Source organism: Oncorhynchus nerka, linkage group LG21 (genome assembly GCF_034236695.1).
Source record: "Oncorhynchus nerka isolate Pitt River linkage group LG21, Oner_Uvic_2.0, whole genome shotgun sequence".
NCBI classification, from domain to species: Eukaryota; Metazoa; Chordata; class Actinopteri; order Salmoniformes; family Salmonidae; genus Oncorhynchus; species Oncorhynchus nerka.
In genome coordinates this window covers 14,126,883-14,198,971 of record NC_088416.1, presented here as the reverse complement: position 1 = coordinate 14,198,971, position 72,089 = coordinate 14,126,883, and the positions used below count along the sequence as shown (strand labels likewise).

General features: G+C 42.0%; 1 protein-coding gene, 1 long non-coding RNA gene and 1 pseudogene across 3 annotated transcripts; 1 reads left to right on the top strand and 2 right to left on the bottom strand.

The window, feature by feature from the left end:
• Nucleotides 1–23,719: 23,719 nt before the first annotated feature.
• Nucleotides 23,720–39,329, bottom strand: LOC135563549 (zinc finger protein 664-like). The gene is made up of 2 exons (XM_065006338.1): nucleotides 38,732–39,329; nucleotides 23,720–25,401 (listed from the first exon to the last, which is right to left on the bottom strand). The coding sequence occupies exons 1-2, from the start codon at nucleotides 39,090–39,092 to the stop codon at nucleotides 24,443–24,445; spliced, it is 1,320 nt and encodes a 439-aa protein (XP_064862410.1). The 5' UTR covers nucleotides 39,093–39,329; the 3' UTR covers nucleotides 23,720–24,442.
• Nucleotides 39,330–40,875: 1,546 nt separating this feature from the next.
• LOC135563673 (uncharacterized) lies at nucleotides 40,876–45,158 on the bottom strand. 2 transcript variants are annotated; one of them, XR_010460431.1, is made up of 4 exons: nucleotides 43,629–45,158; nucleotides 42,702–43,428; nucleotides 42,424–42,584; nucleotides 40,876–41,166 (listed from the first exon to the last, which is right to left on the bottom strand). It is a non-coding gene; the product is annotated as an uncharacterized LOC135563673 (long non-coding RNA). The 2 variants fall into 2 exon arrangements; XR_010460430.1 differs by having other exon boundaries at nucleotides 42,424–43,428.
• Nucleotides 45,159–50,863: 5,705 nt separating this feature from the next.
• On the top strand, nucleotides 50,864–66,747 carry LOC115122178 (zinc finger protein ZFP2-like; annotated as a pseudogene).
• Nucleotides 66,748–72,089: the final 5,342 nt, after the last annotated feature.

Genomic DNA, 72,089 nt, shown 5'->3' with positions numbered 1-72,089 from the left:
CCCATTCTATACATTGTTGGTCATGTAGGTTGAAAGGGGTGTATCTTGGCTGTAAAAGACCTTTGTACTTTTGTATCGTGGCTCTCAACGAATCATCTGGGGGTGATTTGTCGACCAGCCATCATTATCGTAGAGCACTCAATTGATTCACTTTATATTTGTGCTTTGTATTGACCTGCTCCCTTATTAATAAGTGAATAAATATTTAAATTGAACTCTGACTTGTGTGATAAGTTTGTCTCATTTGATATGAAAGAAATTAACCACATTTGGCGATGGGCATGTAAATCTTCACTTGACCACTCCCTGACGACCCAGGTAAATCATGCAGGAGGGATCCCTCAAACATGGGATCTCGGGGAGACCACACTTTGGGAACGGAGCAGATGGTCCCACCTTTGATCTGAGAGGCAGCGAGCAGAGTGGATACCACATCTCAAACGCAGTTAAAAAAAAAGAATGACTAGCGAAACACGTAAAGTGGAGTTTTTTGAAAATCCTTGTAGGCTCTGAGTGTGTATTCCTGAGTGAGGGGGGCGCCTTGGAGGTGTAAAGAGGGCCGAGTCAGCTATCTGTGTGAACTGGATGAAAACTGGAATCTGTGTTTACTAGCTAAGACCATTTATGATATAGTATAAGATATTATGGTGCACCTGTAATTGTATAAACCTGGACCCCATTTTAGAAGTATTGAAAGATGTAAACGTATGAGTTGCATTATCCTCGGAACTAACCATGAGATAGAAATGTGAAAATATTCCTGCAGGTTAAAATATTGTTGAAAAACTAATTGATTAGGTATGTTTGGGAATAGCATTGTGTGACTGATATGAGAGTTGTGGAAATTAGTCTTAATCTGACGTTTGGATAGTAACATATATAAATATGCTTGATCAGATTGAAATGTGGATGATAGTTTAGAAAGGTTCCTGGGAGGCTTGATTTTCCCGTGGTCTCTGGGGGGTTAGAGAACCGTTGACGATCCCATGGTCATTGTTTACATTTAACATTTACATTTAAGTCATTTAGCAGACGCTCTTATCCAGAGCGACTTACAAATTGGTGCATTCACCTTATGACATCCAGTGGAACAGTAGTGCATCTAAATCTTTTAAGGGGGGATGAGAGGGATTACTTTATCCTATCCTAGGTATTCCTTAAAGAGGTGGGGTTTCAGGTGTCTCCGGAAGGTGGTGATTGACTCCGCTGTCCTGGCGTCGTGAGGGAGTTTGTTCCACCATTGGGGGGCCAGAGCAGCGAACAGTTTTGACTGGGCTGAGCGGGAACTGTACTTCCTCAGTGGTAGGGAGGCGAGCAGGCCAGAGGTGGATGAACGCAGTGCCCTTGTTTGGGTGTAGGGCCTGATCAGAGCCTGGAGGTACTGAGGTGCCGTTCCCCTCACAGCTCCGTAGGCAAGCACCATGGTCTTGTAGCGGATGCGAGCTTCAACTGGAAGCCAGTGGAGAGAGCGGAGGAGCGGGGTGACGTGAGAGAACTTGGGAAGGTTGAACACCAGACGGGCTGCGGCGTTCTGGATGAGTTGTAGGGGTTTAATGGCACAGGCAGGGAGCCCAGCCAACAGCGAGTTGCAGTAATCCAGACGGGAGATGACGAGTGCCTGGATTAGGACCTGCGCCGCTTCCTGTGTGAGGCAGGGTCGTACTCTGCGGATGTTGTAGAGCATGAACCTACAGGAACGGGCCACCGCCTTGATGTTAGTTGAGAACGACAGGGTGTTGTCCAGGATCACGCCAAGGTTCTTAGCGCTCTGGGAGGAGGACACAATGGAGTTGTCAACCGTGATGGCGAGATCATGGAACGGGCAGTCCTTCCCCGGGAGGAAGAGCAGCTCCGTCTTGCCGAGGTTCAGCTTTGTCTGGGAAAGAAAGTTATTTTTTTTATTCTGCTGGGAGTATGTTTGGAGAGCTGCTTCTTAGCTGTGGAGAGTCCTTGAAAAAGCTAATTGATTAGTTTTTGTGAGTACCTAAGAATTTCTTACATTTTATATGGATTCTGTGAATATATGAAAATATGATGAATTGTATGTGTGTTTAATGATTACTGGAGTTTTGATAAAGTAAAACTGGGGATATAATTAGATACAATTTAAGCAACCCATATGTAGACAAATGTAGGTTTTAAGTTTGTATCTTTAATGAATAATTTGATAAAGATGAGGTTTAAGCATTATTCAACAGTCTACAAAGTCTGGGCAGTTGTCTCAGAAACTGATGGGAGTGTGTCCACTTTAGGGTAAGTTACCCTAAGGATGAAACTATAAAATGCTTATTGGACTTTCTCCGTCTGGGTACTACATTTGAAATAAAACTGCCCTTAACGCCTGTGGGGGTCTTCCCAGTATGAGAGGAGTTGCTAGATTTATTGAATAAACCTTTTTTCCATCAAGTTCGAGTGAACCAAAGTGTCTGACTAACTGTTGATGTTGAAGGAGCGTCCCGTCGACTAGATTATACGTCACAGTGTCAGAATCACCTGAAAGATACACATCGCCATCTGCTGACTGGAGTTAGTATCGCAGTTGAGAAAATACTTTCAGACAAAAAGCTAAAAAAGTTAGTTGAAGAACCTTTTGTGGGAACCCCTATAAGTTATTTGAAGAACCCCTTACCATGGTTCCTCAAAGAACCTTTTGGGGTTCATTTTTTAAAACTCCCTGTCCACCCTCCCTGCATTATAAAAACCAATTTAAAAAACAATAACAACAATATTGATTTAAATAATTGTGTATTTAGTGGCACCACAAATATGAATTAATATTTACAAAACAATTTACCAAACAAAACACATTACAAAATTGCAACATTTCTGCAGACATGTCAGACCATAATAAATAATACAATTACTTTGTAAAGTGCTTTTCATTACATCTAAAAAAAATCTAAAATAATGATGAACAAAAAACAACATACATTAAAAATGAATCATAGGTAAACTAACAACATCGTAGACTTGATGCTAAATACAGATTTTTCAGCTTTAGTGTGTATATCATATTCACTTAGTTATGTTAGGAAGTTTGCCATCTTTGTGACCGGCCCTGGTAACTTCACCCAACGTCTCTTATCCCCAGAACACAGTAACTTAACAACATAAGTGTTTTTCTGACATTTTTGGGAAATTTAAGGGAAAATAAAGAAATACAGCCGTAGCAGAGCCCCAAGTCCCATGGAGACGTCCTCAAGGGCGTGTATGTTCTCCCCATCAAAGGCCAGCGGGATTTCACTCTTGTGGTGAAATGGATTTCCACCGATGTGCAGTAAAGGAGTGAAGAGCGGTGAAATCTGTGTCAACAAAAGTAAGAAAAGATTAATACACATACAACTAACAAAGAACATAACAAATGTTCAGCTGTAGTTTTATATAAGCATGCACACTTATGTTTATGAAGAAACCGATGATTGGTGCATAGGCATACCTTGTCACGGACATAAAGGCCACTTGGGTCCTCATTGAAGAGGTTGGGCAAGAGCAGAATCGCTGCTGTGGTCTCCAGTCCTAGTAAAGCATTGATCTTACTAGACTTGCTAATTTCATTACAAAATACATTAGAGAAAGGGGAGGAATAAGAGCAAATACCTCTTCTGTATTGTCCTTCAGGGACTGTCAAAATAGCAGGATGATGCCCTCACCCCTGCCTCACTACCTCTGCTAGTCCTTGAAATCTTGTTTTGTCTATATCCATTTCATGGACTTGATTAGTTAGTTAACGTTTGCTAGTTCATTATCACAAAACTGAGAACTTACGTTAATGAGTGTAAAGCCATGTTGGCTTTATGGAAACGATATACAATATATGGGAACGAATATAGTCGAGGGAAATAATCCAAACCTAGTTGTGCCTAGTTAGGACATAACGTTATCTAGCAAGATAATCATAAAACGCTGACGGTCAAACTCGGCTTTGAAGAACCTTTTGATCTGACGTTCTGTTAATAATAATAATGCTGTTTTTCATTGACCAAGAACCCTACGGTTCTTAGGGGATCTGAGAACAACTCCAGTTGAACCCTTCATTTTTAGAGTTGTAGTCGGCTCTATTTACTCTCAGATTCAAACATGATGATTAGCATCAACGATCAAGTCAGCTGCTGCTGCTCCAATAGAGTATGAGATGAGACGGTGAACTGATGTTGAACCAGGCAGTCAGCTGCTGCTGCTCCAATACAGTATGAGGTGAGACCGTGAACTGATGTTGAACTGGGCAGTCAGTCATTCTGTACTATGAGTTTGGTCTGACATTGTTACTGCACATTGTGGTGGAAATTCTAACCAATCAGGAGAGACTTTGTCATTTCTTCAAACAATCAACCTTTATTTGATAAGAATTGCAATAATGTAGCTGGTCAGCCCTACACTCTGAGGTGGAAGGCCGAGAGCTCGATGACACAAGGAGTTCAGAAGCCTTATATAGTGAAACTATCGTGTGCATATAGAAAACACGTGATCTTGGTATGTGTCCGTGTGTGGAGAACGAGACACAGACTAACTGTGAATTGGCCGTCTCGTTCTGTAGCAACAGCTAGTTATTCTAGTCTTATAGTGAGGTGTCAAAACAACAGGAAATAAATCTAGACACAGTTCCTCTGAAGTAGATCAAGCGCCTTTGGCCTGTCTGCCGAGAGGGTGTGTGGTTGCACACATGCACAAACATACACATAAACGTCTCAACCTTAAAAACATCCTTGAACACATTAGAAGTCATAAACTTAAAGTTATTATCAAAGATTTTTCCTTCACAACATTAATAAATCAGATGCAGCCTGAACTGTGTGATGTAGTAGGGAGTTGTAGTTTATCTAGAGAGAAATCGGACCCAGACTGAAATGTGTGATGTAGTAGGGAGTTGTAGTTTCTCTGGAGATAAATCAGACCCAGCCTGAACTGTGTGATTTAGAAGGGAGTTGTAGTTTCTCTCGAGATAAATCAGAACTAGACTGAACTGTGTGTTGTAGTAGGTGATGTAGTTTCCAACAGGCCAATATTCTACATAGTTTAGCGCATAAAACGTAATTGACTATAATGACCATAATACATTGCCTTGTCTGTGTTTCTTTTACACATGCTATGTAAGAGAGAATGCACGATGGTCAATGCTATCTGGGATCCTTGGGACATCCCTATCCTAAACCCTAACCTTAACCCCTACCTTAACCATTTTAAATGTCAACTTCAATGGGCCTAGGGACTTCCCAATGATGCATCTCTACCTGAAAATACATTATCTAAGTGATTGATAGTTGGTATTCAGCAGTCATAAAGCCTTATTTACTTTAATGAACGACTAAAATAGTGATTTTGTCAGACAGCATAGACAGCAGCTCTACACTTTGACTGACTGATCCATTCATCCTTCCATCCCACCTCAGCCTTCCTCTCCTCTGAAGACCCAGTGAGGGTGGAGCTCAGTCAGAGAGCTGTTGAGGGACTAGTTAGGAAGAACACTTCTACAGCCAGAGAGGTGAGAGGTCACAAGTTTTTTAGATGGTAAATATGTATGTCCCCTTAGTGGTTCATCACGTCAGCAAAAGGGAATATGTTCCATCATCTATGTTTATATAACATTTTCCGTCAATATAGAACTGCCAAAGGGGGAGGAGTTGCAGTCTACTGCAGAGATACTGCAAAAAATGACTCTCCAGAAATAAGACTCTCACTGTTGCCGCCTGCTACCGACCCCCCTCAGACCCAGCTGTGCCCTGGACACCATTTGTGAATTGATCGCCCCCCATCTAGCTTCAGAGTTTGTTCTGTTAGGTGACCTAAACTGGGATATGCTTAACACCCCGGCAATCCTACAATCTAAGCTAGATGCCTTCAATCTCACACAAATCATCAAGGAACCCACCAGGTACAACCCTAAATCTGTAAACAAGGTCACCCCCATAGACGTCATCCTGACCAACTGGCCCTCCAAATACACCTCCGCTGTCTTCAACCAGGATCTCAGCGATCACTGCCTCATTGCCTGTATCTGCTACGGATCCGCAGTCAAACTGCCACCCCTCATCACTGTCAAACGCTTCCTAAAACACTTCTGCGAGCAGGCCTTTCTAATCGACCTGGGCCGGGTATCCTGGAAGGATATTGACCTCATCCCGTCAGTTGAGGATGCCTGGTCATTCTTTAACCTGTTACTCCTACCCCCTACTTTTTCGAACATTCTGTTAAAAATCGCGCAACATTTCAGCGCCCTGCTACTCAGGCCAGGAATATAGTATATGCATATGATTAGTATGTGTGGATAGAAAACACTCAGACGTTTATAAAACTGGTTAAAGCACGTCTGTGACTATAACAGAACGTGCGTTTCATCGAAAAGTGCAGGAAAATCTGATCACTGAAAATGGAAAAATATATCCATCCGCCACCCATTGTTATAGGCGATCAACATTAAATGGGGCTGAGGTTGCAGTACCTACAGCTTCCACACGATGTCAACAGTCTTGTCATTTGCCTAGTCTTTGTTTCTTGGTCAAATGAACAAGAGACAGGCTTTTTCTTCAGGTTTCCGACCGGATATTTTGGTTGAGATTTACCCGGACAGTATTTCCAGACGGACAGCTATAGAATATACTTCGTCTTGTGATTAATTTGATCGCTTATTAACGTTTACTAATACCTAAAGTTGCATTACAAAAGTATTTCGAAGTGTTTTGTGAAAGTTTATCGTCAACTTTTTTAATTTAAAAAAATGACGTTACGTTATAAGACGCTATTTTTTTTCATTTATCACACAGTCTTCATAGATCGATATCTAGGCTATATATGGACCGATTTAATCGAAAAAAAGACCCAATAGTGATTATGGGACATCTAGGAGTGCCAACAAAGAAGATGGTCAAAGGTAATGAATGTTTTATATTTTATTGTGCGGTTTGTGTAGCGCCGACTATGCTAATTATTTTGTTTACGTCCCCTGCGGGTCTTTTGGAGTGTTACATGCTATCAGATAATAGCTTCTCATGCTTTCGCCGAAAAGCATTTTAAAAATCTGACTTGTTGCCTGGATTCACAACGAGTGTAGCTTTAATTCAATACCCTGCATGTGTATTTTAATGAACATTTGAGTTTTAACTAGTACTATTAGCATTTAGCGTAGCGCATTTGCATTTCCAGATCTCTAGATGGGACGCCTAGGAGCAAGAGGTTAGATAAGCATGCTCCGTTCAAAAAATGCAGAACTAAGAACAGATATAGCCCTTGGTTCACTCCAGACCTGACTGCCCTCGACCAGCACAAAAACATCCTGTGGCGGACTGCAATAGCATCCAATAGTCCCCGCGATATGCAACTGTTCAGGGAAGTCAGGAACCAATACACGTAGTCAGTCAGGAAAGCCAAGGCCAGCTTCTTCACTGCACTGAGGCTAGGTAACACGGTCACCACCGATATATCCATGATTATCGTAAACTTCAACAAGCATTTCTCAATGGCTGGCCATGCCTTCCTCCTGGCTACTCCAACCTCGGCCAACAGCTCTGCCCCCCCACCCCGCAGCTACTTGCCCAAGCCTCTCCAGGTTCTCCTTTACCCAAATCCAGATAGCAGATGGTCTGAAAGAGCTGCAAAACCTGGACCCGTACAAATCAGCTGGGCTTGACAATCTGGACCCTCTATTTCTGAAACTATCTGCCGCCATTGTCGCAACCCCTATTACCAGCCTGTTCAACCTCTCTTTCATATCGTCTGAGATCCCCAAGGATTGGAAAGCTGTTGCAGTCATCCCCCTCTTCAAAGGGGGAGACACCCTGGACCCAAACTGTTACAGACCTATATCCATTCGGCCCTGCCTATCTAAGGTCTTCGAAAGCCAAGTCAACAAACAGGTCACTGACCATCTCGAATCCCACCGTACCTTCGCTGTGCAATCTGGTTTCTGAGCCGGTCACGGGTGCAACTCAGCCACGCTCAAGGTACTAAACGATATCATAACCTCCATCGATAAAAGACATTACTGTGCAGCTGTATTCATCGACCTGGCCAAGGCTTTCGACTCTGTCAATCACCACATTCTTATTGGCAGACTCAACAGCCTTGGTTTATCAAATTATTGCCTCGCCTGGTTCACCAACTACTTCTCTGATAGAGTTCAGTGTGTCAAATCGGAGGGCCTGTTGTCCGGACCTCTGGCAGTCTCTATGGGGGTGCCACAGGGTTCAGTTCTCGGGCTGACTCTCTTCTCTGTATACATCAATGATGTCGCTCTTGCTGCTGGTGATTATCTGATCCACCTCTACGCAGACGACACCGTTCTGTATACTTCTGGCCCTTCTTTGGACACTGTGCTAACTAACCTCCAGACGAGCTTCAATTCCATACAACTCTCCTTCCGTGGCCTCCAACTGCTCTTAAACGCAAATAAAAAACTAAATGCATGCTATTCAACTGATCATTGCCCGCACCTGCCCGCCCATCCAGCATCACTACTCTGGACGGCTCTGACTTAGAATACGTGGATAACTACAAATACCTAGGTGTCTGGCTAGACTGTAAACTCTCCTTCCAGACTCACATTAAGCATCTCCAATCAAAAATTAAATCTAGAATCGGCTTCCTATTTCGCAACAAAACTTCCTTCACTCATGCTGCCAAACATACCCTCGTAAAACTGACCATCCTTGACTTCGGCGATGTCATCTATAAAATAGCCTCCAACACTCTACTCAGCAAGCCGGATGTAGTCTATCACAGTGCCATCCGTTTTCTGCGATCTGTACGCTCTCGTTGGCTGGCCCTCGCTTCATACTCGTCGCCAAACCCACTGGCTACAGGTTATCTACAAGTCTCTGCTAGGTAAAGCCCCGCCCTATCTCAGCTCGCTGGTCACCATAGCAGCACCCACTCGTAGCACACGCTCCAGCAGGTATATCTCACTGGTCACCCCCAAAGCCAATTCCTCCTTTGGTCGCCTTTCCTTCCAGTTCTCTGCTGCCACTGACTGGAACGAACTGCAAAAATCACTGAAGCTGGAGATTCCCATCTCCCTCAATAGCTTTAAGAACCAGCTGTCAGAGCAGCTCACAGATCACTGCACCTGTTCATAGCCCATCTGTATACAGCCCATCGATCTACCTCATCCCCATACTGTATTTATTTTGCTCCTTTTGCACCACAATATCTCCAATATATCCATCGTTGCACATCTACCATTCCAGTGTTTAATTGCCATTTTGTAATTACTTCGCCACCATGGCCCATTTATTGCATTAACTCCCTTATTTGACCTAATTTTCACTAACTGTATATAGACTTTGTTTTCTTTTTTCTACTGTATTATTGACTGTATGTTTTGTTCATTCCATGTGTAACTCTGTGTTGTTGTATGGGTCGAACTGCAATGTTTTATCTTGGCCAGGTCGCAGTTGCAAATGAGAACTTGTTCTCAACTAGCTTACCTTGATTAAATAAAGGTGAAATAAAAAATCAATACATTTAATTAAAGGGAAAAATGTAATGCTATGATCCAGTGGAAATGTCATAAAACACCTGATTACTTCTTATCCTTTGCACAAATAACCGACAGCTGTGTCTGTCCAGAACTCATTGGCGCGGGAAACTGAGGGCCCAGAATATTTTATACAATGTTGCAAGTTTCGGGGGACCCAGTTGATAGTTGATAGAATGTTTCAAGTTTGTTGTAGACAGGCCAAGTGCACCCAATGTGATTTATAGGATATTTATTTTTATCAGGATATTTTCTACCTGCAAGCTGCAAATGTTTTTATTTGTTGACTATTTTTACATTGTTGGCAATGGCAATAAAAGTTACTTTTAGATTTGTATAATTTCATTTAGATTTAGATAGAATGTCGATTAATCACAGACAATGATTTTGAGATACTATTATAAATTAAATTAAACTGTTCCGCAAAAATGTGCAAATGAAAATCATAACCGGCATGCAAATAGGTAGAAATGGGTAAGATAAATCTGGGTTGCTGACTGATTGTGTAGCCTATTACCAGCAACGTCAGAATTTATGAAGGCCAGCAGGAGGAGGTGGCCCAGGAAGAGTTTATTCTCTTCTGGTTTGGCTTATTCTCTAATAATTTGGCTGAATATTATACAATGACTTAACAGCTCTAACAATTTGAACCCCACAGGAAATCTACACTGGCAATTATAGAATACACTATATAGCCTAGAAACCTGGTTAAACTATCATTATGACCTCATAGATGAATTATATTATATACTATATAGCCTAGAAACCTGGATAAACTATTATTATGACCTCATTGATGGCCAGTCGTTGTATTCATAGTATAGTGAATTCAGGGGGAGCCCTGAGCTGAACTCAAACTTGGGTCCAGCGACTGTCAAGCCAACACCTTAAAACTGTTACGCCAAGATTACTGAACTTCTTGACAAGGTCCCTATGAATTTGAGAGTGGTTACTTTCCTCCAGCCCCCATCCCTCAGCTGTTTACCAAACCAAGTCTCTGGGCAAACATTTTGTTGCTGTTTAAATACTAGGTTGTCCCTTTAAAAAGCCACACAACAATCAACCAATCTGCAGTTCAAACAATAAAGCTGTAATTCCACCACTGTTTTGGTAATACGATGATGGATGGGGCTGGAGAAATGTAACTACTCTCAAATTCATAGACAGACCTATGGATGCAAGGACTGACCATCCATGATATCAACATTATAGTTTTAACCATAAAACATTATAGTTTTAACCATGTTGAGGCTATACAGTGTAGATTTACATTGTTTCTAAACATTGGAGTAAAAAAAAGCTTATTTGGGGGTTCTGATGGGGTACAACAGTTGAACTAAGCTCATGAAGCATGTGTTATATTCTTCAAGAATCCATGGCTATATATAAATCATTTAAAAGTCACAATATGGATGTAGCAATTGCAGATTTCCCCTTTAGCACCACACATCAGTTCAATAACTGCAGAGTTTGTGCCTCTGTTTTTAAGACAGTTCTTACTAGTGTTAATCAGGGAACAGTTTCCCAAAACCATCTTAGTTCACCGTTAGAACCATTGGATGCCTTAACATGCGTTTGGGAAACCGGGCCCAGGTATTCCGCTTCCTCTTCTTCCTCCTCCTTTTTGGATGTGACAGTCATCTCCCCCTCCTCCTTCACTCCAAAAACAGCATCCTCCTCTTTCTCTTCCTCCTCTTCTTTTACTGTAACATCCTCCTCTTTCTCTTCCTTCTCTTCTTTTACTGTAACATCATCCTCCTCTTTCGCTCTGAATGCATTTTCCTCTTCTTTCACTGAAATGTCTTTATCTTCTTCTTTCACTGTAACAGCCTCACCCTATACTTGTTTTTGTATTGTAACATCCTCCTCTTCCTCCTCCTCTTTCACGAGAGTTTCTTTCTCCGTCCAGCACCTTCTTTTCTTTAACAGGATAGTTGCTTAGTGAACTCATGGTCGGGGATGTTAGCTAGGCTAATGCTAACTTAACCAGCCTGCTAGCTGACTAATAACTTGTTGGATCCTGTGTTTCACATTATAGCCATTACCACATTGCCATTACCATATATATGATTGAATATTATCTGCTGTTGGCTTGTGTGGATGTATGTATGTGTTATGCAACATAGCTGACTTGAAACATTGTTAAAAGTATCAGGGCCATGGGACTTTCTCATGATGGAAAAATACAGAGAAGCATGAAGACAGGAACTGTTCAAATTAGTTGGGAGGGGGGCACATTCAGAGCGGGGTGTTGCGAGAAGCAGTCTTTTGTTAGATAACAGGAGCCAGGTGCGAGATAACGGTATGGAGCATGAGAGCCTGGATGTTCTTCACAAGCAGCAGTTACATCTATCAACAGAAGCGCCAAGAGGCGGGGACCCGCCTGAGCGCCTGCAATAGGCTGGGCAAGTTTAAACCACGCCCAGTCTCTACTGTGATAGGCCAACAGACGGGTTGGAACTGTCTATCACAGTATAAAGAATACTGTTTACATACATCCTGTCAGTTCTCTGTTCTGCCCTGCGTGGTATTACAGTGAGCCCGTATATACGAAAGTTGCATTTGCCATTTATTACTTAGCTAATAAAAAATACATAGTATACAATCGGTGACTCATACCAGATTTGAATTTACGCAACTCTAACAAACTACAACACCGTAAATATTAAATGAAATCTGATAACTAACTAGACGACAGAAGTGGGTTTAAACACAGTGACTAATATTCAGTAAAGCGTCTAAAGAGCTTTATTGGTTCGTCTATTTTGTCTAGCAAGCTACCGAGGTGGCTGACTAACTGTTCCTGCTTTTGAAAGAAGCGTTCCGTCCACTAGAATATACGTCACACTAGCAGCATTGCCTTAACGTCTCATATCGCCATCTGCTGACTGGAGTGGGTAACGCAGTTGAGTAAAATGTATATTTAATTTTCAGACAAAAAGTTAAACGGTAGGAACTTCCTGAATTGGAATTATCCCTCTACACCCTCTACACATGTACTGCACTGGAATTATCACATTGGCTTGCAGAAACGTGCAGTTTCGTTTTTATTGGGCCATCAAAGCTGTAATTTTTGTAATCGGATACATTTCAGTCACATGTGCATAAGGGAGAGGTGGTGTCTGATGTCTGCAGGTCAATGCAACTGAGAAATATGATCCTTGCAATTATTCTATGTGAATATCAGCAGTGGTAATGATTGTGAAATATTTTGTTCATTTCATGAGAGAAACATGATAATTAATGATTTCTGAACAACCATTTTTTATTTTCACATCTAAATCTATTAATATCTTATCAACTTTATTTCACTTGATGATGTTTCAGTATAGAGAGCATAACATGACAATAAATAACATCTACTGTGGCAAGAAAAAGTATGTGAACCCTTTGGAATGACCTGGATTTCTGCATAAATTGGTCATCACATTTGATCTGATCTTCATCTAAGTCACAACAATAGACAAACATAGTGTGCTTAAACTAATAACACACAAATTATTGTATTTTTCTTGTCTTTATTGAATACATAATTTAAACATTCACAGTGTAGGTTGGAAAAAGTATGTGAACCCCTAGGCTAATGACTTCTTCAAAAGTTAATTGAAGTCAGGAGTGAGCTAACATGGAATCCAATCAAGATGAGATTGGCGATGTTGGTTAGAGCTGCCTTGCTCTATAAAAAATGCTCACAAAATGTGAGTTTGCTATTCACAAGAAGTATTGCCTGATGTGAACCATGCCTTGAACAAAAGAGATCTCAGAAGACCTAAGTTTAAGAATGGTTGACTTGCATAAAGCTGGAAAGGGTTACAACAGTATCTCTAAAAGCCTTGATATTCATCAGTCCACGGTAAGAGAAATTGTCTATAAATGGAGAAAGTTCAGCACTGTTGCTACTCTCCCTAGGAGTGGCCGTCCTACAAAGATGACTGCAAGAGCACAGTGCAGAATGCTCAACGAGGTTAAGAAGAATCCTAGAGTGTCAGCTAAAGACTTATAGAAATCTCTGGAACATGCTAACATCTCTGTTGATGAGTCTGCGATACGTAAAACACTAAACAAGAATAGTGCTCATGGGAGGACAACACGGAAGAAGTCACTGCTGTCCAAAAAAAACATTGCTGCACGTCTGAAGTTTGCAAAAGTGCACCTGGATGTTTCACAGCGCTACTGGCAAAATATTCTGTGGATACATTAAACTAAAGTTGAGTTGTTTGGAAGGAAAACACAACACTATGTGTGGAGAAAACAGGCACAGCACACCAACATCAAAACCTCATCAAAAACTATAAAGTATGGTGGAGGGAGCATCATGGTTTGTGGCTACTTTGCTGCCTCAGGGCCTGCTTGCTATCACCAACGGAAAAAATAATTCCCAAGTATACCAAGACATTTTGCAGGAGAATGTTAGGCTGTCTGTCCGCCAGTTGAAGCTCAACAGAAGTTGGGTGATGCAACAGGACAACGACTCAAAACACAGAAGTAAATCAACAACAGAATTGATCTAGTCTATCATTGTTGCTATTGAAAAAGCCTATGGCACATTGTGGTGGAAATTCTAACCAATAAGGAGAGACTTTATCATTCTTCAAACAATCAACCTTTATTTGATAACAATTGCAATGTGGCTGGTCAGTCGTACACTCTGAGGTGGAAGGCCGAGAGCTCGATGACACAAGGAGTTCAGAAGCCTTATATAGTCAAACTATCTTGTGCATATAGAAAACACGTGATCTTGGTATGTGTACGTGTGTGGAGAACAAGACACAGGCTAACTGTGAATTGGTCGTCTCGTTCTGTAGCAACAGCTAGTTATTCTAGTCTTCCAGTGAGGTGTCAAAACAACAGGAAATCACTGTAGACACTGAATTGGGCCAAGCGCCTTTGGCCTGTCTGCTCAGAGGGTGTGTGGTTGCACACCCACACAAACATACACATAAACTTCTCAACCTTAAAGATTCTTCAACACATTAAAAGTCATAAACTTAGAGGTTAACATACATTTTCCATCACAACACAGAGATAAATCAGACCCAGACTGAACTGAGTGATGTACATTTACATTTAAGTCATTTAGCAGACGCTCTTATCCAGAGCGACTTACAAGTTGGTGCGTTCACCTTAAGACATCCAGTGGAACAGCCACTTTACAATAGTGCATCTAAATATTTTAAGGGGGGTGAGAAGGATTACTTTATCCTATCCTAGGTATTCCTGAAAGAGGTGGGGTTTCAGGTGTCTCCGGAAGGTGGTGATTGACTCCGCTGTCCTGGCGTCGTGAGGGAGTTTGTTCCACCATTGGGGGGCCAGAGCAGCGAACAGTTTTGACTGGGCTGCGCGGGAACTGTACTTCCTCAGTGGTAGGGAGGCGAGCAGGCCAGAGGTGGATGAACGCAGTGCCCTTGTTTGGGTGTAGGGCCTGATCAGAGCCTGGAGGTACTGAGGTGCCGTTCCCCTCACAGCTCCGCAGGCAAGCACCATGGTCTTGTAGCGGATGCGAGCTTCAACTGGAAGCCAGTGGAGAGAGCGGAGGAGCGGGGTGACGTGAGAGAACTTGGGAAGGTTGAACACCAGACGGGCTGCGGCGTTCTGGATGAGTTGTAGGGGTTTAATGGCACAGGCAGGGAGCCTAGCCAACAGCGAGTTGCAGTAATCCAGACGGGAGATGACAAGTGCCTGGATTAGGACCTGCGCTGCTTCCTGTGTGAGGCAGGGTCGTACTCTGCGGATGTTGTAGAGCATGAACCTACAAGAACGGGCCACCGCCTTGATGTTAGTTGAGAACGACAGGGTGTTGTCCAGGATCACGCCAAGGTTCTTAGCGCTCTGGGAGGAGGACACAATGGAGTTGTCAACCGTGATGGCGAGATCATGGAACGGGCAGTCCTTCCCCGGGAGGAAGAGCAGCTCCGTCTTGCCGAGGTTCAGCTTGAGGTGGTGATCCGTCATCCACACTGATATGTCTGCCAGACATGCAGAGATGCGATTCGCCACCTGGTCATCAGAAGGGGGAAAGGAGAAGATTAATTGTGTGTCGTCTGCATAGCAATGATAGGAGAGACCATGTGAGGTTATGACAGAGCCAAGTGACTTGGTGTATAGCGAGAATAGGAGAGGGCCTAGAACAGAGCCCTGGGGGACGCCAGTGGTGAGAGCGCGTGGTGAGGAGACAGATTCTCGCCACGCCACCTGATAGGAGCGACCTGTCAGTTAGGACGCAATCCAAGCGTAGGCCGCGCCGGAGATGCCCAACTCGGAGAGGGTGGAGAGGAGGATCTGATGGTTCACAGTATCGAAGGCAGCCGATAGGTCTAGAAGGATGAGAGCAGAGGAGAGAGAGTTAGCTTTAGCAGTGCGGAGGGCCTCCGTGATACAGAGAAGAGCAGTCTCAGTTGAATGACTATGTAGTAGGGAGTTGTAGTTTCTCTAGAGATAAATCAGACCCAGGCTGAACTGTGTGATGTAGTAGGGAGTTGTAGTTTCTCTAGAGATAAATCAGACCCAGACTGAACTGTATCGTAGAGAGTTGCAGTTTCCAACAGGCCAATATTCAACATAGTGTAGCGCATAAAACGTAATTAACTACAATGACCATAATCCATTGCGTGCCGTCTTGTCTGTGTTTCTTTTACACCTGCTATGAAAAAGAGACAGAAGAATGGACAATGGTCAATGCTATCTGGGATCCTTGGGACATCCCTACCCTAAACCCCTAACCTTAACCATTTTAAATGTCAACTTCAATGGGCTAGGGACGTCCCAAGGATGTATATCCACCTGAAAAAACATTATCTAAGTGATTGATAGTTGGTATTCAGCAGTCCTAAAGCCTTATTTCCTTTTATGAACTACTAAAATAGTGATTTTGTTAGCCAGCAGCTCTACACTTTATTGAGTGACTGATCCATTCATCCTTCATCAGCCTTACTCTCCTCTGAAGACCCAGTGAGAGTGGAGCTCAGTCAGAGAGCTGTTGAGGGACTGGTTATGAAGAACACTTCTACAGCCAGAGTGGTAAATATTTCATCACGTTAGCAAAAGGGATCATGTTCCATCATCTATGTTAATTTACAGTTGTGCCACTAATATTGGTGTACTTTCTCACCCCTTTCGGCTGTATGAAAGTTAATTTCCACTCAGGCACACACACATTTGGTCTTTGATATTATGAAAGTAAATGTGTAAAATGTATTTTTCCCCACTCATTCACCCCATCTCTTTACATTGCTTATGCATATTTGGTAGTCTGACTGCATCCAGACTATGTCAAAGGCCCATCCTGGTAGATCTGAACCTAATGCAAATTGGAGTGATCAGATGACAGAAGTCACATTTAGGTGCCAGGTGTAACTAAGGCAATATATGCTCCATATCCATTACTTTGAGTGTTTAATATAATATGACTAAATGTGTTTCTTTGTGTTGCAGGGGCAGTCAAGAAATGTAACGGCAAGACCACAGAACATGACCTAAGCAGTGGGAAACCACCTCAAGCCCCTGGTAGAGCCGGGGGTGGTGTTTACCACACCTTCAGCAAAAATGGGATTGATACTTTTTTCATACCAAGAGGGACCAAGAGTCTGTGGATTGGTTGGTCATTGGGTTAATTTGTTTTGCAATATGTTCAAAACAAATCAAGCTTTATTTATACAGCACATTTCAGACATGGACTCAACACAATGGCTACACAGGAAAAAAGTCACAAAAAAAACCAGAAATATTTAGTACACAAACATAAGATAAAAAAAAACAATAACTTAAAGACTAATGAGCATCCTAAGGAAATGCCATTGATAAAAATGTTAAAATATCCAACCCAAAATAAGCTCGTTTTTAAGGAGGGGCTCTGAAAGAGGGTGTCCATTGAAAATTGACTAGTAACAACAACTGGGACATAAAAGACACTCACCATGAGACCCACTAAATCTCCCCAGGAAGGAAAATAAAACCCACACCAAACTTCAAGACAGGAAGCAAACCAAAAAGGTGGTTAAAATAATTTATTTACAATCAATATCATTCACACTTTACAAAATCATATCTATCATTCATTCTTAATTACTTACTTTTATTTACAAAACCAAATCACCAAACACCAAACAAAAACAAACCTCAGGGGAGCATCGTCCCTCCCCGTCATACCTAACCAATACCTAACCCTTTCCCTATCTCCCCTTCCCTAATCTATCCCCTTACCAAACTCACTCTAACACTCCCAGCCCTAAACCCCCTTTCCACCTCTCCCGTGCCGCATGCTTCCCCCACTTCCTCTCCTCCCTCTTCATCCTCCCCTCAAATCACCTTCCACCCTTCTCACTATCCCTTCCACCCCCAATCTCTCCCTGTCTTGACAAAATTCTTCCTGGCTTCCCACAGTCCCTTTTAAAGAGACTCATGAGAAGCCAGAGCAGAAACCTGTCCCTATCCGTTCCCTTTGCTCTCCCTACGCCTCTCTAGCCTAGCCCATGTCAAAACAAAATCACTCCTAACCACACCTAGCATCACCCGTGCCCTAGCCCAGACTAGTCCGGCAAAGGCACAGTCCCAAAAGACATGGCGCACAGTCTCCTCCCTGCCACAAGAGGATCTTGGACAGGTGGGGGATTGCACCAAACTATACCGGTACAAGATGGAACGTACCGGCAAGCGCTATGAAGGCTCAACCAATTCAGGTCCTTGAGCCCGTTGTCCAGGCCCCGCGCCTGCACTCCCTCCCAGACCACTGACGAGATGCCCGCTACAGGCGCAGGACTCCCTGCCTGCCTGACCTCCTCGTACAGGTGCCTGTGGTCTAAACCTACTCGGGCAACTTCAACCTCGGGTGCGCACGCAGCCACTTGGCCGCATGGCCAAAGTGCCACGGCAGCTGTTCCGCCCGAGGACCCGCGTTAGACCACACCATTACGCTTCTCGCCTGGTACGAGAAGAACACCCGCAGGAGGTAACCGGACGGGTGTATCACTGGCTGAGCAAGCTCCGCTAACAAGAAAGAAACAAAATTGAGTCCAGCTTGAGGGGGAAATGTGGTACCCCCCTACCTCCCTCCCCGATGGGACAGATCATGCGTGCCCTGGCGACCCACTCGCACCTGCCACTCCACATAAACTGAAACACAAGCCTCACTAGAGGCCTCCTCAGACAAGCCGGCAATGGGTAGATGTATGCCAAATACAAAAGAGACGGCAACACATCCACCTTTAGGACCAGGACTTTGCCCATAAAAGACAAATACCTAGCCTTCCACATTGCTAGCTTCCTCTGTACCACTGCGATACGCATGTTCCAGTTTAGCGTCGCTGAGCCGGAGGTCTCAAAATGAACCCCGAGAATCCTCTGGGCCCCTACACAGAGAGATAACCCCCCAGGCACATCCGTTCTACCGCGCCATCTTCCGAAAAACTTGACGGAAGACTTTGCATGGTTCAGAACTGCTCCCGACGCTCGGGTAAAATCCCCAAAGATGGCAAGGGACCTTGTCAGGCACGAGTCCTTGCACAACAGCAAGGAAGTGTCGTCGGCGTACTGCGTCATCTTAACACGCAGCCCACCACTTCCAGGGATCAACAAGCCTTCCACCCCTGTGTCTGCCCTAATGGCAGCCCCCAGAGGCTCCATGTACAGTATGAAGAGGAGAGCCGAGAGTGGGCATCCCTGCCTGACCCCAGACGAGAGGTCAAAAACGTCACCTAAGTGACTATTTACACTAACTCGACACCCCGCTCCGACATATAAAGTACGGATCCATCCTATAAACTTCTCCCCAAATCCTAATCTACCTAACACCCTGAATAGAAAAGATCTATTCACGCGATCAAAAGCTTTCGCCTGATCTAGCGCTGCTACCATTAAAGGCAGCCCTCTATCTTCGACCCAAGCGATGGAATCCCTGATCAACTGTAGGTTCCATCTTATAGAGCGGCCCTCTACCCCGCACGTCTGATCCTCGTGGACGACGTAGGGAAGGGCTGTGCGCAACCGGTCTGCTAAAACCTTTGCAAGAATCTTGTAATCTACGCACAGCATGGTCAATGGCCGCCAGTTGCCAAGGTCAGTTGCTTCCCCTTCTTATAAAGAAGTGACAGCACACCAACAGCCATTGATCCCCCGGGACCCCCGTCTCAAGGATGGCCTTCAAGACTTCGAGAACCACTGGTCCAAGTATACCCCAAAACTTGAGGTAAAACTCAGCCGGCAGCCCATCCATCCCAGGCACCTTCCCTTTTCCCATCCTCCTAAGAGCGCTCTCAACCTCTTCTAGTGAGATCTGGGCCTCCATCACGTCTCTAATGTCCTCTGGCAACCGCCGGGACAAGTGTTCTAAAAACACATTTCCTGCTCTACATCTATTTCCCTTTCCTTAAATAAACCTTGGAAATGATCAGTTGTCACCCTGACCATTTCCTCTGGTTTACTTACTATACTACCATTTTCTTCCCTAACTCCATGCATTACCTTCCTACTCTGCCTGGCCCTAACCGACTTAAAGAACATCGCGGAACAAGTCTCATTATGTTCTAGAAAGCCACTATGCGCACGCTCCAGGAAAGCTCGAGCCTTCTGCTCCTGCAGCTCCCTGAGCTGCGCCTTTAGGGCTGCGAATCTCTCCCAGTCAATCGACCCGCCGAGGTTGCCTGCCTCGTACTCGAGTTCAATTAACCTTTGGATACGATCCACCTCCCTCCTTTCCTCCCTTTTTTCCTTCTACAATATCCTATTATAAAAGCCCTTATCCTCCCCTTAACTAAATCCCACCACTCTAACACCCCCTCGCACATAGACCGGAGGCCGTCAAGCCTCCGAAAGAAACAAAAAATGCGTCAACGAAAGCCTGCTCCTCCAGTATATCCCGATCTAACTTCCAGTACCCCCTACCGAAGAGGCAGACTGGCGACCCCACCTGCAGGAACACCCCGTCGTGATCCGTGAAGAAAACAGGCAACAGCCGCCCAGACAACTGACCCAAAGACCTGGATACAAAAATGTAGTCGAGCCTCCGCGCAACCCCCTGGAGTTGCGCCATGTAGGACCGACCATTGCCGGAGTAGTGTGCAGGCCACCATCAACCAGACCATGGCAAGCCATTAGCCCAGAGATGGCACCTGCACTGCTATCACCGCCTACCCCTAAATCTATATTAAAGTCTCCTCCTATCACCAAGTGCCTGTTTGTAACACACAGGGGCGCCAGACAGTCCACCATCTCCCTCCTGTCTGCCGCCACCTGTGGCCCATACACCCCAATTAACCTATATCTAGCTTCTCTAAACTTAACATCTATCCCCAAAACTCTACCCTGCATTATTACAAAAGTGTTCTCTATTTTAACCTCTCTATGCCCACACAAAATCCCTACTCCTGTTGAGTGCACCCCTCCTATGCCCCAAAAAGATTCCCCCTTATCCCACTCCCTCTTAAATCTACACACATCCCCACCATCCCTCAGGTGAACCTCCTGTAAAAAACAGAAATCAAACCCCACACCCTCTAAATAACAAAAAACCGCCCTCCTTTTAACATTATTCCTTATCCCCTAACATTTAGACTAAAAAAGAAACAGAACTATTCATTTAATTATTAACAACAAATAAAACCCCAAAAACCAAAGAAAAACAGGAGACTCACCCAATGCTCCCCTGGTCCATCTCCACCGGGGGACGCCCTCTCCACTCCTGACGCCCCCGTCCTCCATCCCAACCCATGACCCAGGCAGTGTGTTGGGTCCTCCCTCCCCACCCACCATCCCCCCCTCCCTGTTTGCCTCGGGCTGCATGTAGGGGACCCCATCTCCTCAAAGAGGAGTTGGGATCCTTCTAGCAAACAGCCCACCGACCCCTCACTGGAGTCATCCACTAAAATGCAAGGGGCTGAGGCAAACAGGGAGGACAAATTACCCTCCCCTCCCCCGCCACTCTCTTAGCCCCCCTCCCCCTCCACACCCCCTCCCTCTCACTACCTGCCAAACTTCCCTCTTCTTCCCCTTCTTCTTTGGTGTAGGAGGTAGCGGGGAGACACAACGTCCCATCCCCGCTAACCCCCCACCAATTCCCTTGTCTCGTCCTCGAGGAAGCTTGGCAGGCTGTCCCCCACTCCTTCCCCCATCCCCCCTCCCTCCCCTCCCACCTCCACACCTCCCTCCGTCCCCGTCCCCGTCACCTCTTCCACTCCTTCTCGCACCACTGTCCCCTTCTCCCTCTTCTCTGCTCCTTCCCGTTCTTCCGCCTTCTTTTTCTTCTCTCCTTCTTTTTCCTTCGGTCCATCTTCTCTCCTCTTTCTTTTCGCCTCTTCATTCTTCCCTTCTTCGTCCTTCTCCGTCCTTTCCCCTGTGCCATCCGTACAATCCGCATGCGTCCTCTCTTTCCTCCCCCCATCCCCCGCTCCCCCAGCTGCAGACGCGTATGACCTGTGACGAGCCGGGCAATCACGCCACAGGTGTGCTCTTGAGCCACACCCGTGGCAAGCCTTGGGCTCGTCACATTCCTTGGCCTCGTGCTCTTCCGACCCACAAAATCGACACCTCTTGGCGCTGCACGAGGCCAGGATATGGCCGTAGGCCATACAACGCCTGCAGAACGGGGCTGACGTGCGTAGTAGAGTGTTCCCTGTCAGCCCCCAGGAGAACATCGCCGGAGGATGGAAGTAGCCATCCACACTCTTCGGGACTCCCTGAGTAACGCCTGGAAACCTCTCTTTCCGTTCCAGAAACCCAGGGAGTCCCTGAGGTACCTCGCTGAGGAGACATTGTCCATATATCTCCCCAGAAAGGCCCTCACCTCTTCATCCTTCACATGCGGATTGTACATGGTTACGGTGACCACCCTGAAGTTGTTCTTCGCCAGGCTGGTCACCGCATAATGGCACAGGGGTCCCGTTTTCTCCGCTTCCTTTGCCATCTTCATTACTTCGTCATGTTTTTCTTCTTTGTGAAACGTCACATCGAAAGCCTTCTCATTCGGGTTCCCTTGAAGGCAGAGCACTTCCTTCACCTCTATCCTGAGGCATCCCATCAAAATGGTCCTTCCAAATGTCTCTCTACTCCACGGTTCCATCTCCTTTTCAGTCCAGGCAAATCGTAAGGTATTTGCCATACCAATCCCCGGAACCGATCTTGTTTGCTTGTATTGATTCATTTAAAAAAATAAGCTCTCTTCAGAAAGAAGCTTCAACCTGAAATGAAAACATCTTTGACCAAAAAGGTGGAGCAAACAAAAGGTGTTGATTTGTCACATCTATCAAGACAATTGGAGCACTGGGCCACACTCTTAAATAGAACCTGGACCAGCTCAGGTGAAACACCTTCCCACGAACGAGATGGACAAGCCAGCACAAGTGTAACACATAGTGACTAACAAGGTGACACCAATCAGTGCGTCCTACGTGCTAACGAGCAAGACATGCTAAAATCAAACCTCAAATCATAAAATGGAAAAACCAAAGACTAACACCTTAAGACAATGCTTACCAACAGAAAACAACTTCCATTTCACATTATAATCAACTAAAATGCTACACCTTCACTAATATAAACATGGTGTCTACCGGCTGTCAACAATTAAAACAAGAAAAAAATGTTTTTTCCCCACTAGCTTCTAGAACTCCCGTCTTCCTAAAACTCACTAGCTTCTAGAACTCTCGTCCCTCTGAAACGAGCCCAAACAAAACCTTTCTACAAAACGGAAAAACGCGCAGTAAAAATAAATTGTGATCCATGGCAACTCACTGGCTAAACGCAAAACACAAATATTTTTAACTGCCCACCCTTGAGACAATCAGCAACAAGTTGTCCTTACCAAGGACATGTCTGATTTCAAGGGGAAACTCCTGCAATATCCGTAGTAACTTTCCACCTCATTGCGGAGCTTCTCTCTTTTCAGGGTTCACTAGATAGGCATGTTGTTGGATCGGGACCCAGTCCCCAATGTCATGCTCTAGTACATTTGGTTTGGCACATCTGAGAATGAACCCTGATATTATAAAAGAAGGGAAACAATGTCAATATAATTGTACCAAATTGTCAGTTGGTTGCATTAATAATAATCATTACTAAATGTTACATGAATTGGAAATATTAAATATTTGGTTACATAGTCATATTTTCAACGTCTTTTCAATGACATTTTGCAAGATGGGCGAGGCCACTGTCAAAACACAGTTTTAACGTGTCCAAATCAATAACCAATATGCAGAAACAGTTTGGGATAAATTAAAAACCTAAACATAACATGTGCAATATACACAAACATCTGCCACAATAATCATATATCTTGTATTTATTTAAACAAGCTCCTTAAAAACTGCACAAGCACCAGCAATGCTGTTGTTTTGACAAGTAGCAATAATTCACTGATATCGATTTTGGGGGAAATCAGGTTGTAAGGGTTGTTGAAACTAACACGACTAAAAAAAACAGATATTTTATTTTCAGATATCTTTTACCTAACTGGTTAAAGGACAACCTGCAGAAGACAGTCATCTACAGATTGGAGTGATGCATTTAAATTTAGGGGTCGCTAAACTAAGGAACGCAACACTTATTTGTCATCACTCATCGATATCATGTTGAAATCCATTGTGCCGAGAGGAGAGAGATGAGGTTGCACGTCCTGTTACTTTTAAAAGCTCAAAAACCACACGGAATCTGGGAATAATGTGTACATCACTGGTTAGAGGACAATTTGTAGAAAACAGCTAGCTACATTCTGAAGTGTTGCATTTTGATTCAAGTGGGTCACCAACATGGTAAGTGTTACACAGCTCTTTTTGTGTTAGTCACTTTTTGTTAAATCACATAAATAGTACTCTTTCAATTCAGAGCCTGGATTTTTCCAAAGGCTAATATCCATATCATGCTGAAATCAATTGAATGGGGCAAACGTTTAGGATTCTACATTGTGAAATTCCTTAAAATACTCCTACTACAATGTTAAAAACATTCTACATTGTGACATTTTTTCATTGATATCACGAAATAACTCCTTCATGTATGCATTTTCTGATGTTTGATCAGAGATCTTTTATCAAAGTATCTCTTGTCACACTGATCACAGCAAAAAGATTTCTCGCCTGTGTGTGTTCTCTTGTGCAGAGTCAGAGAGCCAGATCTACCAAAACTCTTCCCACATTGATCACAGCTATAAGGTCTCTCTCCTGTGTGTATTCTCTGGTGCAATGTCAGCACTCCAGATTGACCAAAACTCTTCCCACACTGACCACAGCTATAAGGTTTCTCTCCTGTGTGTGTTCTCTTGTGTAGATTCAGAGAGCCAGATCTACCAAAACACTTCCCACATTGACCACAGCTAAGAGATTTCTCTCCTGTGTGTGTTCTCTGGTGTGATACCAGATGGCCAGATTGACCAAAACTCTTCCCACATTGATCACAGCTATAAGGTTTCTCTCCTGTGTGTGTTCTCTGGTGTGATACCAGATGGTCAGATCTACCAAAACACTTCCCACATTGATCACAGCGATAAGGTTTATCTCCTGTGTGTGTTCTCTGGTGTAAAACTAGATGGCCAGATTGACTAAAACTCTTCCCACATTGATCACAGCTATAAGGTTTCTCTCCTGTGTGTATTCTCTGGTGTAAAGTCAGAGTGCTAGATGTAGTAAAACTCTTCCCACATTGATCACAGCTATAAGGTTTCTCTCCTGTGTGTGTTCTCTGGTGCACTGTCAGCTCTCCAGATTGACCAAAACTCTTCCCACATTGATCACAGCTAAAAAGTTTCTTTCCTGTGTGTGTTCTCTGATGAATTTTAATGCCTGATGAGGTGAATCTCTTCCCACAGTCAGAGCAGCAGTGAGTTCTCTTCCCTGTGGATCTCTGCGGGTGTTTATTGAGGTGTTCTGATCTGGAGAGACTCTTCTCTGCCTCTTCAGCATCACAAGGTTGTCGAGGCTCCCCAGAGGATCCACGATTGTCACGTCTCTCTCCTGCGTGAACAACAAAGTCAGACAGATGATTAAAGGCCCACAACAACGGTAATCCACTGTAAAAGGTGATGCCAACAGCATAGCCATGATATTGTACAACAATTGACGTCTGTAATGAATGTTAAAATTACTTGACAATTGTCTTAAAATGAGCAAGAATAGTCATATTTTGTCTTGTTTCACATTAGTAGTGACATTGATGATTGTAGGCTAGAAATAAGTAATTCATGCTGTTGAAACTCTAAGCAGTGTGCCAGACGACTTTTGGTCTCCAATATAGGCCCCTTTTGTGTTTGCTAAAATTGAGACACGAGGACAATTTGATTGCAGAAACTCCTGCCTGCCAATGAGGAAACTGATAGTTATGGATGTACTATATCTGCCTGGAGCAAAAATGGTGAGCAAAATTGTAGTTTTTCACAATGTATTCTGACTGTGAATGGGGGAAAACTCAGGGGAGTAACTTCCATTTCCAGGTTGCTTATGAGTACATTTCACACTACTTTGGAGTATAATTGTATGGCTCGTTTGAATGTCCTGTTTAATATATTGTTTGCTACAGTATTAAGAACTATGTGTAAATATTGAAAAACCGCATTAATGACAGTATCCATTTGGGTGTTGTCAAGAAAGTTATGATTTTATTTTTTATTTCACCTTTATTTAACCAGGTAGGCCAGTAGAGAACAAGTTCTCATTTACAACTGCGACCTAGCCAAGATAAAGCAAAACAGCAGAGTTACATACACTTGGGATAAACAAACGTACAGTCAATAACACAATAGAAAAATCTATATACAGTGTGTTCAAATGGAGTATGGAGGAAAGGCAATAAATAGGCCATAGTAGCGAAGTAATTACAATTTAGTAAATTAACACTGGAGTGATAGATGTGCAGATGATGATGTGCAAGTAGAAATACTGGGGTGCAAAAGAGCAAAGAAAGTAAATAAAACATGGGGATGAGGTAGGTAGTTGGATGGGCTATTTATTTACAGATGTGTACAGCTGTAGCAATCGGTAAACTGCTCAGATAGCTGATGCTTAAAGCTAGTGAGGGAGATAAAAGTCTCCAACTTCAGCGATTTTTGCAATTCGTTCCAGTCATTGGCAGCAGCCGAGAACTGGAAGGAAAGGCGGCCAAAGTAGGTGTTGGCTTTGGGGATGACCAGTGAGATTTACCTCCTGGAGCGAGTGCTATGGGTGGGTGTTTCTATGGTGACCAGTGAGCAGAGTTAAGGCGGCCTAGCAAAGACTTATAGATGACATAGAGCCAGTGGGTTTGGCGATATGGGGCTTTGGTGACAAAACGGATGGCGCTGTGATAGACTGCATCCAGTTTGCTGAGTAGAGTGTTGGAGGCTATTTTGAAAATGACATCGCCGAAGTCAAGAATCGGTAGGATAGTCAGTTTTATGAGGGTGTTTGGCAGCGTTAGTGAAGTAGGCATTGTTGCGAAATAGGAAGCTGATCTAGATTTAATTTTGGGTTGGAAGGAGAGTTTACAGTGTAACCAGACACTTAGAATATGTGGAAAACAAATACCTAAGTCAGAATCGTCCAGAGTAGTGATGCTAGTCAGGCTGCGGCTGCAGGCAAGATCGGTTGAAGAGCATGTATTTAATTTTACTAGCGTTTAAGACCAGTTGGTGGCCACAGAAGGAGTTTGGTATTGCATTGAAGGTTTGGAGGTTTGTTAACACAGTGCCCAAAGAAGGGCCAGATGTATACAGAATGGTGTCGCCTGCATAGATGTGGATCAAGGAATCAACTGCAGTAAGAGCAACATCGTTGGTATATACAAAGAAAAGAGTTGGTCTGAGACATGAACCCCGTGGCACCCCCAGACTGCCGGAGGTCCGGAACACAGGCCCTCCGATTTGACACACTGAACTCTATCTGAGAAGTAGTTGGTGAACCAGGCAAGTCAGTCATTTGAGAAACCAAGGCTGTTGAGTCTGCCGATTAGAATACGGTGATTGACAGAGTAGAAAGCCTTGGCCAGGTCGATGAGGACGGCTGCACAGTACTGTCTTTTAACGTTGGCGGTTATGATATCGTTTCGTACCTTGAGTGTGGCTGAGGTGCACCAGCTCAGAAACCGGATTGCACAGTGGAGAAGGTACAGTGAGATTCAAAATGGTCAGTGATCTGTTTGTTAACTTGGCTTTCGAAGACTTTCGAAAGGTTAGGCATGATGGATTTAGGTCTGTAACAGTTTGGGTCTAGAGTGTCACCCCCTTTGAAGAGGGGGATGACCGCGTAAGCGTACCAATCTTTAGGAATCTCGGACGATGCGAAAGAGAGGTTGAACAGACTAGTAATAGGGGTGGCCACAATGATGGCAGATAATTTTAAAAAGAGAGGGTCCAGATCGTCTAGCCCAGCTGATTTGTACGGGTCCAGGTTTTGCAACTCTTTCAGAAAAACTGGATTTGGGTGAAGGAGACGCTGGGGGGGCTTGGGCAAGTAGCTGCCGGGGTTGGGGTAGCCAGGAGGAAAGCATGGCCAGCCGTAGAGAAATGCTAATTGAAATTCTCAATTATCGTATAGTTATCGGTGGTGACAGTGTTTCCTAGCCTCAGTGCAGTGGGCAGCTGGGAGGAGGTGCTCTTATTCTCCATGGACTTTACAGTGTCCCAAAACGTTTTGGAGTTAGAGCTACAGGATGTAAATTTCGGTTTGAAAAAGCTACCCTTTGCTTTCCTAACTGACTGTGTGTATTGGTTCCTGACTTCTCTGAAAAGTTGCATATCGCGGGGACTATTCGATGCTAGTGCAGTAGGCCACAGGATGTTTTTGTGCTGGTCGAGGGCAGTCAGGTCTGGAGTGAACCAAGGGCTATATCTGTTCTTAGTATATCTGTTCTTAGTTCTACATTTTTTGAAAGGGGCATGCTTATTTAGCCAAACCCACTGGCTCCATGTCATCTACAAGACCCTGCTAGGTAAAGTCCCCCCTTATCTCAGCTCGCTGGTCACCATAGCATGACCTACCTGTAGCACGCGCTCCAGTAGGTGTATATCATTTACATTTAAGTCATTTAGCAGACGCTCTTATCCAGAGCGACTATATCTCTCTGGACACCCCCAAAACCAATTATTTATTTGGCCGCCTCTCCTTCCAGTTCTCTGCTGCCAATGACTGGAACGAACTACAAAAATCTCTGAAACTGGAAACACTTATCTCCCTCACTAGCTTTAAGCACCAGCCGTCAGAGCAGCTCACAGATTACTGCACCTGTACATAGCCCATCTATAATTTAGCCCAAACAACTCTCTTTCCCTGCTGTATTTATTTATTTTGCTACTTTGCACCCCATTATTTTTATTTCTACTTTGCACATTCTTCCACTGCAAATCTACCATTGCAGTGTTTTACTTGGTATATTGTATTTACTTTGCCACATGGCCTTTTTTTTTGCCTTTACCTCCCTTATCAACTCATTTGCTCACATCGTATATATGACTTGTTTCTACTGCATTATTGACTGTATGTTTGTTTTACTCCATGTGTAACTCTGTGTTGTTGTATGTGTCGAACTGCTTTGCTTTATCTTGGCCAGGTCGCAATTGTAAATAAGAAAATGTTCTCAACTTGCCTACCTGGTTAAATAAAGGTGAAATAAAAATAAATAAAAACATTTAAGGTGGTGAGGAAATTACTTTTAAAAGAACAACCAGGCATCCTCTACTATCCTTCCAGGATACCCGGGCCAGGTCGATTAGAAAGGCCTGCTTGCAGAAGTGTTTTAGGGAGCATTTGACAGTGATGAGGGGTGGTTGTTTGACCGCGGACCCATAACGGATGCAGGCAATGAGGCAGTGATCGCTGAGATCCTCATTGAAAACAGCAGAGGTGTATTTGGAGGGCAAGTTGGTCAGGATAATATCTATGAGGGTGCCCATGTTTACGGATTTAGGGTTGTACCTGGTGGGTTCCTTGATAATGTGTGTGAGATTGAGGGCATCTAGCTTGGATTGTAGGATGGCCGGGGTGTTGAGCATATCCCAGTTTAGGTCACCTAATAGAACAAACTCTGAAGATAGATGGGGGGCAATCAATTCACATATGGTGTCCAGGGCACAGCTGAGAGCTGAGGGGGGTCTGTATAACAGGCAGCAACAGTGAGAGACTTATTTCTGGAGAGAATCATTTTTAAAATTAGAAGCTCAAACTGTTTGGGCATGGACCTGGAAAGTATGACAGAACTTTGCAGGCCATCTCTGCAGTAGATTGCAACTCCTCTCTTTTTGACAGTTCTATCTTGACGGAAAATGTTGTGGTTGGGGATGGAAATTTCAGAATTTTTAGTTGCCTTCCTAAGCCAGGATTCAGACATGGCAAGGACATTAAGGTTGGCGGAGTGTGCTAAAGCAGTGAGTAAAACAAACTTAGGGAGGAGGCTTCTGATGTTAACATGCATGAAACCTCCGGAGACACCTGAAACCCCACCTCTTTAAGGAATACCTAGGATAGGATAAAGTAATCCTTCTCACCCCCCCTTAAAAGATTTAGATGCACTATTGTAAAGTGGCTGTTCCACTGGATGTCATAAGGTGAATGCACCAATTTGTAAGTCGCTCTGGATAAGAGCGTCTGCTAAATGACTTAAATGTAATGTTAAATGTAAACCAAGGCATTTACGGTTACAGAGGTCAACAAATGAGAGCGCCCGGGGACACCCAGGGCCTGGGTTAACCTCTACATCACCCGAGGAACAGAGGAGTAGGATGAGAGTACGGCTAAAAGCTATCAGAACTGGTCGAATAGTGCATTTGGAACAGAGAATAAAAGGAGCAGATTTCTGGGCATGGTAGGATAGATTCAAGGCATAATGTACAGACTGGGGTATGGTAAGGTGCGGGTACAGTGGAGGTAAACCTAGGCATTGAGTGATGATAGAGGTTGCATCTCTGGAGGGATTAGTTATGCTAGGCGAGGTCACCGCATGTGTAGGAGGTGGGACAAAAGAGCTCGCTGAGCCATGTTGAGTGGGACTAGGGGCTCCGCAGTAAAATAAAACAATGATAACTACCCTAAACAACAGTATACAAGGCATATTGACATTAGAGAGAAACAAAGCGAGGCATAAATCAATAACAGGTGTTGATTGGGAGAGCTAGCTAAGACAACAACGGGTAAGACAACAGTTTATCAGCTAAGACAACAACAGGTAAAATGGCAATGAATGGGCAGAGAGGGTCAGTTAACTACACACAGGGCTTGACTTTGAGCCTGTGGCCGACCGATAAACAAAATAAACAAAATGGAGACCCGTGATTAATGAACAATCCAGCAGGCATCAGCTATGTAGCCAAGTGATCATAGGGTCCAGTGAATAGGAATATATGAAACAGGGAAGCCGTTAGATAGTCGTTACTACGCTAGCCAGGAGATGCACCTGGCTCGAGGCTAACTGGTGCTAGCTTCGGGACAATGGTGTCACCAACGTCCTGCAAAGGCCGGTTGAGGGCACATCGGACAGAATTACGTCGGCAGACCAGTCGTGATGGATCAGCGGGGCTCGGTGTTGACAAAGGGTCCAGGCCAATTTGCAAAAGAGGTATTGTAGCTGGAGTAATTATGCTTGCTAGCCGGGAGATGCACCTGGCTTGAGGTTAAATGGTGCTAGCTTCGGGACAAGGGTGTTAGCCACTATAGCCACTCCGTTGCAAAGGTCCAGAGCCTTTAAAATGGAATCCAGTGATGTAGTGGCTTCTACTCGTCTTAGTGAAGAGTCTGGGAGACATCAGCTGTGTAGCCGAGTGATCATAGAGTCCACTGAGTAGGCTGGGAGATGGGTCTGACTCAAGGCTAGCTTCAAGGCTAGCTTATGGCAGGAATACGGTGATGTAGTGGAGAAAAACAGTCCAATATGCTCAGGGTTGAAATTGCGCTGTGCAGACTGGAAGGTATTATCCAGGCTAAAAGCGGCTGGTGTCTGAGCTAAAAAGGTAAAGGCCACAAGCAGTGGCGAACAATGACAAAATAGCTAGTAGCTAATTAGCTGGTTAGCTTCTGATGGCTAGGTTCTGATGGAGGTTCTAGCTATAAGGTCAAAAATAGCAGATCCGTATCACATTGGGTGAGGCGGGTTGCCGGAAGGTATATTTAATTTAAACATAGAAAAATATTGAAATATATTACAATATATACAAAAAAAATACAAACACATCATACTGCTACACCATCTTGGATTACAAGTTGACTCAGTTAAAAAACATTGGATTTAGCAAACTCTGAAATGATTTAGTATTTCTGTGCCCACAAACTGTTTTCCCAGCGTAACATAAGGAGCCACTAAATGACACGTAGGTCGAGTGCATTTCAGAATACAAAAAAAATGTCAGACAGCAAGATCAGTAATTAAGTTGAAGTTCATATGACAAGCGTAACGTTATGACTATAACTACTGTTCCCTGAAGGAGGGAAACTAGGTACAACATACTATTACATTTGCCTCACTCGAAGCCCTGCCTTCCACAGGTGATGAGCATGAGGCTCGGGTTTATTCCTTAACCCTTTCATGCGTGAGTTCCAAATATCTCTTAACGGTCGCCCCAGAGTGAGTTTTTTTATGCACGTGATGTTAGAATGTTCTCTCCATTCCAGAATGTGATTGATACGTAACAGCACATTTGATCCGCGCTGCCCACGCAGCCTGTTTATATTTATACGTCGTTTCAACTTCAATTTCAAATGTTTTTATTTATTTATTTCTAAAAACAGTTTGAATTTAGGTGTGTTCCGCCTCCTCATTCATTCACATAAAAATAGTCATTTTTACTTTTGCGGACAATTACATTTTTGGAACATTTCTGACACGGACAAAATTCCCCAAGCACTTCCCAATTGTTTGTGCAGTTCACGTCTGCAGACATTTGCTCATCTCCCGTCAGAACAGGATCTGCACACGTGTTCACATTTTCATTACACATTTCTATTGTAGCGTACTGTATGTATGGAGCATAATATATTTGTGTATATTCTTTATTACCGCGGACACGTGAGGTAACGTTACTAATTTTATAACCTTTATGGTGTTATAGTCAATCGTGCTTATGTAGCCACATTATTCTATTAGCTCGTTTCTATCAAAGTAAGTGCCTTATTACGTTATAATAGTTTCCGTATGCCGTTTCTGCTGTAGCTCACTGTATGTATGGATCATAATATATTCCTTATAACTGCGGACACGTGAGGTAACGTTACACATTTTATAACCTTTATGGTGTTATAGTCAATCGTGCTTATGTAGCCACATTATTCTATTAGCTCTGTAAAACAATGCTAGTTGCGTCAGAGAACTATTAGCTTGAGTTGAATTTTGAAGCTACCCTGGCCTTATGACTCCCAAGTGGCTCAGCGGTCTATGGTACTACATCTCAGTGCTAGATGTGTCACTACAGACACCCTGGTTCAAATCCAGGCTGTATCACAACTGGCTGTGATTGGGAGTCCCATAGTGCAGCGCACAATTGGCCTAGCGTTGTCCGAGTTTGGCCGGTGTAGAACATCATTGTAAATAATAATTTGTAATTAAATTACTTGCCTAGTTAAATAAATAAAAAAATATGACCATGGTTTGTCTATTCAGCATAGCTCTGTTCTGCCCTGCCTTGCGGAGCTTCTTTACTGTTATAACTCAAATCTGTGATTTTGTCAATGCAATAAACTATTTTTTATAGCAGTGTTTATTATGTTACTTCTTTATAGTATTGTTTTATTCCTATATCCTTATATTGTATTCTAATGAATAATTCTTCTTTATTCTGTACTTTCAGAAACCACAAACATTATTTGCCAATATCATAACTGGAGCTGGACATCTTTGGAGCTGAAGAACGAGGACAGCTTTTGTATGCTAACGTACACTCCTTAACAGTTTTACTGGATGAAAACCCAGCAAGAAAACACATATGCCAATATGTAATAGTCATCTATTTTATTGCAGTATTGGTAGTTGGTTCAACAACTTGTTTTACTAGAGGACAAAAAACTGAATATGCATAACCCATATTTAATAACCATGCAGTGACTGAACAACAACTGCATTTCCACCCCCATCTCTAAAGGCATAGTATCATGGCTGGGCACCTGTCAAGTCACCTGTCAGGTCAGTCAGTCAATGGATTTGTATGTGAACTGTACATCCAATTACAAAAATACCTTGTTCAGTAATCATCTCACCTGTTAGTTGGCGGTGAACTATGCTGCCGTTGAGGACAGCAGTGTCGATCAGATGGAAAAATATCTTCTTATACCACTTGTTCGTTTTCCGTGTGCATTCCACAAAGCTGTTTATCATGTCCGCCTTATCCACGGCCCCCATTTTGAGGTTATAATCAAGCACACAATCTGGTTTGATCTTTCTCTCTCCCGTCAGGTGGTCCACCTTCCTTGTGGCCGACATGGTTGCTGTATGGACAGTGGAGAGGACATGGACGTCTCGCTTGTCATGCCACTTTACTGCCAGCTGTTGACCGTTCTCCTGGAACTCCACCTCCCCTCTCTGCATCTTCCTGCATCCGAATGCCGGCATCCCCTTCCTGTTCAACCTGACTGTGCCACAGGCCCCTGTGCTGTTGGAGAGCAGATGCTGGAAGAGTGTGGGACTGCTGTACCAATTGTCCACGTACAAAGTGTGTCCCTTGCCGAGATGAGGAGCCTGACACCCCAAGCCCCCTCATAATGTTTGATGTCAGTGGTGGACCCTGTGTAAACTATGATATCCTGGACAAATCCTGTCTTCACGCCGCACACGACAAAGAACTTGACTCCAAACCTGTGCCTTTTGGAGGGAATATATTGACGGAACGCCAGCCTACCTTTCCATAACATCAGGGACTCATCAATGCATAGGTCCTTGTATGGCACAAAGACCCGACCAAATGCTGATGTCAGGCTGATAAGGCTGATTTCTTATTTTGTATAACGGGTCACTTAGGATGGCAGTAGCATTGTTGACGAAATGCAGGCATCGCAGCAGAACTAGGAAGCGATCTTGGGAAAAGAGGGTGGCAAAGAAGGGAGTTGCAAACATAGGATCTGTGCTCCAGTATTCTCTCAGGGAGTTCTTCTTTACTATTCCCATGAGAAGGACTGTCACCAGGAAGGTACACATTTCACTAATTGTGGTTGTCACCCATTTAGCGAGTTTCACCCTCACTCCTGGCTCTCTCTTCTCCTGTAGCTCTAAGGCATAGCGATTGGTCTCCTCAACTATGTCTCCCACCAGCTCCTCTGTCAGAAACAACTTGAAGCACTCTGCCTCAGTTGGAAATGGCAAGGGGCGTTGCACTCCAGACTGGGACTCGTCAAAGCAAACAGCAGGGCCAGGAGGGGTGAAATGACTGGTGGCCTTCCAGCTACCACAGAACTCCTATACTTCATCCACTGTCGGTCTGCCTCCATCACCACCAGCATCTTCAAAGGGACCTGGTACTTTGTCAGTGGACAAGGGAAATTCAGATTCAGGGTTCTCAATGGCTACAAGGTTGGGGGGCAGCTCCTCACTGTCACTGTCAGAATCTGATTCCTGACTTTCAGACTCATTGTCAGAATATTTCCACATTTGTGAGTCTCCTTTTGAAATACATTGTTAATGCTACAGCTTAGCTCACTAGCTACATACATAAACAACAACACTGAATGGCCGCAGAGTGGGAGGTTACGTGGTTGACTGCCGGCACGCGCCACTTGTATCAATAAATCACTATCAGAAAATGTTTTGTGTGGCAATTATTTGTGTATTTACAGTTTTATTCACGTTTTCAATTCTAGGTGAAAAAATCATGCATTCCGATTCTTGCACAGATTGTAATGGGCACATATGTGTGTAAAATACTTTTTTGACGGTTGTACTGATTATGATGAGCTAAGCTAATTCCAACTGTGTAAACATGTTTGTTGACATACAATGCATTCTGTGTTTCACGTCTGTTTGACCAAAGATGTTATAACAAAATGAGGTGAGTAAGAGTTCACTCATATTTTGAGGACCTCCGGAAATTAATGGTGGGATGTGAACGACGGTAGATGACACACCCCTTCAACATAAACAGACCAAACTCATCTCGTCCTCTCTTATTATCTTCGGTTTCTGTGAGGAAAAAATGCATGGCTGTGCGCTGAAACTAATCGTCGGATTACTTTCGATTTCTATAAAGTGTTTACCTAGTGATTTCGATCAATGGTGAGCTCACCCGTGATGTGATTAATTATATATAGTAATTGCTATTAGCTAATTCATATTGCAGTTCATGTCAGCCGAGTTAGAAAATATGACTGTGTTGGGTCAATCTTTCCTCAGCGCTAGGACAAATGTAGCCTACATTTTTCCGGTTAGGATGATTGTGTTATGCTATATTTACTTCTGTGAATATCTGAACATTTCATCCAAAAATAAACTGCTGACATTATGGACATAACTTTGTAAGGACCGTGTTTGTGTAAATAGTTTCTGAAAAAAGTGTGGGCACCTCAAACGCTGATTGTTGCGTCATTCGAAACTGCTGTTCTAAACGAGCATTCTAAATGAGTGTTCTAATCACCCGTGTGATGGTACGTGTGAAAGGGTTAAATTGAATACCGCTCTTCACCGACCCAGGAAGGGGTAGGGCCAAAAAGGTATTGCACCCCGGTTCCCTCCTTCAGGGAACAGTAATTATAGTGTTAGGTTCTAATTTTTCAGAGTAATTAACTCACGGACACTAGAGAAGCTTAACCAAGTTCAATTCCTCCCAAAGAGTCGTTACAGCTGTAGATCAGACAAAAACATGTCCTCACCATTACAAGTATATATACCCCACTTTGGAAACTCCTCCTTCTCTCCAATCATTACATCTTCGGGGTCGACAGGAAGAGGGTAACAGGATACTAAACCCTTCCTACTCCCTTCAGGGGATCTGACCTGACCTCAACCCCTCCTTCGCCTAATCCACAGATGTCCATCCTCTTCCCCTAAAGCAATCCTGTGATCTCCTCCCGTCCACCCAGCACATTCCACAGCCACTCTGTCTTTCTACAGATCTCATTCCTTTATATACTCTGCGTCTAAACTATCATGTTTTGATTAAGTTCAAAGTTTAGAATCCAACAATAATCATAAAGTTACACTCCCTTTCAGTCAGTCAACTTCGGTACAACATACAATGGGAAAAGACAATCATTCCCCATGCCGATCCAAACGGATACTAAATTAAACGGCCCCTGGCAGACCACCCAGACCTGACCCCGCAAGATGCGTCAGTTTTTCCAATTTATTCATTGTCTTTTGTTTGAAACACACCTGTCAATGTTGAGTAAGGACGCACACCTAATTACACATATAGAAGTAGGACTAGTCTACCTGGCCTGCACGAGAATGTAGGCCTATAAATGTGCACATTTGGGGATGTCTGATAGTATTTCTGATTGTCTTAATGCACCACCACTAAATGAGCTGTGGAGCTTCTCAAAGCAAATGTTTCTTCACCTCAAACAGCAAGTAAACTAAGTCTAATCAAAATCAATTGCATACGACAATAGTTCCTTCAAAGTATTTTCGTAAAATATTTTCACAAAGGCATGAAAGGGAAAAATGTAATTATCTGATCCAGTGGAACTGTCATAAAATACCTTATTACTTTTAATCCTTTGCCCAACTAGCCGACAGATGTGTCTATCCCAAACTCACAGGCGCGGGAAACTCTGAGGGCCCAGAATATTTTATACAATGTTGCAAGCTTGCTAGCACAAGTTTTGGAGGACGCAGTTGATAGTTGATACAATGTTTCAAGCTTGTTGTAGACAGGCCATGCACATGCAAATGTGATTTCTAGGATATTTGTTTTTATCAGGATATTTTCTACCTGCAGGCTGCAATGTTTTTATTTGTTATGTAGGCATTTTTTTTTTACATGGTTGGCAATGGCAATAAAAGTTACTTTTAGATTTGTATAATTTTCATTTAGATTTAGATAGAATGTAGTTTAATCACAGACAATGATTTTGAGATACTATTATAAATTAAATGAAACTGTTTCACAAAAATGTGCATATGAAAATCATAACTGGCACGCAGTTCGGTAGAAATGGTAAGATACATTGTCACTCTAAATGGAAAAGTTTAACAACCGCTGGTGTAGTTAATTACTGAAAACTTTGGGAGCAAAATGACAGAAGGAGAGTTTTTCTCGGTTATATTGATGACTGGCTCCCTCAAGTAACTTGTGTATCTGTTATTATTTAATCAAACAGCATGCTTAAAGCATCAGACAAGTTACGTACATATAGTTGATTTTATTAAAACACATGGAGCGATTGGTAGAAAGAACAGATGACTCTTGGTTGACCAAGATTTATTTTAGTTGAGGACAGCACTAGAACATGATTTTGGGGCTCCCGAGTGACACAGCGGTCTAAGTCACTGCATCTCTGTACTTGAGGCGTCACTACAGGCTGTATCACAACCGGCCGTGATTGGGAGTCCCATGGGGTGGTGCACAATTGTCTCAGCGTCGTCCGGGGTAGGCCATCACAGGAAATAAGAATTTATTCTTAATCTTAACTGACTTGCCTAGTTAAATAAAGGTTAAAAAAAATTTAATGTAAAAATAGTGTTTCATGACAAACCATTTTTTACAAATCCATCCAGGCACCTACTTTGAGAAGGGTTTAAAACAAAGGTTTTAAACCAATTCATGAATATTATTGAATCTAGGTATGTTTCGCCTTTCATGTAATGGCATGAAAAAAATTGGCTGAATATTATACAATGACTTATCAACAGCTCTAATAACTTGACCCCCACAGGAAATCTTCACTGGCAATTCTAGAATATACTATATATCCTAGAAACCTGGTTAAACTATCAATGACCTCATGGATTAATTCTAGAATATACTATATAGCCTAGAAACCTGGTTAAACTATCATTATGACATCATGGATGAATTCTTAGAATATACTATATATCCTTGAAATCTGTTTAAAACCATAATTTTGACCTCATTGATGGCCAGTCTTTGTATTTATGGTGTAGTGAATTCAGGGGATAGCCCAGAGCTGAACTCGTTTTATCCACGTTTTGAGGATATACAGTGTTGATTTACATTGTTTCTAAACATTGGAGTAAGAAAAGGTTATTTGGGGTTCTGATGGGGTACAACAGTTGAACTAAGCTCATGAGGCATGTGTTATATTCTTCAAGAATCAATGGCTATAAATAAATAATTACAAAGTCAAAATATGGATGTAGCTATTGCATATTTCCCCTTTAACACCAAACATCAGTTCAATGTTTACCAACTGCAGTTTGTGCTTCTGTATTTAAGACAGTACTTACTAGTGTTAATCAGGGGCCGTTTTCTCAAAACCATCTTACGGCTAAGTTCATCGTTAGAACCATTGGATGCCTTAAGATGCGTTTGGCAAACCGGGCCCAGAAATCCAGTTTCCTCCTTTTTGGATATGACAGTCATCTCCCCATCCTCCTCTTTCACTCTGAACGCATCTTCCTCTTCTTTCACTGAAACGTCTTTCTCTTCTTCTTTCACTGTAACAGCCTCACCATCTACTTCTTGTTTTACTGAGAAATCCTCTTCTTCCTCCTCTTCTTTCACGACAACGTTCATCCACAGTCCATCTTTTTCCGTCCAGCAGACACCCTCTTCTTTAGCAGAAGGAGAGTAGCTTAGTGAGCTCATGGTCGAGGATGTAAGCTAACTAGGCTAATGCTAACTTAACCAGCCCGCTAGCTGACTAATAACAACACCACCGTAGATATGAAATTCAATCGGATAACTAACTAGACGACAGAAGTGGGTGTAAAACACAGTGGTTAATATACATTAAAGCGTCTAAAGAGCTCTACTAGTTCGTCTATTTTGTCTACTCAGCTACCGAGGTGTCTGACCAACTGTTGCTGCTGTTGAAAGAAGCGTTCCGTCCACTAGATACGTCACATTAACAGCATTTCCTTAAATTCCCATACCGCCATCTGCTGACTGGAGTGGGTAACGCAGTTGAGTAAAAATGTATATTTAATTTTCAGACAAAAAGTTAAAGGGTAGGAATCAGAGACGACGCTAGTCCTAAAATATTAATTAACCCCCCTAAATAAATCAATATCAGTCAATCGATTTTTTTTCTGCGATTTTTTTTTTTCTTTCGTCAAACGTTCCATCACATTACAATTCTTAAGGGCGGCACTATGACCGGGGGAGGCTGCTGCTGCACTAGTGACTGTCAGACTTTCTTCAGCAAAGATGGCGGACATAAATACTAGGAGAGGGGTACCCCTATGTAACAGGGTTGGTTATGTTTCCACTTGCCTCTAAAGAAATGTGTATTTAATGTTCAAGCATTCTTATTGGTTAGTTCAACTCTGATGACAATAAGGTGTGTCGCGATCTCTCCGCTTGCAGATAGGGGGAGATCGCGAACGTCAGGTCTCCCCAGTATGAAAATGTGATGCAAGGGATTTTGCCATCGACAGCCATCAATACCATTAAGCCCTGCACAGCTAACGTGCTGTTTCCCATTTAACAGAAATAAATGCTCAACTGGGACCACTGGCCGAAGTGATTTAGGGACTCCTGAAACAACCAGCAAACCAGGCTGCCGTTTTGTGAAACAGTGGATGTATAGACTCTAGCTAGCTGAAGAATTTACTGCAAATTGAATGTACAATTGTGTAAGCTTGTCTTGCTGATATTTACCATGCAGATAGATGAAATAACGTAGCCAGCTATGTTCTTGCTTATTGTGCAGTGGATGATTAAAATCCCTGTATGCCCATGGATGTGTAGCTCGATATCTAGCCGATCTGTGTATGGACCCAAACGTTTGGTATACATATTAGTTCAGAACCTAGCTATGAACCTCAGCTATCATAGCCAGTTGTATCAACTTCAAAACAGCCTGAATGACATTAATAAAGCCTATGGATTGAGTATAATATAATATGTTGTACCAAGGATGCAAGTCATATATACATGTAGTTATTACCATGCATGAGATCCCCGCATTGTAGCCTGTACATTTAATATATTCACTGATCATGTACTCTACCTTGGCAAATAAAGGTGCAATTTAGGTATGAATGTCTTTGAGATTATTTTTCAGTCATATCCAATACCAGGAGTATCAAATTCCAGTCTTTGAATGACTCTGTGTCTGCATGTATGTAATACAATTATACACTTTACCAATCTTGGTCCTGGGACCTCAATGGTTACACATTATAACTAATAGACTAGAAACAGGATTTAACTAGTTAATTACTATATATAGAAATATAATGTTAAACACTACACTACACTTCCTATGCATCATGTAAATACTCTAACACCGCTTCATCTCAACATCTAATGCCCGTCATCTGTATTGATCTGATAAATACAGGATAGGTGGAGTATTTGATCAAAATACACATAATTTCAACCAGTAGAGAATGTGAAACGCTTTATTGAAAAGCTCATTATCCAGGTGTTATAAATACAAGTTCAATCTGTACTTCAATGCACATCTGATGTGCATTATAAAAACAGAGGAAGAAAGAGGAGGTGGCGAGAGAGGTGTTACAGACAAAAAGGGACAGAGTTAAGCTCAAAGGAGCAGGGAAGGCAGCACAGGATTAATGAATCACAGTGCTACATAAATATTCTCTCAGTTCATCACAATTACATAAGTGTCTAGTCGGCACAATGTTTATCTTAAAAGCAGGTGAGGTGGCGATGATGGGACTGGGGGTTGGCATCCTCTCACATCAAAACATATCTGCAGACGAGAGACAGATGGAGAGAGAGAGCATGTTTAAGCCTTGTTAGTCATCAATCAGGAGGTGAAATGAAAAACTGACCTTGGATCATTAACTCTGGGACTACTGCATCTATCTGTATTTCAATGTAAAGCATATCTTAAATAATACTTCCTGTTGACCTGACCAAGTGACCCCTCACATCTGATCATGCTTACTTACTTACTGACTTGATTGTCCCCATAGGGAAATTCTGTTGCAGTGTCATGTACACATTCAAAGTGGCGTTTAAATACAAAACACGATTGACAAAACAACTTTCATAACAGTTACGCACCAATAAGAATAATAATAGTAAGAAATGAGAAATAAAACATTTTTAAAAAAAATGTAAAACTTTTTTTTTTTAAAGAAGAAAAGACTAGCCTGCTGGCCTTACGGGGTCAATGGGAACATTTGCCGGAGCTATTTAGGAGGGATATCACACCTGGCACAAATTATTGTCTCGTTCTATTCTTCCTGCTGGGGGGTGCCCTATACCTGCACCCAGAGGGGAGTAATTCAAAGTCCAGGTACAGGGGGTGGCTTGGGTCTAAAATTATTTTGAGAACCTTACGGAGGGCTCTGACCTTAAAGATTTCATCCAGGCCTGTCTGTTTGACTCCAAGTACCTTGCTTGCTGTGGTAATAATCCTCCTCCGCATGCTTCTCTGGCTGATAGTGGCATTGCCAAACCAACAAACAATACAAAAAGTTCAAATACTCTCAATAAAGGATTTGTAAAACAGAGTCAGTATAGTACAGTCTATATTAAAAGAACCCAACTTCATTTTAGAAAGTACAGTCTCTGTTGGCTCTTTTTGTAGATCAGGTCTGTACATTTACTCCACTGAAGCTTATTGTCCAAAAGGACACTCAGATATTTATATTCCTCTACGATTTCTATATTCTGACCTCTGATAGATGTTGCAGAGGTAGGTGTTGTACGCTTCCTGAAGTCTATGCACATCTCTTTGGTCTTGTTGGTATTGAGGACCAAGTGTGATTCCTCATACCACTCTACAAAGTAATCTAGGACCGGGCCATGATGTTCCTCGTCATCATGCAACAGGTTGATCAAGGCAGTGTCATCGAACTTAACGAGGTGTCTGTCAGTATGGGAACTAGTACAACTATTAGTGTACAAGATGTACAGAAGTGGGGACAAAACACATCCCTGAGGAGAGCCTGTGTTGGTATTGCGTATATCCGACACATGGGGACCTATTTTGACTCACTGTGAGTGTTGGCTCAGGAAGTCCAACAGCCACAAAACCAGCCCCCCGTCTATGGAGAAGTCCCGAATGAGTCTCTGTGCCAGAATGTAAGGCTGGATTGCTGTGCCCTCGATGTGGACAGTTCAGATGCAGGAGGTGTTCACCGACACAGCTGATATAACCTAGAGGATTTAGGGAGAAGGGGAGAGAGGGATGAAGTGAAGGAGAGAGACTGTTATGGAGAAAATAAGGTTGTTAAAGTGACAGTGTTCAACAGGAATGTGTGTGTGTGGCCTCACCTGGTGTCCACACCACACTAAGTGGCTGCAGAGTACTTTATGCTGAAAAATATGAACGGACCCACAAGGACAAACAATTATAGCGTAATTATGGTTGGCCCTCTTGCCTATTTTTGAAGGTGGAAGGAGCCACAGTTATACATGTGAACCTGCTTACTGCACAACACAATCCATCAATCAGATTGATACATATGGGTGACTTAAAATAACCTGTTTTGTTTTTGCATAGACATCACACCCTTACCTAAACTGCACCCTCACATGAGAAGTAGAAATCAAAGGGAGAGAAACTGTGAATTGTATAACTGCAGTTGACATACCTAAATAAATGGAAGAATACTCTTATTGCAATGTGAATGGTTCCTAAAAGAGCCTTTGGTTGTGCATAGTGTAGTCTATGGTGTTGCCAGGGAACAGCACCCTCTTTGAAGAAGTAGGAGGTGAAGATTTCCTACACACGGATTGCCTCTCTTGCTGCGTTGTTGGACCCCATCCTTGAAACATCCTTCAGAGCAGCAGACCTCTCCTCTGGGACACGGCGGTGAGCTGCGGATCCGCCCCTGGTCCTCGTGTCCATCCTCATGAAGTTACGCAGGACACAGGTAGCCTTCACACACCTGATTTCCTCCAGGAGGCAGTCCCAGATGACCCTGGTCAACCAACCTTGCAGTGCCCTACCTGGTAACTGTAGGCAATCGTTTTGAAGGAATCTCCCGTTACAAGGTATCTGTAGGAATATGGAAGACAATGTAATTATTAGACTTTTACATCTCCAGGTCATTGTGGATTACTAAAGTATAATATCCCTGATAACAAATCATGATAACATTGTATTGATAGATGCATGGACACACATATGTGCATGTGTAGCATGTAACAATAACAGGATCATATCAAGGATGGCATCACAAATGAATACATAAATACCACTTGAAGCTTGATGATGAGTTGATCATTTGATTCAGCTGTGCAGTGCTGAGGCAAAAACAAAAATGTGCCTCTTTTGAGTCCCCAGGACTGAGAACCACTGCTCTTCATTGGGACCTCTTCATATGTAGACTGACTTTCATGTAGCTTTTTATCTGAGGACAGAAAACCTCACAAGAAACAGACTTCATTATAGTCAAATTACACCACACTAAATATTATGTTACTATTACCTCCGTCCTCACTTCTAGGGACAGGAACTACACAAAAGTACCTGCCCTTTCCAGAATAGCCTGCTCTCTCACTGACAGTTGGGGCTGCTATCCTTTCACCCTCCTCCATGGCTGTTAGCTAGCTACCTACAAATGCATTTGAATTAAATTTTTTATAGTGATAAATACATCAAGATAGCTAGCTAATATGAAGTTAGGTAGCTGGTAGTATTTAATTCACTTAGCTATGCTCAGCCGGTGTCGCTCATTCAGCCAACAGAACATTTCAACCGGTTTTCCCCATTAAGCAACGAGTCGGAGTCAGAGGCCAAGCCTTCTCTTGTCTCTACTCCTCCCGTTATGGGGTCTGAGATGCAGAAGCTTCCCACCATTAGCTCTGACAAATTGAAAACTCAAGTCATTGGCGACTCCATTACTCGCAGTATTAGGCTTAAAACGAATCATCCAGCGATCAGACACTGTTTACCAGGGGGCAGGGCTACCGACGTTAAGGTTAATCTGAAGATGGTGCTGGCTAAAGCTAAAACTGGCGAGTATAGAGATATTGTTATCCATGTCGGCACCAGCGATGTTAGGATGAAACAGTCAGAGGTCACCAAGCGCAACATAGCTTCAGCGTGTAAATCAGCTAGAAAGATGTGTCGGCATCGAGTAATTGTCTCTGGCCCCCTCCCAGTTAGGGGGAGTGATGAGCTCTGAAGCAGTCTTATAACTCAATCGCTGGTTGAAAACTGTTTTCTGCCCCTCCCAAAAGATATAATTTGTAGATAATTGGCCCTCTTTCTGGGACTCACCCACAAACATGACCAAGCCTGACCTGCGGAGGAGTGACGGACTCCATCCTAGCTGGAGGGGTGCTCTCATCTTATCTACCAACATAGACAGGGCTCTAACTCCTCTAGCTCCACAATGAAATAGGGTGCAGGCCAGGCAGCAGGCTGTTAGCCAGCCTGCCAGCTTAGTGGAGTCTGCCACTAGCACAGTCAGTGTAGTCAGCTCAGCTATCCCCATTGAGACCGTGTCTGTGCCTCGACCTAGGTTGGGCAAAACTAAACATGGCGGTGTTCGCCTTAGCAATCTCACTAGGATAAAGACCTCCTCCATTCCTGTCATTATTGAAAGAGATCGTGATACCTCACATCTCAAAATAGGGCTACTTAATGTTAGATCCCTTACTTCAAAGGCAATTATAGTCAATGAACTAATCACTGATCATAATCTTAATGTGATTGGCCTGACTGAAACATGGCTTAAGCCTGATGAATTTACTGTGTTAAATGAGGCATCACCTCCTGGCTACACTAGTGACCATATCCTCTGTGCATCCCGCAAAGGCGGAGGTGTTGCTAACATTTACGATAGCAAATTTCAATTTACAAAACAAAAAATGACGTTTTCGCCTTTTGAACTTCTAGTCATGAAATCTATGCAGCCTACTCAATCACTTTTTATAGCTACTGTTTACAGGCCTCCTGGGACATATACAGCGTTCCTCATTGAGTTCCCTGAATTCCTATCGGACCTTGTAGTCATAGCAGATAATATTCTAATTTTTGGTGACTTTAATATTCACATGGAAAAGTCCACAGACCCACTCCAAAAGGCTTTCAGAGCCATCATCGACTGGGTTTTGTCCAACATGTCTCTGGACCTACTCACTGTCACAGTCATACTCTAGACCTAGTTTTGTCCCATGGAATAAATGTTGTGGATCTTAATGTTTTTCCTCATAATCCTGGACTATCGGACCACCATTTTATTACGTTTGCAATTGCAACAAATAATCTGCTCAGACCCAAACCAAGGAACATCAAAAGTCGTGCTATACATTCACAGACAACACAAAGATTCCTTGATGTCCTTCCAGACTCCCTGTCTACCCAAGGACGTCAGAGGACAAAAATCAGTTAACCACCTAACTGAGGAACTCAATTTAACCTTGCGCAATACCCTAGATGCAGTTGCACCCCTAAAAGCTGCAAAAAAATCTCATAAGAGACTAGCTCCCTGGTATACAGAAAATACCAGAGCTCTGAAGCTTCCAGAACATTGGAACAGAAATGGCGCCACACCAAACTGGAAGTCTTCCGACTAGCTTGGAAAGAGAGTACCGTGCAGTATCGAAGAGCCCTTACTGCTGCTCGATCATCCTATTTTTCCAACTTAATTGAGGAAAATAAGAACAATCCGAAATTTATTTTTGATACTGTCGCAAAGCTAACTAAAAAGCAGCATTCCCCAAGAGAGGATGTCTTTCACTTCAGCAGTAATAAATTCATGAACTTCTTTGAGGAAAAGATCCTGATTATTAGAAAGCAAATTAAGGACTCCTCTTTAAATCTGCATATTCCTTCAAAGCTCAGTTGTCCTGAGTCTGCACAACTCTGCCAGGACCTAGGATCAAGAGAGACACTCAAGTCTTTTAGTACTATATCTCTTGACACAATGCTGAAAATAATCATGGCCTCTAAACCTTCAAGCTGCATACTGGACCCTATTCCAACTAAACTACTGAAAGAGCTGCTTCCTGTGCTTGGCCCTCCTATGTTGAACATAATAAACTATAATAGACTCTCTATCCACCGGATGTGTACCAAACTCACTAAAAGTGGCAGTAATAAAGCCTCTCTTGAAAAAGCCAAACCTTGACCCAGAAAATCTAAAAATTACTATCGGCCTATATCGAATCTTCCATTCCTCTCAATTATTTTTGAAAAGGCTGTTGCGCAGCAACTCACTGCCTTCCTGAAGACAAACAATGTATACGAAATGCTTCAGTCTGGTTTTAGACCCCATCATAGCACTGAGACTGCACTTGTGAAGGTGGTAAATTACCTTTTAATGGCATCAGACCGAGGCTTTGTATCTGTCCTCGTGCTCCTAGACCTTAGTGCTGCTTTTAATACCATCGATCACCACATTCTTTTGGAGAGATTGGAAACCAAAATTGGTCTACATGGACAAGTTTTGGCCGGGTTTAGATCTTATCTGTCGGAAAGATATCAGTTTGTCTCTGTGAATGGTTTGTCCTCTGACAAATCAACTGTAAATTTCGGTGTTCATAGAGGTTCCGTTTTAGGACCACTATTGTTTTCACTATATATTTTACCTCTTGGGGATGCCATTCGAAAACATTATGTTAACTTTCACTGCTATGCGGATGACACACAGCTGTACATTTCAATGAAACATGGTGAAGCCCCAAAATTGCCCTCGCTAGAAGCATGTGTTTCAGACATAAGGAAGTGGATGGCTGCAAACTTTCTACTTTTAAACTCGGACAAAACAGAGATGCTTGTTCTAGGTCCCAAGAAACAAAGAGATCTGTTGAATCTGACAATTAATCTTAATGGTTGTTGTCACACCCTGACCATAGTTTTCTTTGTATGTTTCTATGTTTGTTTGGTCAGGGTGTGATCGGAGTGGGCATTCTATGTTGTGTGTCTGGTTTGTGTATTTCTATGTTTGGCCTGATATGGTTCTCAATCAGAGGCAGGTGTTCGTCATTGTCTCTGATTGGGAACCATATTTAGGTAGCCTGTTTGGTGTTGGGTTTTGTGGGTGATTGTCCTTGTTACTGTCTCTGTGTTACTTTGCACCAGTATTAGGCTGTTTCGGTTTTCGTGTTACGTTTATTGTTTTTGTATTTGATTCGTGTTTACTTTGTTTCATTAAACATGGATCGCAATAGCCACGCCGCATTTTGGTCTGACTCTCCTTCACATACAGGAAACCGTTAATGTTAATTTTTAAAATATTGTTTACTGTTCTGGGGTCGCATGCCTTGTTCTGGTCTTTTATTTATAATGCGTCTGCCACAGCCAATACCCCGGACATTCCTGCTTCATTAGATAGCAACCATAAAGGCACTAAAACTGGGTGTGTGGGGCCATACTCTTTCAAAAGTTCATACACAGAAACCACCAGTTCAACCAGGTCCCTAGACATCAATCAGCATGACAACTTCAAAGGATGCAATATAGATATAAAATAACACACCCTCTAACACGTGACCACAAGAACAGGATGTCCTGGCCGGAGGCCCATATTTGGACATGTATACGTCATCTGGACACAGGGTCATAAATCAAAATTTTGACCCGTGCCGTCTACTTTATTCTCTCTTACACCTGTGCTGGCAGGTCCATCTTGTTAGGGTTGGATGTTGCATCCAATTGTTAATATTGTAATCAATGACATTTCCTTAGGGTGCTCATTAGTCTTTCAGTTGTTATTCTTCTGTTTTTTATCCTCTTATGTTTGTTGTGAAGTAAATATTTCTGTTTATTTTCATTGTTTTTTATTTTTTTTAATCCTGTGAAGCAATTGTGTTGCATCCATTTCTGAAATGTGCTGTATAAATAAAGCTTGATTTGATTAGAACATATTGTAATAGAAATTAACCCAATGACAGACCAATCAACAGACTCTTGCTAAACCAATGAACAAATATGTGCAAAAGCAACACATATCTTGGTCCATCTTAGTATGAAAAACAGTATAAATTCAGTATATCTTCCCATCATTTGTACCTGTTAGTTCATAACCCATTATTTATTCCTATTAGTTCATAACCCATCATTTATACCTGTTAGTTCATAACCCATAATTTATATCTGTTAGTTCATAACCCATCATTTATACCTGTTAGTTCATTACCCATCATTTATATCTGTTAGTTCATAACCCATCATTTATATCTGTTAGTTCATAACCCATCATTTATATCTGTTAGTTCATAACCCATCATTTATACCTGTTAGTTCATAACCCATCATTTATATCTGTTAGTTCATAACCCATCATTTATACCTGTTAGTTCATAACCCATCATTTATACCTGTTAGTTCATAACCCATCATTTATACCTGTTAATTCATAAACCATAATTTATACCTGTTAGTTCATTACCCATCATTTGTACCTGTTAGTTCATAACCCATCATTTATACCTTTTGCTCGAAAGGGGCGGTTCAGGCAGGCTGGCACGCTTCCTGACCTTAACTTATGGGGATCCATAGTAAACCCCAGGAAAAGTAGCTGCTGCCTTGGCAGGAACTAATTGAGATCCATAATAAGCCCCAGGAAGAGTAGCTGCTGTCTTGGCAGGAACTAATTGGGATCCATAATAGACTCCAGAAAGAGTAGCTGCTGCCTAGGCAGGAAGTAATGGGGATCCATAATAAACCCCAGGAAGAGTAGCTGCTCCCTTGGCAGGATCTAATGGGGATCCATAATAAATACACAAAAATATTGATGCAAGTATTTGTATCTTTACTCTCGGATTCTAAAATGCTAATTAGCATCAAAGTAAACGACATGCAAGACTACAAATCCCTGCAAGCTCCTGCATGTCATCTCTAGCCAACACCTTTCACAGAACAGTTCACTGAATTGTCCATAGAAATACATTTTGACAATTTAATCATTGCTACATTAAGGCCTGATTGGAGGAGTGCTGCAGAGATGGTTGTCCTTCTGGAAGGTTCTCCCATCTCCACAGAGGAAATCTGGAGCTCTGTAAGAGTGAACATCGGGTTCTTGGTCACCACCCTCCCTGACCATGGTCCTTCTCCCCCGATTTCTGTTTGACCGGGCGGCCAGTTCTAAGAAGAGTCTTGGTGGTTCGAAACTTCTTCCATTTAAGAATGATGGAGGCCACTGTGTTCTGGGGACCTTCAATGCTGCAGACATTTTTATGTACCTTTCCCAGATCTGTGCCTCGACACTATCCTGTCTCAGAGCTCTATGGACAATTCCTTTGACCTCATGGCTTGGTTTTTGCTCTGACATGCACTGTAAATTGTGGGACCTTATATAGACAGGTGTGTGCCTTTCCAACTCATGTCTAATCAATTGAATTTACTACAAGTGGACTCCAATGAAGTTGTAGAAACATCTCAAGGATGATCAATGGAATCAGGATGCATCTGAGCTCAATTTCGAGTCTCATAGCAAAGGGTCTGAATACTTAAATACATTTGCAAAAATGTTTAAAAAATAACTGTTATTGGTTTGTCATTCTGGGGTATTGCGTGTATATTGATGAGGGGGAAAAATATTTAATTTTAGAATAAGGCTGTAACGTAACAAAATGTGGGAAAGTGAAGGAGTCTGAATACTTAACGAATGCACTGTATACCACTGGCAGAGATTTCTACCTCTGGCAGAATTTTCTATCGCTGGCAGAGTTTTCAACCATTGGCAGTTTTGTACATGTGATACGTGGTAAAGAAAAGTCCATTCTTAGGAGAGTACATGGGAGGCACGATACCGTGTGTCTGCAGGTGTCTATCTGGTCAAAACCACTGATACAGGTGCCCCTCCACCCTCTGGTGGGATGGATCATGTCTACAGAGAAACCTAGATTCAAATACATAGACTTCTGTGTATTGGGAATATGTTGTTAAATTACTTGTTAGATATTACTGCACTGTCAGAGCTAGAAACACAAGCATTTTGCTACACCCGCAACAACATCTGTTAAACACGTGTATGTGACCAAAAAAATGTGATTCGATTTTGATTTGAAATAAACGTCCTATTTATCAAAGGTGCTTTTGGCTGGGGTCAAAATAACTCCAAAGGATTTTAATTTGTTAAAAGTCCATTTGAAACAGAAACACTAAACCGTGATTAAGATTTACTAACAACAAGTTGATTGACAAAGTCATGAAAAAATACATATAATTGAATAAACCACATTTTGGCTAAGATAAAAGATATGCCTCTGGGGTCAAAATGATCCATGTCAGAAGTATGGTTCACAATGCAAATGTGTAGTGGGTGTAAAGTTTGTTTTAAATTCTCACTCATTAAAAACGAATCAATCAACACATGCTTCTCTTTGAACGACTTAAAATATTATTAACCTTTTGTGAAATAAATTAAATAGATACTTTTGGTTCCTCTACTGCGTTGCCCACTCCAGTCAGGAGATGGCGATGTGCGTCTTTTAGGTTCAGGCGACGCTGCCAGTGTGACATATAATCTAGTGGACGGGACGCTCCTTCAACAACAACAGCTAGTCAGACGTAGCTACAACATTCACGCTCTTTACACTGTTTTTGGTGTATATTAGTTGCTGTGTATTAAACACACTTCTGTCGGATGTACTTGTTGACCCATTTAATTATATATTTACGTTGTTTGTCAGCTAGCTGGTTTGCTAAATTAGCTTAGAACTAGGCTAGTCGCTAATGCTAGCTAGCTAACATCTCCGATCATGAGTTCACTTAGCTACTCTCCTTCTGCTAAAGAAGAGGAGGTCTGCTGGACGGAGAAAGAAGCCCCCGTGAAAGAGGAGGACGAAGAGAAGGATGTTACAATTCAAAAACAAGTAGAGGGTGAGGCTGTTACCGTGAAAGAAGAAGAGAAAGACGTTTCAGTGAAAGAAGAGGAAGACGCGTTCAGAGTGAAAGAGGAGGAGGATGTTACTGTAAAAGAAGAGGATGATGCAGTTTTAGGAGTGAAAGAGGAGGAGGGGAAGATGACTGTCACATTGGAGGAAGAGGAGGAGGTTGGAGATCTGTTTAACACCAGTAAGTACCGTCTCTGCAGTCGTTGAACCAATATGCAGTAAAGGGGTTCTACACTTTAATGTTGTTCTGTAGGAATGGCTGAAGCTACACTGTAACGTGTAGAACAGCAAGAGTGGACCATCAACAAAACGTTAACAATTTATCAAATGCATCCATTGACAATGCCTGAACTACTGTAGTTCTCAAGATCTCCCATTAGTTTAGCCCAATATGTAGTCTTAAAGGGGCAATCAGCAGTTTGGGACTTATACATTAATGATATGCACCCATCTGTTTCTTGAAGAATTCACTTATAAATGCCTCATGAGCATAGTTCAACTGTCGTACCCCATCAGAACCCAAAATATAAGGGTGGGTATAATTTGTGGAACGTTCCAACAGGAATCCGTTCCAAAAACTTCGTAAATAACAAGGTTGCCAACAAGCAACGCATACAGAGTCGTATAACAGTAGAATGAGATACCGGGTAGGTAGTGAGCTATGTAATTACGTTTTTCATTCACCACGTTTATTCGGAAAAAATGTATCTTCGTTCTAGTAGCCTCCACCATTTCTCATTCGTTGGTTTAGTTATTATTTCCGGTGTTCCTGCATTTGCGGGTGAACTCTGTTGCGCCTCAATTGGGGAATCGCTGTGGTTGAAATGTAACTAATGACCGCAAGCCCCAGTGTTTTATTAGCTAGGTGGCTTGTACACAATTGTTACCGATGATACTGTATATACCTACTCGTACTACAGAAACATGCATTGTATTTTGCCAAGTTCTCTCTGTGTTAATCCTTTTGCCCAAAGACACAAGTTACCTGCTATATATGTCGATGTTGTTGAGTTCATCTTGCCTAGTTAAATAATGATAAAATAAATTAGAACATTTAAAATATATACTTTGACCTATTTCAGGTAACCCCAAGATGCTTGATTCACTACACCTGCTTTTGAATAACTTTCCAGTCGTTTTTGCTTTACATTCCGACTTTTGAACGTCTGTTTATTGGACATATATATTAGTGTCTAATAAAAAATAGCAACTTATGTAAAGCATCCCATCTGTGTTAAGGTTCAAGTGTGTGTGTATATATATGTGTGTAGTGTAGGTCTTCTTGAGGTCTACTAGGTGTCAGCACAGCTTAAATAATGTCACACCAGGTTCACATGTTTTTCATGTGTAACAAATCAAATTGTATTTGTCACATGCGCCGAATACTACATGTGTAGACCTTACAGTGAAATGCTGAAATGAAGCCCTTAACCAACAATTTAGTTGTAAGAAAAATGTGTTAAGTAAAAAATAAGAAATAAAAGTAACAAATAATTAAAGATCAGCAGTAAAATAAAAATAGCAAGGCTATATACATGGGGTACCGGTGTTCCTTTCAAGTCCAGTGGTGTAAATGACTTAACAAAAATGTATTTAAACTACTCCACTACATGTTGTTTATATCTGTGTTTTTTTTGTATCTGTACTTTTACTCTTTCTGTTTCTTTACAACATTCAATTTTACTTCGCCACATTTTTAAAGAAATTAATATATTTTTAACTCCATACAGTTTCCCTGGCACCCAAAAGTACTTCATGCATTTGAATGCTAAGCCGGACAGGAAAATGGTCCAATTCACACACTTATCAAGAGAACATCCCTACTGCCTCTGATCTAGCGGACTCACTAAACACATGCTTCGTTTGTAAATTATGTCTGAGTGTTCCCATGGCTATTTCATAATTAAAAATACAAGATAATTGTGCTGTCTGGTTTGCTTAATATATGGAAGGTCAAATAATTTATACTTTTACCACTGACACTTAAGTATCTTTTAGCAATGAGGTTTACTTCGTATTTTACTGGTTCACTTTTACTTGATACATTTTCTATTAACATATCTTTACTTTTACTCAAGCATGACAATTGGGTACTTTTTCAACCACTGTTCAAGACGTTTAGCACCCAATACCCAACATTCACTTGGTGGCTTGAAGTTGGAGTGCTGAACTAGGATCTGTTTGTGAGTAGAATGAATGACATTACTTTGACGGGGGGTGGGGGGTACTGATTCCAGTTCAGCATTCTTAGCCTGAGACATTTCATAAATGCGTACAGAGGAGCACTTTTCTACGATCAGCTTTGCCTAGATCATTCTGAATCAGTTTTCTCTGGAATAACTTTATATGGACAGCAGTGGGTTTGTTTGTATATCAGCACTCTTTCTCAACACCAGTTGCTGTACCCTAACATCTTATTATCCAATTTCCCTTAATGTCTATGTCCTTCCGGAACCCCACCTCAACATTGTTCTGTCAAGGCAACAAAAGCAAGTTGGCATGCTCTTGAAATGAATTTATCTCACAACCTCTCCTTTGGGAATTCACCACCATAAGTACTACAACAACTATTTTTGAACTATCTTAACATGTGGCTTTCTTCAGGGGGACCAAGACTAGGAACACTTTTGAATGGTCTACAAAGAATGGCCCCAGGTAAAAGTTGGCTTTTGCAGAGTATGTTTGTATTGTTACTCCACAGCATAGTATGCTATCACAACTCTATTGAAATGACATTTGAAACAGGGTGTCACTTCATTCTTGCTTTTTGATGGGAACTAGGCCCTTTTCCCCTATATACCTCTGGTTTGCTCTTTCAGACCCACAAAGGCAACAAGAAAGAAGTTGCTACATTAACTGTTTCTCTGGGATTTGAACTAGGGGGTACATACCTCAAGTTAGCTCTTTCATGACAACAAAAGGCAACATCAAAAATGTCCCTCTAAAAAATGCTCTCCTCAGATTTGAACTCTCAAAGTCTGGTTTGGGGAGCAAATGCCATAACCACTACTCTACCAGACAGACAGAGACTACATGTTAAAGGTACTTCAAAATGCACACATTAAAGACAACATTTCAGAGGTTAGAGAATGGTGTGGGGGCTTGTACTTCTTGGGTCCACCAACCGTTCCTCAATCTTCTTTTGATGACTACAAACAGAGATTATGAATCTTCAAAACCTACACTATAGGATGGATGTGTTTAGGAACGGGGGACAAAATTCGAAAGAGGCGTGTTTCCAATTACCAACAAATAAACCCTAGAAATGTTATTCCAAAATCTTAATATTGGAACTTTGTCCCTTCATTTGCCTACTACTGTCTATAAGCTATCATAACACGTGGGGTTTTTCTTGGGGACAAGGTATCGGAACGCTTTTGAATGGTCTACAAAGCATGCCCCCAGGTCAAAGTTGGCTTTTGCAGACAAGGATAATATAATGTTACTCCACGACATAGTATGTTATCACAACTCTATTAAAAGGACATTCTATACAAGGTGTCACTTCAGTCCTTCTATTTGATGGGAACTACCCCCTACCCCCCAACAAACCTCAAGTTAGCTCTTTCATGCCAACAAAAGGCAACATCAGAAATACCCCAGAATGACAAACCAAAAAAATCTCTTCTCAGATTTGAACTCTCAAACTCTGGTTTGGGGGGCAAACGCTATAACCACTACTCTACCAGACATGCTATAACCACTACTTTTCACATGCTATAACCTAACAACCTTATTCTAAAATCGATTACGTTAATATTTTCCCTCAATCTACACACAATACCCTATGATCACAAAGTGAATATTGGGTTTATACATTTTAGCAAATTATTTACAAATTTAAAAAACGGAAACATCTTATTTACAATGATTCTTCCCCTTTGCAATGAGTCTCAAATTGAGCTCAGGTGCATCCTGTTCCATTGATCATCCTAGAGCTGTTTCTACAACTTCATTGTAGTACAGCTATGGTAAATTCAATTGATTTGACATGATTTGGAAAGGCACACACCTGTCTATATAAGGCCCCACAGTTGACAGTGCATGCCAGGGCAAAAACCAAGCCAAATCAAATCAAATTTTATTTGTCACATGCGGCAAATACAACCGCTGTGGACCTTACCGTGAAGGTCTTACTTACAAGCTCAAAACCAACAATGCAGGTCAAGAAATAGAGTTAAGAAATTGTTTCCTAAGTAAACTAAAGTCAAAAAATGTAATAAATCCATAAGTAACACAAGACAATTACATAACAATAACAAGGCTATATAAATGGGGTACCGGTACCGAGTCAATGTGCGGGGGTACAGGTTAGTTGAGGTCATTTGTAAAGTGACTTTGCATTTATAATTAACAGTGAGTAGCAGCAGTGTAAAAACACTGGGGGAGTGGGGGGCTCTTTGACTATTTTTTGGCCCTTCCTGTGACAACGCTTAATATATAGGTCCTTGATGTCAGGAAGCTTTGCCCCAGTGATGTACTGGGCCGTATGCACTACACTCTGTAGCGCCTTATGGCCAGATGCCCGGCAGTTGCCGTACCAGGCGGTTATACAACCTCTCAGGATGCTTCGATGGTGCAGCTGTAGAACTTTTTGAGGATCTGGGAATCCATGCTAAATATTGTCAGTCTCCTGAGGGGGAAAGGTTTTGTCGTGCCCTCTTCACAACTGTGTTGGTGTGTTTCGACCATGATAGTTTGTTGGTGATGTGGACACCAAGGAACTTGGAACTCTTTACTCACTCCACTTCAGCCCTGTCGATGTTAATGGGGGCCTGTTCGGCCCTCCTTTTCCTAAAGTCCATGATCAGCCCCTTTGTCTTGCTCACATTGAGGGAGAGGTTGTTGTCATCAGGCCAGGAAGTCCTGAGGCATGGTTCCAGGGCTCAGGTCCTCTGGGAGGGGAGGGAGAGGGAGAGAGAATTAGAGGGTGCATGAGACAGGAGAAATACTCCAGATATAACAGATTCACCCTAGCCCTCTGACACAAACCTTTGCAGCATAAATACTGGAGGCTGAGATACGAGGCGTATGGAGACACTGTAGCCATGTCCTATGATTCCCCCAGACAGGGCCTATGATTCCCCCGGACATGGCCTATGATTCCCCCGGACAGGGCCTATGAATCCCCCGGACAGGGCCTATGATTCCCCCGGACAGGGCCTATGAATCCCCCGGACAGGGCCTATGATTCCCCCGGACAGGGCCTATGATTCCCCCGGACAGGGCCTATGAATCCCCCGGACAGGGCCTATGAATCCCCCGGACAGGGCCTATGATTCCCCCGGACAGGGCCTATGATTCCCCCGGACAGGGCCTATGATGTAGTGGACCCTACCAGAAAACATTTAGTTACTTAACCCCCCTACTTTTTCAATTTCCGCCTGAAGACATACCCAAATCTAACTGCCTGTAGCTAAGGATATGCATATTCTTGGTACCATTTGAAAGAAAACACTCTGAAGTTTGTGTAAATGTGAATTGACTGTAGGATAATATAAAACAATAGATCTGGTTTAGATAATACAATGAAAAAAAAACATACGTTTTTTATTTTTATTGTTGTATCATCATCTTTAAAATGAACAAGATAAAACAAACATTCAGATAGGATGATGGGGACAATTTCAGTGAAAAACATAACAGGGCAACAGTACTTGTGCAACGTTTCAGAATGATAACTTCCAAAATGAGTGTGCTTACATGACATTTATCTTGAAGTCACCCAGGTGTCCCACACAAGTAGCCCAAATGTGGCCAGATTGGTGAAGTTATACATTTTGAATGGAATAACTATATACAAAATACCAAAATGGTATTCTAACACCCCCCCCACCCCAAAAAATGGAGAAAAAACATTAAAAATATATATATACATTTACAAAATAACACTTTCAATATTTGGAAGACCCTCAGTCCTCTACACAATATTATGCTGCTGATTCCAGGTGCCACAGCACATCCATGCCTGCAGAAATACATTTGGGCAGATGAACACCACTTGTGGCAGGAGCTGGATGAACCAGCTTCAGTGGGGAATGGACACCTTGGCACTGGGGGCTGCCATTCGGGGTCAGTGTCACTGTGAAAGAAAATGTTCAGTTAGAATAATTTCACATATGAGCCCTGTATCAACAGGTATAATACACAGATATATATATAGAGTACAGGGAACATAAGGTTGAATATATTATTATAGACCTGCTAGATCTACTGTCTCGTTTATGTTGTGACATTTCAGCTAGATCTACTGTCTTTATTATATTACAACAGACCAGCTGTATCTTCTGTCTCCATTTCACTTTGGCCATTGTTGTGGGCCTGCCCTCCCCTCAACAGCCTCAAATAAGCTATTTCATTTCACAAATAATATTTTATATTATTAATTTCAAACAACGGCATTAGCATGAGAAGAACTTACCAGTCCAAAACGATGTCCTCTCCGTTCAAAAAATATTTCTCCATTTGGGAATCGCTAAATGAATCGTCCTCGATCAATTTCTCCTAAAATTGTGTGTACATCTGTATATCTAGACTTAGATTTAGCTTTTCCTGACTTAGTTGCTATACTGATTGATATATAAACAGCTGAATATGCGCTTTACTAAAACAATGCTGTGCGCAACATGCGTTGCTCCTTCCGGTATGAATCGTCAATGGCGAATGAACCTCTTTACGCCGGAGTTTACTACATGGGTTGGTCTTCCAACACATAAACATGACATATTGCCGTTTACCTCAGCTCATTGGCTATCTACCCAGCTAGATTTGAAGACGATCAGTGGTCATTCGGTTAAAATACAGTCAATCAACGAAACAGCAGGCAAATCATTGGTGCACAATGATGTCATTACTTGTTGTCTTCAAATCGGTTTCTTTCAGTCAATACGTCCCGCGAAATGACCCATCAGGTTTGGTTGTGTTACAAACAAACCAGTTGATTGCAATGAAACCAAACATGACTGGAAAAGTCACGTTTTGTGTGTGTATTTACCTCGAATGTGTCGTCAAAAATGGAATGAGACGGAATTCATGACACAAGCGGTTCACAAAATGTTTCGTGTTAGGCTATAAAAAAGGATTTTATCAAACAAAAGACCATTCATTGTGTAACAATGAGCATTGGGATTGCAAACAGAGGAAGATCGTCAAAGGTAAACAATTTATTTTATAGTTGTTTTTTATTAGGCTCTATCCTCATATAATCGCATTGTATTCTTTCGCAGTAAATCCTTTTTTAAATCTGACAACGAGGTTGGATTAGCAAGATTCTAGGCTTTCGAAACATGTGAGACACTTGTATTTTCATGAATGTTTAATATGACTATTTATGTAGCGATCACCTTATGTTGTCGAATTTCATCCCGCTACCGAGAGAGGTTAACACCCCGGCCGTCCTACAATCCAAGCTAGATGCCCTCAATCTCACACAGATTATGAAGGAACCCATCAGGTACAACCCTAAATCCGTAAACATTTGCACCCTTATAGATATTATCCTGACCAACTTGCCCTCCAAATATACCTCTGCTGTTTTCAATCAGGATCTCAGCGATCACTGCCACATTGCCTGCATCTGTTATGGGTTCGCAGTCAAGCGACCACCCCTCATCACTGTCAAACGCTCCATAAAACACTTCTGCGAGCAGGCCTTTTTAATCGACCTGGCCCGGGTATCCTGGAAGAATATTGACCTCATCCCATCAGTCGAGGATACCTGGTTGTTCTTTAAATGTCATTTCCTCACCATCTTAAATAAGCATGTCCCTTTCAAAATTTAGAACTAAGAAAATATACTGTCCTTGGTTCACTCCAGATCTGACTGCCCTCGACCAGCACAAAAACATCCTGTAGCGTACTGCACTAGCATCGAATAGTCCCCGCGATATGCAATTTTTCAGAGAAGTCGGGAACCAATACACACAGTCAGTTAGGAAAGCAAAGGCTAGCTTTTTCAAAAAGAAATTTGCATCCTGTAGCTCAAACTCCAAAAAGTTTTGGGACACTGTAAAGTCCATGGAGAATAAAAGCACCTCCTCCCAGCTGCCCACTGCACTGAGGCTTGGAAACACTGTAGCCACCGATAAATCCACGATAATTGAGAATTTCAATAAGCTTTTCTCTACAGCTGGCCATGCTTTCTTCCTGGCTACCCTAACCCTGGCCAACAGCTTTGCACCACCTGCAGCTACTTGCCCAAGCTTCTCCTTCACACAAATCCAGATAGCTGATGTTCTGAAAGAGCTGTAAAACCTGGACCTGTACAAATCAGCTGGGCTAGACAATCTGGACCCTCTCTTTCTAAAAATATCCGCCGCCATTGTTGCAACCCCTATTACTAGTCTGTTCAACCTCTCTTTTGTGTCGTCTGAGATTCCTAAAGATTGGAAAGCTTCTGTGGTCATCCCCCTTTTCAAAGGGGGTGACACTAGACCCAAACTGTTAAAGACCTATATCCATCCTGTCCTGCCTTTCTAAAGTCTTCGAAAGCCAAGTTAACCTCTCTTGTGTATGTGGGATGCTAGCGTCCCACCTGGCCAACAGCCAGTGAAATTGCAGGGCGCCAAATTCAAAACAACAAAAATCCCATAATTAAAATTCCTCAAACATATAAGTATTATACACCATTTTAAAGATAAACTTCTTGCTAATCCAACCACTGTGTCTGATTTCAAAAAGGCTTTAAGGCGATAGCACACCATACGATTATGTTAGATCAGCGCCTTGTCACCTTTTCAACAGCCATTTTCCATCCAATGAGAGGGCTCACAATAGTCAGAAATAGCGATTAAATTCATCATTACCATTTGAGGATCTTCATCAGATGGCACTCCCAGGACTTCATGTTACACAATAAATGTTAGTTTTGTTTAATAAAGTCCCTCTTTATGTCCAAAAACCTCAGTTGAAAATGGCGCGTTATGTTCAGTATTCTAAAGGCACAACGCGCACTCTCAAATCCAGACGAAAAGTCAAAAAAGTTCCATTACAGTGCGTAGAAACATGTCAAATGATGTTTACAAACAATCCTTAGTCTTTTTATCATAAATCTTCAATAATCTTCCAACCGGACAATACCGTTTTCATTACAGAGGAAAAATAACTACCGTCGCGCTTCACGGCCATGCCCAACTATTTCCTTCCAGCCCGCCATTTGCTTTGAGAGCTCTTATTCTCTCATTTTTCACAATAGAGGCCTCAAACAACTTTCTAAAGACTGTTGACATCTACTGGATCTGACCCCACAGACACAGCATATTGGATAGGCAATCACTTAAAAAATTACAAACCTCAGATTTCACACTTCCTGATTGGATTTTTCTCAGATTTTCGCCTTGCTATATGAGTTATGTTATACTCACAGACATTATTTTAACAGTTTTGGAAACGTTAGTGTTTTATATGCATATCCTAGCTTCCTAGCTTCTGGGCCTGAGTAACAGGGAGTTTACTTTTCATCCGGATGTCAAAATACTGCCCCCAACCCTAGAGAAGTTAATAAACAGATAACTGACCATTTCAAATCCTATCGTACCTTCTCCCCTGTGCAATCCGGTTTTCGAGCTGGTCATGGGCGCACCTCAGCCACGCTCAAGGTACTAAACGAAATCATAACCGCCATCGATAAAAGACAGTACTGTGCAGCCGTCTTCATCGACCTGGCCTGTTGTCCGGACCTCTGGCAGTCTCTATGGGGGTACCACAGGGTTCAATTCTCGGGCCGACTCTTTTCTCTGTATATATCAACGATGTTGCTCTTGCTGCGGGTGATTCCTTAATCCACCTCTATGCAGACGACACCATTCTGTATACATCTGGCCCTTCTTTGGACACTGTGTTAACCTCTCTGGGGTAGTTGGGATGCAGCGTCCCACATGGCCAACATCCAGTGAAATTGCAGAGCGCGAAAGATACAAATGTTATACATAGGCCGTGTCAGATTTCAAAAAGGATCTCCGGCGAAAGCATACCATGCGATTTTCTGAGTACAGCACTCCGCTAGCAAAACATTACATACAGTTACCAGCCAAGTGGATGAGTCAACAAAAGTCAGAATTAGCAATAAAATGAATCACTTACCTTTAATGATTTTCATATGGTTGCACTCACAGGACTCCCAGTTACACAATAAATGTTTGTTTTGTTCAATAAAGTTCTTCTTTATGTCCAAAAACCTCCATTTGGTTTGCGCGTTTTGTTCAGTTATCAACTAGCTCCAGGGCGCACACAACAGTCAGATGAAAAGTCCAAATAAAATAGGTAAAGTTCTTAGAAACATGTCAAACGATGTCTATAATCAATCCTTTTTAGCATAAATATACAATAATATTTCAACCGGACAATAGCGTTGTCAATAGAAAGGAAAAATAACACACGGCGTGCTCTCGGCCACGCGCAATAAACAACTCTGGGCCATCAGATAGACCACTTAATCTGAGTGGTTTTATTCTCTCATGTTTCACAATACAAGCCTGAAACCATTTCTAAAGACTGTTGACATCTAGTGGAAGCCATAGGAAGTGCTATCTGACCCCACAGCCATCGGATACTGTGTAGACATTCAATTGAAAACTACAAACTTCAGAAATCCCACTTCCTGGATGGATTTTTCTCAGGTTTTCACCTGCCATATGAGTTCTGTTATACTCACAGACATTATTTTAAAGTGTTTTCTATCCAAATCTACCAATTATATGCATATCCTATCTTCTGGGCCTGAGTGACAGGCTGTTTACTCTGGGCACGCTTTTCATCCGGATGCCAAAATACTGCCCCCTACCATAGAGAGGTTAACAAACCTCCAGATGAGCTTCAATGCCATATAACACTCCTTCCGTGGCCTCCAACTGCTCTTAACCTCTTTTGTGCATGTGGGACGCTAGCGTCCCATCTGGCCAACATCCTGTGAAATTGCAGAGCGCGAAATTCAAAAAATACTATATTCAAATATTTAACATTCTTGAAAAGATGTGTTATACATCAAAATAAAACTGCTTGTTAATCCAGCCGCTGTGTAAGATTTCAAAAAGGCTTTACGGCAAAAGCACACCATGCGATGATCTGAGGACAGTGCCCGCATACAAAACACATGAAAAAAAAAATTCAACCAGGCAGGTGCAACACAAACGTCAGAAATAGCAATACAATGAATCACTTACCTTTGATGATCTTCATCTGGTGGCACTCACAAGAGTCCCTGTTACACAATAAATGTTTGTTTTGTTCGATAAAGTTCCTCTTTATATCCAAAAAAACTAATTTTGGTTAGGCGCGTTATGTTCAGTAATCAACTTTCTCCCAAAAAATGCACTGGGTGACATTCAACAAAACATAAATACTCATGATATAAATTCAGAAAACATACATGTGTTATACATAGGCTTAAAGATTAACTTCTTCTTAATGCAACCGCTGTGTCAGATTTCAAAAAGGCTTCACGGCGAAAGCGATGATCTGAGGATAGCGCTCAGCTACAAAAACAAATACAGTTAGCAGCCAGGTGGATTCGTCACAAAAGTCAGAAATAACAATAAAATGAATTCCTTACCTTTGATGATCTTCATATAGTGTCACTGAAAAGACTCCTAGTTGCACAATAAATGTTTGTTTTGTTCAATAAAGTCCCTCTTTATATCCAGAAACATCCATTTTGTCAGCTCGTTTTGTCCAGAAATTCATTGTCTCAAAGCGCGACCACAAGACTGACGAAAAATCCCAAAACCATCATTAAGGTTCAGAGAAACATGTCAAACAATGTTTATATTCAATCCTCAGCATGTTTTTGTCATAAATATTCATAATATTTCAACCGGACAATTTCTCCGTCATTAGAAAATGAAAAACAAAAAGTGCACTGTGTCGGCCACGCTCACTGAACAGGTCTGGTAATTTTCCAATATCCACTTACTTATAGTGGTGTATCTCTCACATTTTTCAGAATAGAAGCCTGAAACAATGCCTAAAGCCTGGCCACGTGTACTGGAGTTTTCCCATCCATTCACATTCAGATTACATTGTGAAAAACTAAAATCTTGCTCACCATTTTTGCTCCAGGAAGATCTACTTCATCCATAACTATCGATTTCCTCATTAGCAGAGAGGAGTTTCTGCAATCAAATTGCCCTCGTGCTGCAATTTTAGCAAACACATAAAGAGAGACCAAAAGTTGTCTGGCACACTACTTAGGGTTTCAACAACATGAATAACTTATTTCTAGCCTACAATCACCGATGTTACTACTAATGTGAAAACAAGACAAAATATCACTTGTTGCTCATTTTAAGACAATTGTCAAATCATTTTAATATTCATTACAGACGTCATTTGTTGTACAACATCATGGCTACGCTGTGGGCATCATCTTTTATAGTGGATTACCGCTGTTGTGGGCCTTTAATCATCTCTCTGACTTTGTTGTTCACACAGGAGAGATACGTGTCTATCGTGGATCCTCTGGGGAGCCTCAACAACCTCATGATGCTGAAGAGGCAGAGAAGAGTCACTCCAGGTCAGAACACCTCAAGAAACACCTGCAGAGATCCACAGGAAAGAGAACTCACTGCTGCTGTGACTGTGGGAAGAGATTCACCTCGTCAGGCATTAAAATTCATCAGAGAACACACACAGGAGATAAATATTTTAGCTGTGATCAATGTGGGAAGAGTTTTGGTCAATCTTGCCATCTGTCACGACACCAGAGAACTCACACAGGAGAGAAACCTCATATCTGTGTTCAATGTGGGAAGAGTTTTGGCCAATCTTGCCATCTGTCACGACACCAGAGAACTCACACAGGAGAGAAACCTCATATCTGTGTTCAATGTGGGAAGAGTTTTGGTAGATCTGGAGAGCTGACAGTGCACCAGAGAACACACACAGGAGAGAAATTGTATAGCTGTGGTCAATGTGGGAAGAGTTTTGCTGCATCTAGCACTCTGACTCAACACCAGAGAACACACACAGGAGAGAAACCTTATAAATGTGGGCATTGTGGGAAGAGTTTTGGTCAATCTTGCCATCTGATGCAACACCAGAGAATACACACAGGCAAGAAATCTTATAGCTGTGATCAATGTGGGAAGAGTTTTGGTCGACCTGGAGAGCTGACAGTGCACCAGAGAACTCACACAGGAGAGAAACCTTTTAGCTGTGATCAATGTGGAAAGAGATGTACTACATCTGGCTCTCTGACTCTACACCAGAGAACACATACAGGAGAGAAACCTTATAGCTGTGATCAATGTGGGAAGAGTTTTACAACATCTGGCAATCTGACTCTACACCAGAGAACACACATACAGGAGAGAAACCTTATAGCTGTGGTCAATGTGGGAAGAGTTTTTTTGGATCTGGAGAGCTGACAGTGCACCAGAGAATACACACAGGAGAGAAACCTTATAGCTGTGATCAATGTGGGAAGAGTTTTGGCCGATCTGGCCATCTGGTATCACACCAGAGAACACACACAGGAGAGAGAACATACAGCTGTGATCAATGTGGGAAGAGATTTGATCACTCTGGAGAGCTGACAGTGCACCAGAGAACACACACAGGAGAGAAAGCTTATAGCTGTGATCAGTGTGACAAGAGATACTCTGATAAAAGATCTCTGATCAAACATCAGAAAATACATGAAGGAGTTGTATCATGATAGTTATTTCGTGATATCAATGAAATGATGTCACAATGTAGAATGTTTTTAACCCTAAATGTTTGTAGAACCCTAAACGTTTGTCCCCTGTTCAATTGATTTCAGCATGATATGGATATTAGCCTTGGGAAAAATCCAGGCTCTGAATTGAAAAGCTATTTATGTGATTTAACAAAAAAGGAGTTGTGTTACACTTACCATGTTGGTGAACCACTTGAATCAAAATGCAACACTTCAAAATGTAGCTAGCTGTTTTCTACAAATTGTCCTCTAACCAGGGATATATACATACACATTATTCCCAGATTCCGTGTGGTTTTTGAGCAGTTAGTTTTAACAGGACGTGCAACCTCATCTCGCTCTCGCACGAATGACTTTAGCATCATATCGATGAGTGATGACAAATAAGTGTTGCGTTCCTTTGTTTAGTGACCCCTACATTTAAGTGCATCACTCCCAAATGTAGCTGATTGTCTTCTGCAGGTTGTCCCCTAACCAGTGAGGTAAAATATGTCTCCCATTTCCATGTCTTTTTTTAGTTGTGTTCTTTTCAACAGCACATACAACCTGATTTTCCCCTCCAATCGATATCAGTGATTTATTGCTACTTGTCAAAACAACAGCGTTTTTGGTGCTTGTGGCCATGGTGAGGACAACTTAGTTTCTGATGTACTGAAGGTTGGGCAGTCAAAAAGTTTTGTGTTTAGCCAGTGAGTTGAGATGGATCTTATTTTGGCTGCACGTTTTTCCGTTTTGGAGATGAGGACGAGAGTTCTAGAAGCTAGTGGGGATTTTTTTGGTTTATTTCTTGTTTTTAATTGTTGACAGCCAGTAGTCACCATGTTATTTTGGTGAAGCATTGTAGTTGATTATAATGTGAAATAAAAGTTGTTTTCTGTTGGTGGTAAGCATTTTCTTAATCTCTTAAGGTGTTCATCTTTGGTTTTTCCATTTATATTTTGAGGGTTGGATTTTAGCATGTATAGCTCGTTAGCACGTAGGGCGTGCACTGATTGGTGTCACCTTGTTAGTCAGTATGTGTTACACCTGTGCTGGCTTGTCCATCTCGTTGCTGGGAAGTTGTTTTACCTGTGCTCCCCAGGTGCTATTTAAGAGTGTCTGACCCAGTGCTCCAGTTATCTTGATAGATGTGGAGAGTCAACAACTTTAGTTGCGCTATCGTTTTGGTTTACTTCCTTTTTTTAAGTTTGGGGTGGGTTTTTCTTTTGTTTTCCTCTTCTTTGGCAGATTTAGTGGGTCTCATGGTGGGTGTCTTTTAGGTCCCAGTTGTTATTTACTAGTCAACTTTCAGTGGACACAGAGCAAAATTGCAAGATTATGTTATAATACTTTTATTGCATCAAATGGTTGTTTTATGCAACAGAATAGAGGGTTCTTTCTATTGTGTCTGTGTGTTCTACTGGGATGGGCCTCTGGGAGATAACACTGACAGGAGATTTACAATGTCTTTTGGGTGATAAAACCTAAATAGACCGCATTCCAGAGCATGAGTTAATGTTTCTGTATTATATGGTACCAGGGAGAGATGACCCCAGGGCCAGACCCTGGTCTCAACACAAAGAGTACTGTTTTTACAGCAGATACTGTCTGCTGAGAATTATAAGTGTCTTTCATACAAATCTTAACCTTGTGACCCATTCTATACATATGTTGTTGGTCATGATGTAGGTTGAAAGAGGTGCATCTTGGCTGTAAAAGACCTTTGTACTTTTGTGGCTCTCAACGAATCATCTGGGGGTGATTCGTCGACCAGCCATCATTATCGTAGAGACTCAATTGATTCACTTTATATGTGTGCGTTGTATTGACCTGCTCCCTTATTAATAAGTGAATAAAGATTTAGTTTCAGAATAACTCTGACTTGTGTGATAAGTTTGTCTCTCCTCAATTGATATTAAAGAAATTAACCACATTTGGCGATGGGGATGTTATTCTTCACTTGGTGACCGCTCCTGACGACCTGGGTAAATCGTGCACGAGGGATCCCTCAAACATGGGATCTCAGGGAGATCACACTTCGGGAACGGAGCAGATGGACCCACCTTTGATCTGAGAGGCAGCGAGCCGAGTGGATACCACATCTCAAACGTAGTTTTTAAAAAATGTGAGCGAAACACGTAAAGTGGAGTTCTTAGAAAAGCCTCGTAGGCTCTGAGTGTGTATTCCTGTGTGAGGGGGGCACCTTGGAGGTGTAAACAGGTACCAGCCAGGAGGCTGAGTCAGCTATCTGTGTGAACTGGATGAAAACTAGAATCTGTGTTTACTAGTTAAGACCATTTATGATATAGTATAAGATAGTAAGGTGCACCTGTAATTGTTTTAAACCTGTACCCCATTTTTTCTTCCCAGTATGAAAGGAATTGCTAGATTTATTGATTAAACCTTTTTCCATTAAGTTCGAGTGAACCAAGGTGGCTGACTTGCTGTTGAAGAAGCATCCCGTCACAGTGGCAGAATCACCTGAAAGACGCACATCGCCATCTGCTGACTGGAGTTGGTATCGCAGTTGAGAAAATACTTGCAGACAAAAAGCTAAAAAGTGACTGCCCATAAAAACCAACAACTCCCTTTGAAAACAGGCGATGTGTCATCAGAAACATTTATTATAGTGTAAAAATGTACTACAAAGTGTAGCTAAACAGAATAACTTTGGTCATACCCACTCAGCACGTAACGTCCAAGGAGGTCAAATTATGGGCAATATCATGCGTTGTCTTTCTGTTGTGGCTGCTATTTCGCCCCAAAAAAGTCATCCCAAATTTGGCTGTGCATAACTATGTAAATGTCTCTCGAACAAGGTGACGTTCATCAATATACACTCTAAAGAGTAAAGGTTCCTGGAGTATCCTAAAAGTTATTTGAAGAACCTTTTGTGGGAACCCCTATAAGTTCTTTGAAGAAACCCTTATAATGGTTCCTCAAATAACCTTTTGGGGTTCATTTTTTTTAAACTCCCTGTCCACCCACCCTCCATTCTAAAAAATATATTTTAATAACAATATCGACAATATTGATTTAAATAATTAGTTTTTTTTAGTGGCACCACAAATGTGAATTAATATTTACAAAACAATTTACCAAGCAAAACACATTACAAAATTGCAACATTTCTGCAGACATGTCAGACCATAATAAATAATAAATTTACTTTGTATAGTGCTTTTCATGACATGTATATAAATAATGGTGTACAATAAAAACAACATACATTAAAAATGAATCATAGGTCAACTAACAATATTGTAGACTTGATGCTAAAGTACAGATTTAGCTTATCCACTTAGTTATGTTAGGAAGTTTGCCATCTTTATGGCCGGCCCTGGTAACTTCACCCAAACTTATCTTCTCCCCAGAACACAGTAACTTAACAACATAAGTGTTTTTCTGACATTTTTGGGAAATTTAAGGGAAAAATTAAAAAATCCAGCCATAGCAGAGCCCCAAGTTCCATGGGGACGTCTTCGAGGGCGTGGATGTTCTCCCCGTCAAAGGCCAGCGGGATTTCACTCTCATGGTGAAATGAATTTCCGCCGATGTGCAGCAAATGAGTGAAGAGCGGTGAAATCTGTGTCAGCAAAAGTAAGAAAAGATGAATACACATACAATTAACAAAGAACATAACAAATGTTCAGCTGTAGTTTTATATAAGCATGCACACTTATGTTTATGAAGAAACATATGATTGGTGTATAGGCATACCTTGTCACAGACATAAAGGCCACTCGGGTCCTCATTGAAGATGTTGGGCAAGAGCAGAATCGCTGCTGTGGTCTCCAGTCCTAGTAAAGTAAAGCAATGATCTTACTACACTTGCTTATTTTATAACAAAATACATTAGAGAAAGGGAAGGAATAAGAGCAAATCCCTCTTCTGTATTGTCCTTCAGGGACTGTCAAAATAGCAGTACGATGTCCTCACCCCTGCCTCGCCTCTCTACCTCTGATAGTCCTTGAATTATATTTTTGTCTATATCCATTCCATGGACTTGATTCATTTCTGAGAAGCACACATTTGTATGCTAATAGATTTCAGTTTGTTTTGACTGTTATGTAGGTTAAATGTACACTTCAAATGCAGCTGTCCTACAACATATCTCTACCGTCTTCTTGGTCCCAATTGCATTGTGTCCATGTTCTGTCCTATAAGAATTTAGGAAAGGAAGAGAAAGTGTCAAAGAATAGTCTTACAAGCATTAAAATATATATTTAAAAAGAAATATATATATATATATACATATACAAAAAAGTATTTAGTCAGCCACCAATTGTGCAAGTTCACCCACTTAAAAAGATGAAAGAGGCCTGTAATTTTCATCATAGATACACTTCAACTATGACAGACAAAATGAGAAAAAAAATCCAGAAAATCACGTTGTAGGATTTTTAATGAATTTATTTGCAAATTATGATGGGCTGTCTCGTCGTTGTTTGTGATCAGGCCTACCACTGTTGTGGCTTCGGCAAACTTAATAATGGTGTTGGAGTCGTGCAGTCATGAGTGAACAGGGAGTACAGGAGGGGGCTGAGCACACACTCCTGAGGGGCCCCTTCGTTGAGGATCAGCGTGGGGATCAGCATGTTGTTACCTATCCTTATAAAACATGAGCTGGCGCACACCCAGAAAATAGTTTGTGTGGCGGTGCTGACTAACGGTGAATAAACTATCAAAATAAAGAAAGTCACACACTCCATGTATAAACTCCCAGCAATTTAATGTGTTTTTACCAACGTTTCAGCATCACTGTGCCTTCCTCAGGGTGATGTCATGAATACTTGAATCAGGTTATGTAGACAAACAGTGAAATTAGTGCAACCAATGACAATAGTGAGGGGTGTGTCATAATGATTAAGTTAATTAAAATTCATTAGTGAAACTGTTAAAAAATACTATATGGCATATTAAATATATTACGCTATTGTTATCATATAGAAACATCATGGAATATTGTACATCACATTAGCATCAACATACATTATTGTTTCATTCAATTTCACATAAGGATATATCATATTTAAAAGTACAGAAGTCAGAATCCATCACCTGCTATGTTTAAGAGACAGAATAATGCACGATGGTCAATGCTATCTGGAATCCTTGGGACATCCCTACCCTAAACCCTAACCCCGACCGTAACCATTTTAAATGTTAACTTCAATGGGCTAGGGACGTCCCAAGGATATATCTCTACCTGAAAAAACATGATCTAAGTAATTGATAGTTGGTATTCAGCAGTCATAAAGCCTTAATTACTTTAATGAACTACTAAAATAGTGATTTTGTCAGACAGCAGCTCTACATGTTATTGACTGACTGATCCATTCATCCTTCCATCCCTCCTCAGCTTTCTTCTCCGCTGAAGACCCAGTGAGGGTGGAGCTCAGTCAGAGAGTTGTTGAAGGACTGGTTAGGAAGAACACTTCTACAGCCAGAGAGGTGAGAGGTCACACATGGTTTAGATGGTAAATATTTATGTCCCCTTAGCGGTTTATCACGTAAGCAAAAGGTAATATGTTCCATCATCCATGTTTATTTACATTAGTGCAAATTATCCACTGATATTGGTGTAATTTCTCACCCCCTTTGGCTGTATGAAAGGTAATTTCCCCTCAGGCACACACATTTGGTCTTTGATATTATGAAGGTAATTTGTGAAGAATTTACTTTTCCCACATCTCTTTACATTGCTTATGCATATTTGGTGGCCTGACTGCGTCCAGACGATGTCAAAGGCCCATCCTGTTAGATCTGAACCTAATGCAGCTTGGAGTGATCAGATGACAGAAATCACATTTAGGTGCCAGGTGTAAACTGAGGCCATAGATGCTCCACATCCGTAACTTTGAGTGTTTTACATAATATGACTAAATGTGTTGCAGAGGCAGTCAAGAAATGGAACAGCAAAGCCACATAAAAAGGACATAAGCAGAGCTGTGGGAGATCAACTCAAGCCCCTGGTAGAGCCGGGGGTGGTGTTTACCACGTCATCAGCAGGCTGAAAAATGCTTACCACCAACAGAAAACAACTTCCATTTCACATTATAATCAACTACAATGCTTCACCTTCACCAATATAAACATGGTGTCCACTGGCTGTCAACAATTAAAAACAAGAAAAAAACATTTTCCCCCCACTAGTTTCTAGAACTCTCATCTTCCTAAAACTCACTAGCTTCTAGAACTCTCGTCTTCCTAAAACTCACTAGCGTCTAGAACTCTCGTCCCCTTGGAACGAGCCCAAACAAAACTCATCTCCAATACAGGAAAAACGTGCAGTCAAAATAAATTGTGATCCATGGCAACTCACTGCCTAAACGCAAAACCTTTTGACTTCCCACCCTTGATACAATCAGCAACCAAGTTGTCCTTATCACGGACATGTCTGATTTCAAGAGGAAACTCCTGCAATATCTGTAGTAACTTTTCACCTCACGGCAGAGCTTCTCGCTCTTTTCAGGGTTCACTAGATAGGTATGTTGTTGGATCGGGGCCCAGTCCCCAATGTCATGCTCTCGTACATTTGGGTTGGCACATCTGAGAATGAACCCTGACATTCTAAAAGCTGTGCAACAATGTCAATATAATTGTACCAAAAAATTGTCAGTTGGTTGCATAAATAATTATCATTACTAAATCATTATCATTACATGAAATGTAAATATGAACTATTTGATTGCAGTCCTTTTTTCAACAGCTTTTCAATTACATTTTGCTAGGTGGGATAGCCCCAATGTCAAAACACAGTTTTAACGTGTCCAAATCAATAGCCAATATGCAGGAACAGTTTGGGATAAATTGAAAACCTAAACATAACATGTGCTATTTACACAAACATCTGCCACAATAATCATATTACTTGTATTGTTTAAACAAGCATCTTATAAACTGCACAAGCACCAGAAACACTGTTGTTTTGACAAGTAGCAATAAATCACTGATATCAATCAGGGGCGAAATCAGGTTGTATGTGCTGTTGAAACTAACACAACTAAAAAAAGACATAGAAATGGGAGATATCTTTTACCTCGCTGGTTAGAGGACAACCCGCAGAAGGCAGTCAACTACATTTTGGAGTGATGCATTTAAATTTAGGGGTCACTAAACAAAGGAACACAACAGTTATTTTTTCATAACAAAAATAATTTGTGGGAGAGGAGGGAGAAGAGGTTGCACGTCTTGTTAAAACTAACAGCTGAAAA

What these genes read in the sequence shown, in the direction of transcription:
- LOC135563549 (XM_065006338.1), bottom strand. Translation starts at nt 39,092, where the DNA reads ATGAGCTCACTAAGCTACTCTCCTTCTGCTAAAGAAGAGGGTGTCTGC. An exon ending in ACGGCCCCTGATTAACACTA is followed by an intron (nt 25,402 to 38,731) that starts GTAAGTACTGTC and finishes TTGTTCACGCAG; the next exon opens with GAGAGAGACGTGACAATCGT.